The sequence below is a fragment of the Talpa occidentalis genome, unplaced genomic scaffold (genome assembly GCF_014898055.3).
Source record: "Talpa occidentalis isolate TD23 unplaced genomic scaffold, MPIMG_talOcc4v2.1 talOcc4.17, whole genome shotgun sequence".
Lineage (NCBI taxonomy): Eukaryota > Metazoa > Chordata > Mammalia > Eulipotyphla > Talpidae > Talpa > Talpa occidentalis.
Window position 1 is genome coordinate 23,520,398 of NW_023601754.1, and position 71,360 is coordinate 23,591,757.

General features: G+C 47.1%; 2 protein-coding genes and 1 non-coding gene across 3 annotated transcripts in view; 2 read left to right on the top strand and 1 right to left on the bottom strand.

Annotated features, from left to right (window-relative positions):
• DNAJA2 (DnaJ heat shock protein family (Hsp40) member A2) overlaps positions 1–1,201 on the top strand; it is a 12,464-nt gene extending 11,263 nt beyond the window's left edge. The window contains exon 9 of the mRNA XM_037516327.1: positions 351–1,201. Coding sequence (XP_037372224.1) covers positions 351–542 — 192 coding nt within the window. The 3' untranslated portion in view covers positions 543–1,201. The remainder of the gene's footprint in view (positions 1–350) is intronic.
• Positions 1,202–25,089: 23,888 nt separating this feature from the next.
• GPT2 (glutamic--pyruvic transaminase 2) lies at positions 25,090–59,561 on the bottom strand. Its single transcript, XM_037516328.2, has 11 exons — positions 59,302–59,561; positions 51,859–51,948; positions 49,706–49,814; positions 44,722–44,852; positions 42,400–42,643; positions 36,468–36,547; positions 34,252–34,388; positions 30,972–31,146; positions 29,167–29,322; positions 28,596–28,708; positions 25,090–27,469 (listed from the first exon to the last, which is right to left on the bottom strand). Exons 1-11 carry the CDS (start codon positions 59,542–59,544, stop codon positions 27,379–27,381), a joined length of 1,569 nt encoding a protein of 522 aa, XP_037372225.1. The 5' UTR covers positions 59,545–59,561; the 3' UTR covers positions 25,090–27,378.
• LOC119250581 (U6 spliceosomal RNA) lies at positions 47,172–47,278 on the top strand. The gene has a single exon (XR_005126322.1). It is a non-coding gene; the product is annotated as a U6 spliceosomal RNA (small nuclear RNA).
• Positions 59,562–71,360: the final 11,799 nt, after the last annotated feature.

Genomic DNA, 71,360 nt, shown 5'->3' on the forward strand with positions numbered 1-71,360 from the left:
GAGCCAAGCAGGGAATAACAGTAAAACAGACTATTGATATGGTGATGGGAAGTCTGGGACTCCCTACAGAACAGATCCCTCACCATTTGAGTGCAGGCCCCAGCCTAGCATTCCTGGTTGTTACATGCAGGAAAGCGTATCTGGTATGAACTTTTCCAATGTTTAAATGTTGGCAACTAATTCTGTTTTTTTGCTTTCTAAGCAATACATTTGTTGCATAAAATACAACCTACAAGTTTGACCCATAGGGTATCAGTTTGTGATCTCTAAAGTGCAAAAAGTACATTGGATTGTATTGAAAGGACATTTGATGAAAATACCTGACCACTGAAATTTTTGTTTCAATGAAGGAACTAGAAGATCTTCTACCATCTAGACCAGAAGTTCCTAACATAATCGGAGAAACAGAGGAGGTAGAGCTTCAGGAATTTGATAGCACTCGGGGCTCAGGAGGAGGTCAGAGACGTGAAGCATATAATGATAGCTCTGATGAAGAAAGCAGCAGCCATCACGGACCAGGAGTGCAATGTGCCCATCAGTAAACTGCAAACAAATTGCACAGGTGGATTTTCCTTCCACATTTGCCTGATTTGTTTTCAGCAATCCAGCTGGAGTGTCTGGTCAATTGAGATGAACTGATGGACATATGTTGGTCTATGTGTAACTTCTAAAATTGGTATAGTATCTACAGAGTGTATAATTTAAACTAACCACAAAGCTTTACATCTTCATTTCGACTGTTCTGTAGCAGAATAAAGCACTTGAAAGGAAACAAGACTCCCTTTCACACATGGGTTATAAGTTTCAGTCCTGATATCTGTGCTTGATTTTTATCAGTTTTGTGTAGATTTTATGTTTCATATTTTAAATTCAAATCCCACATTGTAAAGTTTGTGTACAATTTGTCCTGAAGCTTTGTGTTTGGCTGCACCTGCATAAGCTGCTACAAATAGAATAAAGAATTTCATAGCCTGTATCTATCATTTAGATGCATGGAAAAATGGGCTTTGCACACAATGGGTTTGGAGCTGACTGGGAACAGTGGGAAAAATAACATCAGCTGTGGTTGTAAAGTTCTGGGGTTTTTTTTCCACCCATTTTCTCCATTTTTTCTTTTCTTTTCTTTTTTTTTTTTTTTTTTTTTTTTTTACCATCTTGTGAAAGGTTTCTGAAACTCAGTAATAAAAAGCTGTTGGTGTAATTATTAGTGGTGTCACATTTTTAGAACATATTTTGAACTGGAGAATGTTATCGTTAATTCTGGTTCTTTCAAACAGCCCTTAAAAACCCATTGACCTGAAGTTTATGCCTCAGGCACATGCCCGTTTTGTAATTTTGAAAGGCAAAAGAAAGTTTGATATGTTGGTAGAAACAGGCTTTATTGACTTTAATTGATGCTTTTTGTATAGTCAAGGACATCTGAGTTATGTAACTCATAAGTTAGGTTTTCAACATTGAGATTGGTCTGTTTCCCCACCACCACCCCACACCCTTTTTAAAAATAAGGCAACAGCAAATCAATATTAGAACCATGTCTGCATAGAACCTGTTAAAATGCTCTGTTTTCATTAAATGTTAAGTTAAAGATGCTCTGTCTCCATTAAGTTTAATATTCGAGATTGGGGGAAGTATTGATTACTAATGTTTTACAGAAAAAGTGTAAGTCTCTTAGGCTGGTATGAGAAAAATCAGGTAAAACTACTACTATGAAAGGATGTTATATTGCTCTTACCATCTTCGGGTTATTGCCTTTTCATTCCCAGAGTAGATATTTTCAGAACACACTTTAATTTTAGGGAAAAGAGACATGAGTTGTACATTATAACATTTGTAAAATGAAAAATGGGAAAAAACTAAAAATTTAAACTGTGTTATGCCATCCCTGAACCTAAATAAATATACTCTTGTAATTTATTTCTAAGTTTATTAGAAACAAGAAAAGAAAAAATAAATGGTGTCCTGGCATTAATCAAGCCCTGGGAGGTTTAAATTATTGCCCTATCCATTCTACCTCCATTGTACAAAAAATAATTTACAACCAGCCTGGGCAAGGTTCAACAGCATAGTAGTTTTGTATCCAAGGTTACTTCCCCACAACCACTTTAAGCCTAAGAAATGCAGTGGCAATATGAAGTTTGTAGCCTTTCCAATAAAGGTTTATAAAACATAAGAGGTGTTCAGTGTAGTCTTTTAATTCTTTCCTCAGGTTTTTTAACTTAGCAAAGAAAACCATATGCAAGAGGGATTAAAAAACCTTGTTAAGATCTGTTACTTTAAGCACCTGCACCCCTATGTTTATAGCAGCACTATTTACAATAGCTAAGCTTTGGAAACAACCCAAATGCCCAAAAATAGATGACTGGATCAAGAAGATGTGGTACATATACACCATGGAATATTACTCAGCATTCAAAAAAGATAAACACATGCAATTTGCAGCAACATGGATGGCTCTGGAAGGGATCATGCTCAGCGAAATAAGCCAGAAAGAAAAAGAAAAATACCGGTTGGTCTCACTCATAGCAGGACTCTAGAAAACCTAAATAAGGGACCAGGAAAAAGAATAACTATAAGAAAGAAAAAGTCAAAATCAACAACTATGACAGGGAAACACTTTGGGGGGTTGGGGGCGGGGAAAGGAAGAATTGGGGTCAAAATAAGGGGGTTGTAATTGTATGGGGAATATAAAAATAAAATTTAAATTTAAAAAAATGATAATTTGGTTACATTAAAAAAAAAAAAAGATTTGTTACTTTATGTTCTACTTTGTAGAGCACCTGTCCAGAGAATAAACAGGATCAAGGGCACAAAGATTTTTTATAACAACTTTATTGAAAAAGAATTCATAAACCATTGCATTAACCTTTTTTAAAAAGATATTTCAGTGGTTTTCAGTATATTCAGTTTTGTACCACTGTCTAGTTTGACAACATTTTCATCAACCCAGAAAAATTCAAATCCCATTTCATTCTCCAGCCCCTGATGCAATTACTAATCTAGATGCTGTTTTTAATATACTTTGGACATTTGTGGCCTTTTCTGACATTTGTTACCTTTTTAATCTATGTCCTGGTGCATTTATCAGCACTTTCTTGCCAGATAATATTCCATTATATAGGTCAATCATGCACTTGTTTACCCATCTGTTGGTAAATGCTTGGGGTTTTTACTTGCTATAAAGCAATGTTGCCATGTGTATGTTTTTGTGTAGACATTTTAAATTCTTAAGGATATATACTTAGTGGAATTGCTGAGTCACATGGTAACTACTAAACTGGCTAAGAGGCCACACAGTGTGTATGGGTTTTGATTCTTTCTACTTAACTGCTGATATTTGTTAACTTTTGATCACAACCATCCTGATGAGTATGAAGTGGTTTTGATTTGCATTTTCCTGATGACTAATGTTAAACATTCTCAAGTGCTTACTAGCCCTTTGTTTATCTTTGAAGGAATGTCTCTTCCAATCCATTGTCCATACTGTTATAGAGCAGCCCCGATATTAAACGGGTTCCTGTCTGTGGGTCCTCACCCACGCGCTTTAAAGGGACTTATGAATACTCTACTACAGACACACACAAAAAGGTTAATAAAAGGTTTATTTACAAGAGGAAAGGAAATAAGGAAAATGTACAACTAAGGGAGAAAATAGGGAAATAAAGTCTTTAATGCGTCCTACCTGATCCGACGACCTGGAAACCCAAAGTCACTCTCAGAGCTGGCCGGACGCTGCGAGCTGGTGGAGAGCCAAAATGGGGTCCCCCAAAGCCCACGTGTCTGCCTTTTCTATCCACCTGGCTGCTTAACCCCACCCTCAGTTCCCAGCCACCTTCCCTTTGGTGGTGATGGGATTTGGAGTTCCCAGTGTCTTTGGCTTTGGCCTGGGTGGGGGTGGAGTCCACAAAGCCTATATGGAAATAGCTTTGGGACATCCTTTTCCCCCTAACAATACTTTATTTAGATTCTCTCAAGCTTAATCTTTTACATTTAGTCAGACCTAAATTTTGATGAATACTGGTCAGGTAATTTGTAAAACCACTTAATATTAGTGTAAAACTTGTTTCTAGCAGTGCCATTTGCATAAATGGATGTTTAGTTACTGGAATGGCTCAAAGAATTCAGGAAAATGGAACCTCCTGGTGGCGCAGCAGGGATTAGAGATAGCTATCAAGCTATCTCCAGCCACTTCAGCACCAGTTCGATCCCTGGCCAACTAGGGAGCCACCCACATGGTGCAGCAGACCTATCTCCCGCTGCTCCCCTCAGCAGTGTACTTCAGTAGATCTGCCTGTTCTGCTCCCCACACTGTCTGTGAATCCTCTCACCCCCTGCACTTCTGGTCTACACCCTAGTTCTTATATGCATAAATAAATAATTTTTTTTTTAAATTCAGGAAAACACTTTACTTACTAGCTTACCAGTTGCTTGTAACAGATACTATTAAGATCCAAATAGAAGAGATGTATAGTGCAAGGTATGGGGGACAGGGCACAAAGCTTCCATTCCCTCTGGGCACACCACCCTCCCAGCACCTTGATGTGTTTACTGACTGGGAAGATAACCAAACCCCACCCTTGAGGGTTCTTGTGGAAGCTCTTATCTTGTGGAAGCCTTTAAGAAAGATTGAACTCAATTGAAGCCCCTGGGGGTAGAGGGAAGGGAGGACCTGGAAGTTCCAGCCTTCTGATCATATTAATAGTTGGTTCCTCTGGTAATCAGCCACCCCCATCTTCCAAAAGTAGGGCATAAATTCGGTTATGGTTGAAAGGGGAGAGGACACCTCTGACCTATACGAGGGGCAGGGGTCTTCGGAGCTCTGTGCCAGCAAACTGGGACAAAGACCAAAATAAAGCTCTTCTGCCTTTGCAGAATTTCATATAATTAGGATCATACAGTCCATAAACTTTCAGACTGGCTTTTATTTAGCAAAATGCATTTAAGATTCAAGCTCTTTCCATGGCTTGATCATTCATTTCTTGTTATTGATGAGGTTTTGGGAGTAGTGTGGGGTCCTTGGGTTCACTCTGAAAGGTGTCACCAGATCTCCCGTTTCAGCGGCTCCCGGCCAGTTTCCCAGGCGAGTTTCTCCACGAGACAGACATTATATTTAAAGAGCAGGTTTAGGGCCTCCTTGGTGGCGCAGTGGTTGAGCGCTGGGTTGCGAAGCTGCCCGCAGCCTCCCTGGCCACCAGAGGAGGGTCCCGCATGGCGCGCAGACCTCTCCTGCCGCCCGCTGCTCCCCTCAGCAGTGTACTTCGGTCCTTCTGCCTGTTCTGCTCCCCGCAATGGCTCTGGTGAATTCTCTCACCCTCCCGCGCTTCTGACTGTACCCAGTGCTTGTATAAATAAATAAATAATAAATAAATAAAGTTCAATGTACTTTCTCTCCTTCAAAAATAAATAAATAAATAAATAAATAAATAAATAAATAAATAAAGAGCAGGTTTATTAAGGAAAGAGACAGAGGAATGAAGGACACTTGCATAGACACCAGCGGGCAGGAAGAGCTGCCCTGAAAGGGACAGGTTTGCTGAGAGAGGCCTGCATGGTTGCAGGCTGGTGGCCTTGAGGAGAGCTGCCTCCGCTGAGGGAGGTCAATGAGGAGAAGCCCCGGCATGGGACAGGTCACAGGCAGGCAGGAGGCTGCTGCCCTGCAGAGGTGTTGGTGAAAATGTTATAGGACAGGGAGAGGGGCAGCCCAAACCCCGCAAACCTGCCTATTCTAAATGGGTTCTGCCATCCGCCGCATCAACAGAAAACATAGGAGACTTTAAGGGGAAGGAACTTTAATAAAACTAGGAAACAATACAGGTAAGGCAAAGAGTCTAGTTTCTAAATGAAGCACCCAAAGTTACCCGTCCCCTCGTGGGTAAAAGTCCATCCAAGTGGGACTGGCCCAGAGCAAGGCCCCAAAGCCTGCCACAAGTCTAAAGCATCTTCCAGTGGGGACCCACAGAAAAGGGCCAGAAACAACCAGACAAGCCCGGAAGGAAAGGAGCAAAATCAACATCAAGATAAAAGCTGCCATGGTCACCTCCCCATGGGTCTCACCCACATCTGTGTCACCCAGTCCACGACCAAAAGACAAGCGCAGTTTCTTCACGTGTCTCTAGGCTCCATGTGCCTCCTCCAGGTCTCCTGGCTCCATCCTGCTTCCTTCCTCAGTCTCTTCTCCAGCTTCTCCTCTTCCTGCTCAGCTCCACCCTCCCTTGGGTGGGGCAGGGAACCTCCCCCTTTCCTGGGGACCACCCTGTTGCAAAAAGAGGCACCTGCGTAGGCACAGGGGCAGACGGACTGCTGCCCTGAGCCTGTGCAGAGACTATAGCACTTTTCTGTTTGGGAGGGGTCACTCCTTGTGAGCCTTCAGTTTGTTGCTGATTTTGGATAACCATGCAGAATCCCAAAGGGACCAGAGATACCCAGATGGGGACTGAAGAGTCCAGGATGGGCCCCATCTCTGTATCTTTACCCTCAGGTCTGCGCTCTACTCCCTATAGCAGTCTGATCCTGCTTGGGTCTTATGCCTTGTGCTAAGGCACAGGTCCCTGAGGGTCATGACCTCTACAGCTGGGTTAATGGTGATGTTATTCCCCTCGACCCCCACCTCCTTATGAGTCAGGTTCTGGTCCTGGGGCATCTCCTTACCAGTCTTTCTATTCTTGTCCTCCGTCATTCCGGTGTGTAAGAGTCCAGTGTGTGGATGTACCACAGTTTATCCCTTATCAGATATTTAATTTGCAAATAGTTTTTCCCATTCCACGGGTTGTCTTCACTTTCTTGGTAGTGCCCTTTGAAGCACAAAAATTTTTAATTTTGATGAAGTCCAATTTCTATCTTTTGTCACTTACGCTTTTTGTGTGTGTGTGTGTGTGTGTGTGTGTGTGTGTGTGTGACCCTCGCTGGTGGCTGGGGATCGAACTGGCACTGCAGAGGCTGACGGGCAGCCTCGCAACTCAGCGCTCAACCGCTGCACCACCAGGGGAGGCCCTGTCACTTACGCTTTTGATGTCATAAAGAACTTTAACCAAAATGTGTATCACTGCAAATGATCAGTGTTCATTGTGATCTGGTAGCTGCTTTTTTACGTACAACAGTCACCCTGAGAGTAGGTAGGACATTGCAGATCCTATCTGGTAGGATCTGATAATTTACTTGGGAAACACACATGAAGTTGCTGTCAGCAATTGTGTCTATTAGGTTCTATGTATTTTGCCTGGAATACTGATTATATCCACTCGCTTTCTTGCTTTCCTTGCCAACCCATATACTTATGCCACACACAGTAAATTAGATCCATAAACCTACACTTCCTTTCTTGTGTGTTCTTGTAACAGGGTGGTCCCCAGGAAAGGGGGAGGTTCCAGGTTCCCTGCCCCACCCAAGGGAGGGTGGAGCTGAGCAGGAAGAGGAGAAGCTGGAGAAGAGACTGAGGAAGGAAGGAAGCAGGATGGAGCCAGGAGACCTGGAGGAGGCGCATGGAGCCTAGAGACACGTGAAGAAACTGTGCTTGTCTTTTGGTCGTGGACTGGGTGACACAGACGTGGGTGAGACCCGTGGGGAGGTGACAATGGCAGCTTTTATCTTGATGTTGATTTTGCTCTTTTCCTTCCGGGCTTGTCCGGTTGTTTGTGACCCTTTTCTGTGGGTCCCCACTGGAAGATGCTTTAGACTTGTAGCAGGCTTTGGGGCCTTGTTCTGGGCCAATCCCATATGGATGGACTTTTACCCACGAGGGGACGGGTAACTTTGGGTGCTTCATTTAGAAACTAGACTCTTTGCCTTACCTGTATTGTTTCCTAGTTTTATTAAAGTTCCTTCCCATTAAAGTCTCATGTGTTTTGTGTTGATGCGGCGGATGGCAGAACCCATTTAGAATAGGCAGGTTTGCAGGGCTTGGGCTACCCCTCTCCCTGTCCTATAACATTTTTTACATGCTACCTTAGATGGTCTAGGTTCTTTCAATGGTAAGTAAATATATTACTATAATAGCTGCAGTTTGATTCTAAAAATGTATGTAAGGTAATAATTACTCCAAATCTTGTGATTAAATCATCTCCAGTTGCAAGAGATTTGATAAAATTCTGGCACAGACTTCCAGAGAGCATCATTAGTTAATATAATTGTTCTTAATTTCTGAACGTTCAGTGAAATCCTTGTTCGCAGTTGATGGATAGACAGTAACACCATGGGTCAAGTGAAAGGTGCTGCTATAAGTCTTGACTTCCCAGTTGTAGAGCGAAAAAGACCTGAGAAAATTCTTAGCAACAGTAGGTTTGTTAGGGGGAAAAGGATGTCCTAAAGCGAATTCCATACAGGCTTTGTGGACTCCACCCCCACCCCAGGCCAAAGCCAAAGACACTGGGAACTCCAAATCCCATCACCACCAAAGGGAAGGTGGCTGGGACCTGAGGGTGGGGTTAAGCAGCCAGGTTGGTATAAAGCCAGACACGTGGGCTTTTGGAGGGGTCCCCCATTTTGGCTCCCCGCCAGCTTGCAGCGTCCGGCCAGCGCTGAGAGTGCCTTTGGGTTTCCAGGTCGGCGGATCGGGCAGGACGCATTAAAGACTTTATTTCCCTATTTTCTCCCTGAGTTGTACATTTCCTCAATTCCCTTTCCCTTGTAAATAAACCTTTTATTAACTTTTTGTGTGTGCCTGCAGTGGAGTATTCATAAGTCCCTTTTAAGCGCGCAGGTGAGGACCCACAGCCAGGTAACCCGTTCAATATCGGGGTTGCCCGATAACACTTGACATTCTTCTTTTTCGGTGATGTATTTTATCAGTCTGCCCTTTTGTGATCTACAAATATTTTTTTCTACCTGATCATCAAATAATCCAAAACTATGTGACTTGAAAAAATTCCTCAAATTCCACTCATGAGACTATCATTACAAAGAGGGTTGGGATGAGGGTGGGGCGGGGAGGGAGGGCAGCATGGAGCTGACCCAGCAGTAGCTCCAGTGCTGCTGCAAAGTTGGAAAGCTGCAAAAGTTGCAGGCCCTGATGGAGTTCCAGCACAAGGCAGTAAATGTGCAGCAGATAGCAATTATCTAGGTGAGATACACATCACAGGGGTCCTCCAAGCAATTATCAACAATGATCAGAACCGAGAGAGTAGGGGAAAGTAACCAAAAGATGAAGGATAGAAGAGAGCTCCCCGAAGGCCAGATTCAGCAGCACTGCCCCTACCACGGTGGACTGTCCCCACCTTACTAGTGTGGAGACCTTATGGGTATAGTATTCCAGCCCGAGGTGTAGGGACGTGGGATGGAGGGGTGCTGACAACCAGGGTGCGGAGATCAAGGTATATCAGAGAGCCAAGATATGCCTCTGCATCGTAGACCACCATTCCCCAGGGGCCCTCCTGCCAAAGACAGCCTGAAGAGGATGGCAAGGAAGAATTTAAGGAAAATCAAGGAGATGAAACTCAAGGTCTGCAGCCACCTCAGCTTTGGTACTGCAGCAACTTCCATGACCAGCCAGACACCCAGAAAACATTAAACCATAAGATGGCAGAGATAAAAGCTGCCAATCTACCAGCTGACAATTTGTTCTCTCCTGAGGCCTACCACATGAGGGCTGAGTAAATGCCAGCAAACTTCTCTACCAACATATGGTTTAGCCATCCAGCAACAACTGAATATGAGATTCCAACAATAAGAAATGAACAAAGTATTGAAATTGAAAATTATAGGTGCTTGCTTTTTGTCCATTGACCAGATAATCTCAGGTTTGGGTTTGTATCTGCAGCATTGGGTTTTTATCATATTAACTGTTTTGGTAATGACAAGCATGTATAAAAAAAAAAGGGGGCTGGTTTTTCTCAATATACCTTTAAAAGTTTTTAAATTATTTCATATCTGGTCAAGTGGAGATTTTAAGAATTTATTGTACCAAAAATTGACAAGTTGATTTTTTTTAAGATTTATTTTTATTTATTTATGCATACAAGAACTTGGGTATAGGCCAGAGGTGCAGGAGTGGGGAGGTGAGAGGATTCACCAGAGACAGAGCGGGGAGCAGAACAGTCAGATCTACTGAAACACGCTGCTGAGGGGAGCAGCTGGTGAGACAGGAGAGGTCTGCTGCGCCATGAGTGTTATCTCCCTGGCTGAGAATCGAACTCATGCTGCAGTGGCTGGCGATATCTTAATAGCACTGAGACTTTAACACCTACACCACCAGGGAGGCCCTACAACTTGATTTAAAAAAATAAAAATCAACAAACTACAAGCATCTGTTAATAGAGATCTTAAATAATTTTTAGAAACAGATTGATTTTTATTCTTTAAGATTTTTTTAATGCATGTAGAACAAAATCTCCCATTTTTTTTTAAAGATTTATTTTTATTTATTTATACAAGCACTGGGTACAGTCAGAAGCACAGGAGGGTGAGAGAATTCACCAGAGCCAGAGCGGGGAGCAGAGCAGGCAGAAGGACCGAGGTACACTGCTGAGGGGAGCAGCGGGCGGCAGGAGAGGTCTGCGTGCCACGTGGGACCCTCCTCCGGTGGCCGGGGAGCAGCCGGGGATCGAACTGGCGCTGCAGAGGCTGCGGGCAGCTTCGCAACCCAGCGCTCAACCGCTGCACCACCTGGGAGCCCCCAAAATCTCCCATCTTTAGTCCCCTTCTCACATATAACACTTCTTATCAATTTTTCATGGTACATATATAAAAATGGATACTCTAACTATCTGACAACTTTTCTTTTTTTTCTCAATTCAGGTAATGTTGGTTTACATTGTAATTATATTTTGGAAATATAGGATCCCCTCCTCCCCCTTTCAGTAATGTTTCTGATACCGGGAAATAAGGGGCACTAAAATTGGCCAAGGGGACCTCCCTGGTGGCACAAGGGGTTAAGCACCGCACTGTGAAGCTGTCCGCAGCCTCTGCCACACCATTTCGATCCCCAGCCTGCCAGGGAGCTACCCACATGGCTCAGCAGACCTCTCCTGACTGGCCCACTGCTCCCCTCAGCAGTGTACTTCAGTCGATCTGCCTGTTCTGTTCCCCACTCTGTCTCTGGTGAATCCTCTCACACTCCTGCGCATCTGGCCTATACCCCGTTCTTGTATAAATAAATAAATCTTAAAAAAAAAAAAAAAAAAAAACAACCAGCAGCTGCTGCAGCCAAATAACTGGATAAACGGCCCACACCAATAGCTCAATGGGGTACCCATATCGGGTGCCTTCCCTTCCAGGGTGTAACAGCAGCAAAGCTGGGAACAGTTTCAGTCACTCGGCCAACTGGAAAGTCTTTGAACTTTTCTTTTCTGAGGTTGGCAGCTGGAAACCTCCCCGTGTCCTTCAGAGGCACGCAACAGCTTTCTGGGAAATTGACATCATGGGGACAGAAATGGCCAGCCAACCCCAAAATGAATGAAGCCCCAAAACCTCCAGCGGCTCTTTCTGTGGTCCCTTATATTTATATTATATTAGGTCCCTTATATTGAGCCTCTATTCCCACAGATACTTTGTCCGTATTTCACCTGGGGCTATTCATCCTCACCTGTGCCCCCCACCAGGGGGTGCCACCTGTAACAGCCTTTGGCTTCAGGCCCCGTTTACATTTCCATAGCTCCCTCATCACCAAAGCACCCATTGTCCACCACAGAGTCCTCTGTGGCCCCTCCTTGATTGCTTTGTGCTCAACAGCCACCTCTGCCCCTCCCCTTTGAATGTCCCAGTTCTATAGTCTGCTTTCAAGGGCTAGTCTTTGAGTTCAGCTTTAATCAACCCTTTGTCTGGTTTCTCCATAGTCCACATAAAATGCCATCTGGTATTTGTCTTTCTCCTTTTTTTTTTAAAGATTAATTTATTTATGCATACAAGAACTAGGGAATAGGCCAGAGGTGGGGGAGGATCCACCAGAGACAGAGCTGGGAACAGAACAGGCAGACTGACTGAAGTACACTGCTGAGGGGAGCAGTGGGCAAGTCAGGAGAGGTCTGCCGCGCCATGTGGGTTGCTCCCTGGCTGGCCGGGAATCAAACTCGAGCTGTAGAGGCTGCGGATAGCTTTACAGCATTGCGTTCAACCCGCTGAGCCACCGGGGAGGCCCTATCTTTTTCCTTCTGACTTATTCCACTTAGCATAATATCCTTTCCAGCTCCATTCATGTTGCTGCAATTAGAATGAATTTATCTTTTTTGATCACTGTGTATACACGCCTCTTGGCCCAGTCATCTGTTTTAGGGCACTTAGTTTGTTTCTATAGTTTGGCTATTGTAAATAATGCTGCAATAAACTGGGAGTACAAATTTCTCTTCGAATTAGTGTATTTATGTTCTTGCCAAGGAGTGGAATCGCTGAGTAGTATGATAGCTCCATTTTTAATCTTTCTAGAATCTTGCATGCTGCTTTCCATTGAGTTGGTCCAATCTACATTCCTACCAACAGTGTAATAGGGTCCTTTTTTCTCCACACTTGTTTTTGGTCTTTTGATAAGGGCCATTCTCACAGGAATGAGGTGGTATCTCACTGTGGTTTTTTTTTTTTTTTTTAAATGATTTATTTATTTACTTATACAAGCACAGGGTACAGTCAGAAGAGCAAGAGGGTGAGAGGATTCACCAGAGACAGAGCAGGGAACAGAACAGGCAAACTGATGAAATACACTGCTGAGGGGAGCAGCGGGCGTCTGTCACGCCTTGTGGGACCCTCGCCGGTGGCCAGGGATCAAACCAGCGCTGCAGAGGCTGCGGGCAGCTTCACACACCAGTGCTCAACTGCTGCGCCACCAGGGGAGGCCCTCACTGTGGTTTTGCTTTACAATGAAGTTATGATTACTAACCTGTTTACTTTACTAAGGTAAAATTTTCAGTCCTGAAAGCTGTGACATAATTCACGGTACAAGCAAATTTACGAAATGGGTATCTATATTTAAAGTTGCTAAACTTATCTTTTTTTTTTTTTTTTTTGTCTACTTATCTTTAGAAAATTCAGTCAAGGAGAATGCCTGTGTGGACTGGTACTTTTTCTGCAAGCCACCTAACTAGAGACAGCCCAGTACCAAGCTTTATGTACTAATCCTGATGTCATTAGGAAATGGGTTGTCCTGAGCAACTGATTTTTGTTGGACTCAAGTCTGCAGGTTCTGACCTTGCCTAAGCAGATAGAGCTGGATTCTTCAGAGCTTATCAGAAAGGTTGAGGCATTCCTTCCAAAGGCATAGATGGTCCCTGGTTGCAACATTCTCAATCAAGTCTATTAATATGGGTAGCAGCGGCTTGACAAACAACATGAGAGATCATCCCATTTTCTTTTTTATCTTGTTGGTTCAGAGATTCTTTATAACTTAAGCTCCTTCAGTTCTGGGTCCTCTCTGCTTTGGTCCTAGACATCAGTTAGTAGCTAAATACCCAGAATCATCATTCTAGGAAAGACAGACAGTGTGTGTCTACAGATATCCACTATGGTGACCCCACTATAGGAAGCTATGCTTTGAGTGTTTCATTTCTTGCTATCAATTAAAAGAGAATGAACTACTCTTTCAGCTCTTGTCATTACTGATGCTTCAGAGGTGGGAAAGTTAAAAATCTTGAAACTTCCAAAAAAGCAGTGCTTTACTAGCCAGCTCTGCCTCCAACTCCTTATTTTTGTATTTTTAAAGATTTATTTATGCATACAAGAGCTGGGGTACAGGCCAGAGATGCAGGGGGTGAGAGGATTCACCAGAGACAGAGTGGGGAACAGAACAGGCAGATAAACTGAAATACACTGCTGAGGGGAGCAGCGGGCAAGGCAGGAGAGGTCTGCGGTGCCATGTGGGTTGCTCCCTGGCCAGCTGGGGATCAAACTCATGCTATAGAGGCTGTGGATTGCTTCATAATGTGGTGCTTATGCCACTAGGGAGGACCAACTCCTTATTTTTAGAAAGACTGTCATCTCAAGGAAATTGTCCACAGACTTCTTGTCATTCCACATATTTAGTCACAGAGGAGTACTGACTACATTTGCTCAATACAAGAGTCCCCAAACTATTTAATATTTGGTAAGCATCAGATTTTTGAAATGCCTTTGCCAATGGTATGCATTTTTTATTTATCCAACCATCCCAATAATGGTTGATTCATGTTCCATTAACACTGATCAGTATATACTTACATGTAAGACATATTGTGATAACAGCCACAAAAGGCAGCCACAAAAGGCATTATCTTGTATTGTTGAAGTCCAAGAGGCTTAATTGTTGGACAATCATTGGTCCAGAGGTCTGCCAAGAAATTAGAGTTGGCACAAAAGAAATCAGCTTATAAGAAGTAGAATCTTAGCACACAAGCTCCCTAACATACAGTCCACTTTTATTTAAAGTCCTGAGTTTGAACTCCTAATATAATCAAGACACAGACAAAAAGAAATTCTCTTTGTTCTCCAAGTATAGATTGGATTCCTGGCCCAAGGTAGTCACAGCCAATGTCAATTGTGTTAGGGCCTGGTAATGGGATTTTTTAAAAAAGATTTATTTATTTATGCATACAAGAACTGGCACACAGGTCAGAGGCATGGGGGGTGAGAGGATTCACCAGAGACAGAGTGGGGAACAGAACAGGCAGATCTACTGAAATACACTGCTGAGGGGAGCAGTGGGCGAGTCAGGAGAGGTCTGCCACGCCATGTGGGTAGCTTCCTGGCCAGGGATCCAACTTGTGCTACAGTGGCTGTGGATAGCTTCATAGGTTGCGTCTTAACCCCTTGTGCCACCAAGGAGGCCCTCTTTTGGATTTATGACTACCTTCATTCCATTCCCTCTCTTTGGATAATATTTATACTCTAGTTTTCCTCTAAAACCAGGGGCAGCAAACTACAGCCCATGGGTCAAATCTAACCTACTGGCTATTTTTATAAATGAAGTTTTATTGGAACACAGCCATTCTCATAATTTTACATATTTTGCCTTCTTTATTTATTTTATTTATTTATGCATTCAAGAGCTGGGGTTGTAGGCCAGAGGTGTGGGGGCAGGAGGATAGGGGTGTGTGTGTATGTGAGAGAGGATTCACCAGAGATAGAGTGGGGAGCAGAACAGGCAGATCTACTGAGATACACTGCTGAGGGGAGCAGCGGGCGACACAGGAGAGGTCTGCTGCGCCAAGTGGGTCAACTCCCTGGCTGGGCTCAAACTTGTGCTGCAGTGGCTGGCAATAGCTATACAGTGCTGAGACTTAACCCCTTGCGCCACCAGGGAGGCCACTCTTTTACATATTTTTTATGCTGCTCTCATGCTAAAATAATAGAACTGAGCAGTTACAGTAAAATCCTTCCAGTCTGCAAAGCCTAAATTATTTACTACCTGACCTTTCACAAGAAAAATTTGCCTATTTCTACTCCAACAACCATTACCTTCCTTACTTGCACTTCTTGTGAGTTAGAACTAGTTGGGTTTTCTGTCACCTGGCAACCAGTTGAGTCCTACATGACACAAAGGTCGTCCAGCACAACTCACTCTATCTCCTGGCGTGGCTTGAAGGGTATTACTGGAGTGATGGCACAGGTCCATTCCTACCATAATAGACAGAACTATGTTCCTGTGACTAGAAGTTGCAAGTTTTCTGTCAACAGGGTCAAATATTTGAAACTGGGAGTTTCTCAGAAGGTCTCAATTGTAACCATCCGGAAATACCTCGTTTGTGTGTATGTTGACAGCCAGAAAGGATATAAGGAAATCTGTGTTTGGTGAGAGAGCTATAAAGCTGTGGACTAACCGGCTTTGCAAGATGGAAGTTTGCCACCTCCACATCACAGGGTGTGGGCGGTGCTTGACGTCATGGAATGACTGCTATGTGTCAGGCTCAGAGCTGAGTGTTTTACATGTGTTATAGGAAACTCACAACAAGGCAGAAATTATTACTGCCCCAGTTTACAGGTAAGGAGGTCCTACCTCAGAGAAACTAAGAAATTTCAGAAAATCGCAGTTATAAAACCAAGTCAGAAACCCTTCACCTGTCCGCCGCCCAATAAAAGCAGCTCCCCTTCCTTCACACTTCCAGCGAAAGTCTGAGGACTGGGGTCGGGGTGGGGGGGAACAGGGGGCACTCATTGGGGTGGTCTCTTTCATAGGTGATCCTTGAACCAGTCACTGGGTTGGGGGAGCTGGGTCTGGGTACTGACTCTCAAAGTCAGTAACAGGGTGAAAATAACTCAACCCTGACCTGAGGTGGGGCCATTCACACCCAGATGATGAGACCTGGGCAGCACCCGTGTCAGCACATCCGTGCTGAGAAAGGCTTGGGACTGAAAGGTGGCAGCATTTCATGTGTTTGGGAAACATCAGTTGTCTGCATTTGGGACAGAGGGTGGGGGCCAGAGAGAGTCAGGGAGTTGGTGTTGCCTCTACTTGGTACTTTTGTCCTTTCTCACTGTCAATTTATCCTGCCTCAGTGTTGGGGGGGGGTGTCACCCTTAGAAGGCCCTTTCTGACAAATGTGTATCTATCAAGGATGGGACTTGTAGGCAGCACCTGGGTCTGAGTTGTCCTGGAAGAGGATTTTGACGAAGCAATTCAATTTTTTATTTATTTTAATTTGTCTTTATTTTTTTTAATTTGTAGCAAGTCAATTTTTAAATATCACATGTTCCTTCCCCACCATCTAGTGAAAAAGGCTGATCAAGCTCTCAAAGTCAGTAACAGGGTGAAAATAACCACAAGTCTGTATGCAAAATGAGGTTGTACCAGAAGGAATCATCTGCAGGCTAAAGGCTGCCCAGTGAATAATAAAGGAAGTAAATTCTTCCTTGACTAGACTCTCCCAGCCTCTCAATGCATAAAATCTCTTTTTTAAAAATTCTTTTAATTAACATTTTTTTATAACACTATATTGGGTTCAGGTGTGTGCCATTATCAATAGCATCTGTATATACTACATTAAGTTCAGTATAAAGGTCCAATACTATTCTTCATCATGCACTTGACCCCTTTGACTGATTTACACACCTCTCATGCCTCTTCCCTTTTGGTAACTGCTAGTTGGTCTTACAGTGTGAAAACAAAATTTTTTTTTTTTAAAGCAGGGTTCTTTTTTTTATTTTTTTATTTTTATTTATTTATACAAGCACTGGGGACAATCAGAAGCGCGGGAGGGTGAGAGAATTCACCAGAGCCAGAGCGGGGAGCAGAGCAGGCAGAAGGACCGAAGTACACTGCTGAGGGGAGCAGCGGGCGGCAGGAGAGGTCTGCGCGCCATGTGGGACCCTCACTTGGTGGCCGGGGATCGAACCGGCACTGCAGAGGCTGTGGGCAGCTTCGCAACCCAGCGCTCAACCGTTGCACCACCGGGGAGGCCCTAGTGTGAAAATTTTTAACAGAATCTCCAAATTGATATCCCTGTGTAACTGGCCTGTCTCTGTAATGTCTCTTTATTCCATAGTTGTTTCAAATAGGACCTCCACTGATTGCTCCTAGGTACCAGGCATTGCTCAGGAGCTGTGTTTTGCATTGTCATCTTACAAAACTGAAATATAAAACCCTTTTGAGATGGGTTTAAGTACTAAGTTAGAGGGCCAGGGTTTGCTTTAAAAGCAACACTGCCTGTGTGGAACTCATAGGGCACCAGCACCCCCTGGTGCTTAAACATTTTTTTTTTTTTTAATCTGGAAATTCCCTTTCTAGGCCTTTGTCTTCCGGAAATGATGGCAGTGCAACAAGATTCATTACAAGAATGTCGTTGAAGGATGGTTGAGGAACTGGAAATTACCAAAACATCTCCCATTAAATTTTGTATGTCAATTTTAGATGCGAAATTTTTCTTTGTTTCCATCCATTCAATGTATGTAGTTGTCAGAAAACAATATTGTAAAGAATGTTTTATGACATGTTAATTAGATAATAGACAAAGGATTAAATATGATGCTGCTTTTCAAAATATATTCCTGAATAATATTTTAGGCGATATGCCCAACGTTGAAAGTAATGAATTGTCTTTGCATTTGAGTTTTGTCAATATCTTATAATGAAAATATACACAAAAGTAGATTAATATAATGAATCTGTAATCATTCATTGCACCAAATTATTGATTATCAATATTTGGTCAACTTACTTCACCTGCTGTTTTATTGTTTGATTGTTTTTTGCTTTGGCTCCCCCACCCCCATTCTTGTTCCATTAACTGACCTCTCTCTCCTAAAGCATCTGATATTTAAAACAAATATCAGACATCACCGAACTTATCCTTATATCCTTAAACATGATCTTTAAAAAGGACATTTTGTGTGTATTTAGAATGTCATTTTCTGCACTACCCAGATATTAGCATTTCCATGAGTTATTTCTCTTCTGTGTTTTCTAATATTTTACAATATATACAACATTATTAAAAAGCAGCAATTAAAAAAAATTTTTTTTTAAATAAAGGCATGTTTTTATTTATTTATTTATTTATTTTATTTGTTTGTTTGTTTTGTTTATACAGGCACTGGGTACAGTCAGAAGCACGGGAGGGTGAGAGAATTCACCAGAGCCACAGTGGGGAGCAGAGCAGGCAGAAGGACTGAAGTACACTGCTGAGGGGAGCAGCGGGTGGCAGGAGAGGTCTGCGCGCCATGTGGGACCCTCCTCCGGTGGCCGGGGAGCAGCCGGGGATCGAACCGGCGCCGCAGAGGCCGCGGGCAGCTTCGCAACCCAGCGCTCAACCGCTGTGCCACCGGGGAGGCCCAGCAATTAAAAATTTTAAACCCTTTGATTTACACACATTTTCCAGGAACACACTAATTACATTAAGCAATTAAATGTTAAATCTGGTAGATTCTGTAATGCTCTAAAGACAAATAAAGCTTGCAACTTTTTAGCAACTCAATGAATTTTCAGGATTCTCCTTAAGCTTTGCCAGTTTAAGTATTTTTAGGGTAGAACAGTATCCTGAGAAAATCCCTTATCTTTCAGAGAGAAACAGAGACACAGAGACAGAGAAAGTGAGACTGATTTCATAGTGAAATAATATTTATATATAGTGCTCTCTCAAGATTGCAGTAGGCACCTGTCCCTGCTCCAAATGCACACTGCCTACCTTTCAACAGTCCCAGCCAGAGCCAACCTCACTCCACTTACTGTCTGACAAAGCTGGCAACAGCTGTGGATGGCAGTGGTCAGACCATTTCCTCCTCTCAGTGGTCTTTGTTAAAAATAAAACTGAGGGGACTCCCTGGTGGCACAAGGGGGTAAGCACAGCACTATGAAGCTATCCCTACCCTCTACAGCATGAGTTTGATCCCCAGCCAGCTGGCCAGGGAGCTATCCACATGGCGCAGCAGACCTCTCCTGACTTGCCCGCTGCTCCCCTCAGGAGTGTATTTCAGTCAATCTGCTGTTCTGTTCCCCACTCTGTCTTGGGTGAATCCTCTCACACACACACCCCACCTCTGGCCTGTACCCTAGTTCTTGTATACATAAATAAATAAATCTTTTTTTTTAATTAATTAATTTATTTTTATACAAGCACTGGGTACAGTCAGAAGCGCGGGAGGGTGAAAGAGTTCACCAGAATCAGAGTGGAGAGCAGAACAGGCAGACTGACGAAGTACACTGCTGAGGGGAGCAGCGGGCTGCAGGAGAGGTCTGCGCGCCATGTGGGACCCTTACCTGGTGGCTGGGTGAAAAACTGGGGTCCACCCTAGCACACACTTCACTTTTCCATCTCTCAGGGACCCCTGTCTTGTGCAGCCTGGTGCAGAACAGGTGGATCTACTGAAAGATACTGCTGAGGGGAGCAGCAGGCGAGTCAGCAGAGGTGTGCTGTACCATGTGGGTATCTCCCTGGCCAGCTGGGGATCGAACAAATGCTGCAGAGGCTGTTGATAGCTTCACAGTGCTGTACTTAACCCCTTGTGCCACCAGGGAGGCCCACCCCATCCTCCTTTTTGCTATGGCCTGGTGTCCAACATTTGAAAGTGAACTGCACAGTTTGGTTTTTTTTTTACTTGTTTAAGGGAATCAGGTAAATTCAATTCTTGTTATTATCATGGCCTAGAACAAAAGTATCCTGCTCCATGTTTTCATAAAGTGGTGGTTTACACTATCAAAACTTGTTGGATGGCCCACTTATGACTTATGTATTTCACTGGATATAAATTATAGCAACAGGCAATGGGTGGGAGGATATATATATCCCTTGTGCTAGATATTCCAGCTCTAGGAATTTATCCTAGAAAGTTTTCCCATGTGTGAAAGATATATGTACCAGTATGTTTTGACAGCATCTTTTTTAAAATGACAGATAATTTGGTCCAACCCCATCCCCACTCTACCTTCCCTTTTTTTAAAAAAAAAGATTCATTTATTTATGCATACAGGAACTGGGGTACAGGCCAGAGGTGTGGGGGGTGAGAAGATTCAGCAGAGACAGAGTGGGGAGCAGAACAGGTGGATCTACTGAAAGATACTGCTGAGGGGAGCAGCAGGCGAGTCAGCAGAGGTCTGCTGCACCATGTGGATATCTCCCTGGCCAGCTGGGGATCGAACAAATGCTGCAGAGGCTGTTGATAGCTTCACAGTGCTGTACTTAACCCTTTGTGCCACCAGGGATGCCCACCCCACCCTCCTTTTTGCTATGGCCATCGATGCTGTCAAAACATACTGGTACATATATCTTTCACACAGGGGAAAACTTTCTAGGATAAATTCCTAGAGCTGGAATATCTAGCACAAGGGATATATGTATCCTCCCACCCATTGCCTGTTGCTACATCCAGTGAAATACATAAATCATAAGTGGGCCATCCAACAAGTTTTGATAGTGTAAACCACCACTTTATGAAAACATGGAACAGGACACTTTTGTTCTAGGCCATGATAGTAACAAGAATTGAATTTACCTGATTCCCTTAAACAAGTAAAAAAAAAAAACCAAACTGTGCAGTTCACTTTCAAATGTTGGACACCAGATTGCACAAGACAGGGGTCCCTGAGAGATGGGAAAGTGAAGTGTGTGCTAGGGTGGACCCCAGTTTTTCACTAGAGAGTTTTCAGGCCAGGGACAATCCCAACAGGGCCTCCTTATATACGCCTTTTGTGGACATGTGTTTTTATTTCTCGGGTAAATGCCTAGTTAGGCGTGAAATTGCTCGGTCACGAAGCAGATGTATGTTTAATATTGTAAGACACCACCAGTTTCCCAAAGCGATGATATCATTTTTCATTCTCACCACTGAGATTCTGATTACACCACATCCTTGACATTTGGCCTTGTCAGTATTTTCATTTTAGTCATTCTAGTGGCTTCTCGGTATTTAATTTTCAGTCCTTTCCATCACTGATGATGTTGAGCATTTTATCATGTGCTTATTAGCTGTTTGTATATCTTCATGAAGTGTCTGTACAAGTCTTTCTTGTTTTTCCTTTTTGTTGTTGTTCTTAGCAGCCTGGGTGGGGATTAAACTCAGGTGGCTGTGGCGGTCAGCTTTGAGACTTAACCCCTAGGCCACCAGGGAGTCCCTCTTCCTTTTTTTAAATTGAGCTGTTTGTCTTGAGTTGTTGAAGTTCTTGACATATTCCTGACGCAAGTATTTTATGAGATATGTTTTGAAAACATTTCTTCCCAGTCTGTGGCTTGTCTTTTCATTTCTTAATGATGACTTTTAAAAAACAGGCATCCTTAATTTTGATGTAGCTTAATTTATCATTTTTTTCTTTTAGGGTTTATACATTTTATCCTAAAAAATATTTACATAACTCAAAGTCACAGAGATACTCTGTTATGTATTCTCCTAGAAGATTTATAGTTTCGACTCTTACACTTTAGGTCTGTAATTCATCTCAAATTTTGCATATATGTGAGGCAGTAGCTGAAATTCATTTTTGCCCATTATTCTAATGTTATAACTCCATTGTTGAAGAGACTTTACCTGCCATTATATTCTCTGCCATGCTTGTCAAAACTTACTTTGTCATACCAGTGTGCCAAAGATATATATGTATGCATGAGTGTGTGGTTGATTTTGTGCCAAAGTGCTAAAAGTATGTGAGTCTATTTCTGGACCCTATTCTGTTCTAGTGTTTTCTCAGCAATACTATACTGTTTCAGATACTGTAGTTCTGAAGTAGGCGTGTATATAGTTAATGTTGACGGTACCAAGAGGTCCTCCCAAAAGGTTATGCAAATTCACATTCCTTCCAGTAGTGCGTCAGGGTTTGCTTCTACATTCTTACCAGTAGGGGGCACTATCAACTTTATAAATTGTGGGACCTTTTGCCATATCCATAAATGCCAACACTTACTAAGCTGTTGGGGAGGTAACCAAGATGAGACAATCAAAGTAAATTCCAGACAAATGTTCTTGAAAGCCCAAAAGATTGTCATTTAGATTAGAGTGGAGTAATAACAATAGCAAAGATAGCTTAGTCTTACACAGCAAATCTTACTATGTGGTCTTCGTCATGGCTCAGATGCCACGACACATTCCAAGCTTTGAGAGAGAGAGAAGGGCAAGGAAGGGAAGGGAGCCTTCTCCTACAGGAAGTTCCCAGGATCTGCCACATGACATTATTTATGTCCCATTAAAAATACAAACACACATAGCTGCATGAGAGGCTGGGAAATGTGGGTTTTATTTACCCAGTTCTTGACTTCTCAGGTTTGGGGAGCAGAACAGGTGGATCCACTGAAATACACTGCTAGGCAAGCAGCAGAGAGACAGGAGGGGTCTGCTGTGCCATGTGGGTTACCTCCCTGGCTGGGGATTGAACTCAGGGTGTCGTGATGATAGCACTGAGAATAACCACTAGGCCACCAGGGCGGCTCCCCTCACATAGTTATTATTAGCCCATTTTATAGATTAAAACACTGAGACTCGGAGACCCCAGAGCTGGGAAGCGCCAGGGCCACGCTGCACACCATGATCTGTCCACCCTGGAGTCTGCCATTGAAGTTCATGAAAAATGCCCCTCCTAGCAATGCTCCACAGCAGGTCCAATTCAAGGGCGGGGAAGGATACCCCTTTTAGTTAAGGGTGTTTCTTATGGGGCATCATTTTTAAAAACCAAGAAGTGTGCTATATTTAAATGCATAAGGGTTTACCTAGCTAAATGATGGGTCATCCATGGAACTGATGAAGAAGCCATTCATCCGAAGTGCTCAATGGATGCTTTTATTAGGCATGTTCTGATGTTGAAGGGAGAAAAGGTTAGGATTCAATACCCACCCTCCACCCACAACACACACACACACAGTCACACACACACACACACAGTAGTACTCTCCAGAAGAGGGCTAAGGAAATCTCTCAAAATGTTACTCTCCTTAGAGGATTATAAGATTTCATTTTTTCTCCTTGACGTTTATTTTCTAACTTTTCCACACAGACATTTTTACTTTGATAATCAGATTGTCAAAATGAATTTTATACATTTTTGAAATGCATACTTTTGTGCCCTGATCTTAAGTGCCACTAGGACCCTGGATGTTTTTAGTGTCTTCAAAAAGACGTCAAGGGGAGGTCTCCGAGCAAAAGCAAGTCAAATTGGGGAGGAAACAAAAAATGTCTCTGGTTGGATAGAATTTGAGCACTGAACTGGCTGGAGGCCATTTCACATGCAGTCTTTTTGAGGACACTGACCCCATCTTACTAAGCTCTGCCTCCCCATCTCCTAGAAGCCCATGGCCCCATGCGTTCTAATCAAACACTTGCTCAGGCCTCTCTAGGTGTGGGGACAAGTTCTACACTGAAGATGACTTAGAATAACTGTTTCTTGCTCCCTATCTATTTAGTAAACTGTGTAATACACCAAGTCTACTCTTCAAGAGAGATGTGTGTGTTCTGGGTCTATGTATGGTGAGGGAAGATGCAGGGCGTCTCCAGGCCCTAATCAACCAGCAATGACCCTCAGCCCACCTTGAACAATTACCCAACCTTACCCATCTAAAAGGCCACCTGGGGGCCTCTCTGGTGGTGCAGGCGGTTGAGCGCAGCACTGTGAAACTGTCCGCAGCCTCTGCAGTGCAGGTTCGATCCCCGGAGAAACCCACATGGCGAGCAGACCTCTCCTGCCTTACCCGCTGCTCCCCTCAGCAGTGTATTTAGTCAGTCTATCTGTTCTGTTCCCCGCTGTCTCTTGTGATCCTCTCACCCTCCTGCACATCTGGCCTGTACCCCAGTGTTCTTGTATAAATAAAATATTTAAAAATAAATAAAATAAATAAAAGGCCACCTGTGATGAATCAGGTTTGGAGGTGTAGCGCCACTCCAAGTCCCATTTACAGGGAACAGCATCCCACCCAGTAGACCCAACAGTGCTGGTGATTGCAAGTCCCTGCCCTCTCCCACTCCCAGGCCACATGCTTCAGGTGAGGGCTTATGGGGCAAGCGGAGGGCAATCAATTTCCTCCTTGGAATTTTTCAATGTGGACATGGGCAAGTCAGGCTTTGTATTTAACATGGTGAATGTGAGAACTCAAGCCAGCTTCCCTCCAAGTTACCGGTGACAGAGGCAATAAATTCCTCTCTTCTGCTTATGGTGCATTTTAGTGGATTTCCATTTTTCCCAAATGAGAGCACTGCTCTTATGTTTTTCAATTTTTCTTTGATAACAATATAGGAGTTTTGGAGGATGGAAAGTTTTTTTTTTCTTTTTTTAAATTTTTTTTTTAATATATATTCCCCATACAATTGCAACCCCAATTTTGACCCCAATCCCTCCCCCCCCCACCCCCAAAGAGTGTCTCTGGTTCATAGTTGTTTGCTGAAAAGTTTTGAATTCCTAAACCACATATCAAAATTGATGTGGATCTGGGAATGTCTGGGGGAAATGAATGAAATCCTTTAGATAGGAGACTCCCCTTCTCCCCTGGCCTCAAAGGTCTTCTCAACCTCCCACCCCCGCTTGCCCCCAAGAGCAGCTACTATTTCTTATTTCATGTCAATTAGAAAATCTAACATTCCATTTCGAAGGATCCATGAAGTTTCCCTACCACAAGTGACAAAAAAAATAACAACTCAGTGTACTTGGGGCTGACACCTAAGAAGAAATGTTGAGAAGTAATGGCTAAAGTGTATGGTATTTGGGGGAAAGTGTTCATTTTTGGAAACATAAAGAGTGAAGACACATTAATGATATCCATTCAATTTTCAATTATAATGAAAACACAGTCTCTGCTTTGGACATGTATTTTATTGTTTAGAAATTTCCAGCAGAGCTATCATTAAATACCTTTGTCAGGAGATGCCTGTGAGAATCTAGATTGGAAAACAGGGCCAGGCAGGCCTGTCTGCTCTTCCTGCTAACTCCACAGAACATTGAAACAACCAGCCTGGCTTCAAGGAGTGAGGTGACCGACCACCCGAGGTACAGTCCAGCACCCCCCACATGCGGATGAAGGACAGAAAACATCCCAGGTTTGGAGTTAAGTCTGACCCTAAATGACTTGATGTGCTCTGGCAGTGCCCAAATAGGAAAATTATTACAATAGAATCTGCAGAAAGTCAAATCTCTTGTCATGGCTGTTCCTACCTGAAGTTAACTCTTAAACCTAAGCTTTCTAAACCAGTTGACTATATTATGTTTTTATTCATTTATTTTATTTTAAAAGCAAACCAAGTGTATTCGGTATCTTTTTTAAAAAATCATGTAAACATTGCAAAGTTTTTAGGGATTATTTATCATCTGAAGAGATTTATAAAAAAACTACCGGACTTGTTAAGACTACAAATACTAACCCCTCCTCCCTCCATGAAAAAAGCAATTGTTACAAAAATATAAAAAATATACTAGCTTCTCCCGTTTAACCTTTCCACCAGAAATCTTACAACTCTGGGACACATCCTAATTTATAGACCACACAAGTACAAGTGCAATTTTCTCAATTTTTAAAGGAAGGATTCCCTTTGTTTTTTGAGATTGTGGCTACTTCTTCAGAGGGCGGTAATGTTAGGGTGGGGAGCCTCAAAGTTTCTGCTGCAATCCCCTGCATGGACCCAGCAAGGACATCACAGCCTAGGAGGCTGCTTTCAAAGCTTACTCCTTCAGCCTCTTCAGATTTCTCTTTCCAGTTCCTTTAACTCCATTTTAGGACTTGCTGGGTCCTCAGGCTCCTGGGCGGGCCTTGGCTTTCCAAAGTGCCACCGGGGGCAGCCAGTGGGAGAGGCGGGCACCACACCTGCTGTAGCGCCCACTGTCCAGGTGTGCAGGTTGGGCTGCCACTCAGGTTTGCTAATTCCAGCTGAGCTGCAACCTCGGTGGATGATCCTCCAGAATAGTGACCACCAAAGCCTCAACACATGCTCTGCGGCCTGGGCAGCAAAACACTCTGCATTAAAACATTTTCATTAACTTCAGACTGGGTCACATCTACTCTTCCACTGCAGCCAAGGTGCCAGGCACTCTGACCAATTAAGAGCTAGGAAAAGGACCAAATTCAGTTTGAAATAACTCTGACACTAGGGGATTTGACCACAGTCAGATGCCCCTCCCTCTGGGCCTTTTCAGTGTTTACCTGTCTTTGCTGTCGCCAGCGAGGGGCAATGTATGTAAAGGCTCCATCAAGCCCTGGGAGAAAGGGGTTGCTGGCTAACAGGGGGATGGAGCCACCGGCCATCAAGCAGAATCTTTTCCTGGGACTGGGAAACTGCTGGGCTGTACCCAGTGTTCCTGAACTCCAGGGAGACCTCAAGCTGGGGGTCCCACCCTAATTATGTTCAGGAGAATCTTCACCCCACGGCCCTCATGTGCAGAGTCCTCACTGCAGCTGCATGCTCCCAAGTCGAATCCCAGTTCAACTAGAGTCTGGCTCACATTCCTCCCCTGCAGGAGCTCTCATGACCTTGGCCATAGTCCCCAGTGGCTGCCACAGGCTAGCCTGGCGTCCAGCCACCTTCACATGCTGCTGCTCTCCCCATTCCTGTCTGAGACAGGCTGTTTGCCTCCAGGCCAGGCCGGGGGTCCTCTGAGCCTCCACGATCTTCTAGGCTCTCCTGTTTGAAGGACTAGATTTTCACAACGCTGAGGGTTTTATTTCACAGATCACGGTGATGAGTTTGGGATTTCCAGTCCTTATCGTAGTTAAGTCATACATTTCCCGACACCCTGTTTCTGCAGATCTGCAACACCTCACCCAACACACCCTGATTATTTTAACCCCTAAATGAACTTTCTAAAAGCAACAGAACAGATCAGAGAATGCTGGTCATGGACGCTGAGCAAGTCCCCTCTACTTTGGTTGCATCAAAAAAGAGAAAAAACAGGGCTCTGAGACATCCTCAATTCACATTTGCTAAGTGCTCCCAACATCAAGGCACAGAGAAAGAAGTCTCCTGGGGAAACGACAACGCGACTGGTGACCTTTGTGAGGCCTGAGGCAGAGTCGCTGGGGGAGGTGAGTTCAGTCTGGCCTGGGTGGGCATCAGGAGGAAGGCCGGGGGCTTGGTCTCCCTCTGGGGCCCAAGGAGGCCTCACGCGTACTTCTCCAGGAATTTTACATGAAAATCCTTCACCTTCTGGAGAACCGTCTTCAGCTTCTCCACTGGAGGCAGAATGGTCATTCTGTTGAGAGAGAACAGTGTCAGCCTGGACCCAGTTGCTCTGGGAAAGCAGCAAGCACTGAACCCCAAAACTCATTCCTTCATGTAGACGTGGAAGCCAGGAAGTGTGGCTGGATAGCATCTGGTGCCTATAGAACCCCTTTTTTCTTTTTTCTTTCCCATTTGCACACTTGTTTTCCTGCTAGTACATATGAACAAAAGCAGCGAGCTGGCAGTAGCCTTCTGGCTAAGCCACTGCTACCTCATCACACCATCACCAACATACAGAACTTTCTCTAGAGCACAGAGCAAAATCCACTCCTGCTACACGGGGCTTTTTTGAAATCTCCACCCCACAGTCTCTTACACTGAGAACCTCCAGCCACACCCCTCCCAACAAAGGAATCCCTGGTTGCCATGGTAACTAACCCCCCCACCCACCAGCCCCGCTCCAATAAGATTTAAATGCTCCCCAGCATTAATCACTTCTTGAATGAGCTGTAGAATGTTGAGGTGAACCTAACTCAGGCAAAAAGGTATGCACATGACCTTGCCCACGACCTTGACTGACTCAACACTTGGCTCCAGATGCTAACGAAGCTCATGACATTTCCTTTTTTAGCTCCTGCTGCAGGAGACATCTGAGAGCACCGGGCATGGAGAAAGCGCTGTTCTGAATGGAACGGACTGGCCTCAGTGGGAAACCTGGCTGAGCTGTGCCTGCTCGCGCAGGTCCAAGAGTTTCCGTCTGTGCAGGGACAGGCAAGGCTCACTCTGGGAAGCAAGAACAGCACGTGGAGCCACCTCCGTTGTGCTGTGGATGAAGCACCTCAGCAGGCCCTGAACTACTGAGCGCCTGGATGCTGGATGCTGCTGTTACAGAGCTGAAAAGGGACAGAGAGTAAAGAAGAAAGCACATCTTGGGGAACATTTCAGACGGCACACATGACAGATGCAGCAGTGGAGGGGAGACAGTGATCAAGGAGATGATCTTGGAGACCACCTCCAGGTTTCCCAAACCTGGAGGGGGTCTCGGTAACTTCAGGCCAAGCCCGTACACCTCCGGGCCTTGGAGGCCGGCCTGTACTCTGTGTCTTGTTTCCCAAGACAAACGTGGGGCCAGCCCCGGGTGCGGAGCAGGATTGTACCTGAAATGGTAGGTTCCTTCCCTCTGCCCGAAGCCGCTGCCAGGCACCACGCAGATGCCAGTCTCCTCCAGGAGCTTCATGCAGTAGAACATGTCAGGGGCCATCTTATGGGCCTGCGTGGGGAGCAGGACAGAACTTAGGATTCATTCCTGGCTTGCAACTGCACATACACAGCATTAAACACTCATGGCCAAATATAGTAGAAATTCTTTCCCACAGCAAAGCCTTTCACCCCTCTGCTTCCTACAGGATCATGGTTCTAGGGCACAGTGGCCGGGTAGGGAGGGGTGCTCACACATCCCCAGTGTCCACTTAGCTCTTCACACGGCTGGGCACCGGGCTTCAGGGCACCAGTGCTAACAGAGCCCGGATCAGCACTGCTTCCTGGGACCAACCAGCTGTTGCCCATCACCACAACACACTCAAGGGGCCAGGCCTCTGAGAACCCCTCTGTAAACGTAGCCCACAAAACTCAAGTCTCCAGGGCCAGCATGTTTGCTCCCTGAAGAAAGAAGTAGCCCCCAACCCAGCAATTCAAAGTGAAACCCGGGAGAGCACTGGCGCCCCAGACCTGAGCGGCCTCCACGGCCTTGGTAGGGATGAAGATCCGAGGAAAGGCATACATGGCCCCCTGCAAGGGGTTGCACTGAATTCCCGGGACTTGGTTAAAGAGGTCTTCTGTCAGCTTAGCTTTCTTAGCCAGATTCCCCAGGACGGACTCCTTCTCCTGACGAGACAGAGAAAGCATAGGAGTCAGCACCCCAGAATGGCTCCAGCCACAGGAAGCTCCCTTCAGTGCCAGGTAAGGGGACACACTGGTAAAAGGCGTGTTTGCCATCCACAAGCACTGCAAATCTGGGAGGTGGGCAAGATGCATGCCCCCCTGCAGGAGCTTCTTCACAGATGCTCAGCCACGAGGCTGCCACAAGCCCTGCGGTGCGGGCATGCAGGGAGTTCCTGGCCACAGGTGTCATGGTTCTATTCTCTTACCAGGATGTCAATCCTGAAAACAAGGAAAACCAGTTCTTTCTCAGCAGTCTGAATGGACTTAGCCCTAGATGGAAGATCTTAGAGCAAGCTCCTAAGAAGCAGCCATACCACTTCATTTGGGGCTACCCTTCCCCACTCTCAGTCTGTACGGTGTAATGGGCAACATGACGCAGGAAAAGCAGATCAGTGGCAGGCTCACCGCTGGACATGTGTCCAAAAGCTGGAGCAGAATCAGACCAGGAGGTAGGGCCTGCCCATGACTAGGTGAGCCAAAATGCAGTATTATTCAGTCTTAAAAAGGACAAACCATGGACAAACTCTGAAGACATGCCAAGTCAAATAAACCAGACACAAAAGGGCAGATAATGTATGAATCCTCTTACCTACAGCACCTAGAGTAGCTGAATTCAGGGGCGGGAAGTAGAATGGTGGGCGGGGCCTAGTTTTTAATGGGAGCAGAGTTTCAGTCTGGGAAGATGAGTGGTTCTGGAGATGGGTGGTGGTGATGACTGCATATGGGTGTACTGTATATACTAAACTGTACAGTTAAAAAGACAAAGTTTGGGCACCCACGAGGGCGCAGCGGGTTGAGTGCCACGCTGTGAAGTTGTCCGCAGCCTCTGCAGTGGGGTCCGATTCCTAGCTGGCCAGAGAGAAACCCACATGGCACAGCAGACCTCTCCTGCCTTGCCCGCTGCTCCCCTCAGCAGAGTCTTCGGTCCGCCTGCCTGTTCTGCTCCCCATCCTGTCTCTGGTGAATTCTCTTACCCTCCCTGGCCTCTGACCTATACCCCAGTTCTTGTATAATTAAATAAATCTTAAAAAAAAAAAAAAAAAAAAGGAACACAAAATTCTTTAAAAAAAAAACCAAAAAAACAAAGTTTATGTTCTGTGTATTTTACCACAATTTAAATGAAAATAGATGTGAGTCTGGGAGAGTTGGGAATTGACTTCTTCGTTATATAATCCATAGATTTCTTAGTCTGAGTTGGGTTTTTGCCACTTGCAATGGTCCAGCTGGACCTCTTGGAGCTGTGAGGACATGGGGTTAAGAAAGGGGTAGACCCAAGGCTTAGATCAAGGCCATACCCATCTGTGTCCCCTTTTTACCTTAATTACACAATACCCCAAGGTGTTCTCAGGACACAACGCCCTTCCCTCTGGGTGTCTACCTACCCATAGTGCTCACAGGTGAGGGGAACACAGTGCTCCCCTTCCAAACACTTCACAGCTGCATCCTCAGACAACCTTGTGGGAGTGGGGCGAGCATCATAAAGAACCAGGAGCACCCCCTAGAGGTCACACCCCTAAAGGCAGGCGCCTGCAGCTAGACAGGAGGGGGTGCCAAACACTGGGGACCCCGCCCCAGCAGTGATGCAAACTCACCCTGCTGAACTGCTCGAAGGATTCCTCTCCTGGCACTGGGGGGTTCACAACGATGTCCATGGCGGCCTGCCCAGACACGGGCGGGCACAGGCGCACCGATAGCAACTTCACCAGCTGGCCCTTGATCTCAGGGTGCAGGTTGATCACCTCCATGTAGCCTCCTCTGTAGCCACACCTGGAAGGTAAAGAGGGGGCGAGGACACACCAATCAGAGAGAGTAATGACAAGTAATGACAATTCAGTTGGCCAGAGTCTTCTGCAACCTTCCCCATGCCCAACGCTGAGCAGCCGGGGTAGCTAATTTCTTGTCAATGAAAGGTGAAGGGAAGTGACATGTACACAGTCTACATTGTTTCCTTACAAGGAAAAGGCATTTCTTTCTGTCCTCTTTCATTTTTCCCACTTACTGAGACATGGAGATGCTGGAGCAGTGGCCTCGGTGCCATAGGTAGATGCCACAGCCCCAGTCCTTGAATGCCCTTGGAGAGCAGAGCCTGCCTGGACTTTGTTCACTGTTGGACTATTATGTCAAAGGGAGCTTTACTTCCATCATGCTTGAGCCATTGTATTTTGGGGCGTCTTTATTACAGCAGCTTAGCCTGATCCCTAACTAATACACTAATCCCTGTTCCAAAGGGGCCATTGATTCAGGCCTGGCATCTCCCTGCACAGGCTCCGGGGCTGGGGATGTGATTCACTGATGCCAAAGAGCATCAAGCCTGAAGACTTTTGCTGGAATTTTCTGCTGCCTGGAAACAAGTCAACCCAAAGGAGAACAGAACTGAGAAAGACAGGGAGACAGAGCAGAGACAATATTCCATGGACATCCTAAAAGCCTCTGATTCAACTTACTCCTGGACTTTTTACCTATGTGGATATTAAAAAGCCTCTGGTGTAGGCCAGTTCAAACTGAGTTTCTGTTTCTTACAGTCAAAAGCATTCTGACTGAGGAGTCAAATCACATGAAAATAAGCTGAGATCATGCAGTGATTTAAGGAAAACCTTTCAGAACCAAATCTGGTTTTTGGAACTATGCTTCCTTCTTTGCATTATGATAGATAATGTTCAGACTAAAGAGTGTTGAAATGCAGGCACCCTCCCCCCAGCACCTAACACAATGAGACACTCAATGAAATATTTTTGGGGTTTGGGATCAGACTGCCAAACTGAACTGGCAGAGACAGGTTCCCACCTGATACCTCAACTAGACTTTCCAGGGCTATCAAGCTACTGCCAGCCATGACAGCACGAGTTTGATCCCCCGCCAGGCAGGAAGCAACCCACATGGGGCAGCAGACCTCTCCTGACTCGCCCACTGCTCCCCTCAGCAGTGTATTTCAGTCAGTCTGCCTGTTCTGTTCCCCACTCTCTCGGGTGAATCCTCTCACTCCTCACACCTCTGGCTTATACCACAGTTCTTGTATGCATAAATAAATAAATGTTAAAAAAAAAAAAGGTTCGCAGCACATGATGTTGGCAAGGAGCCAGCTCTGCCACTGAGGCGGACGGAAAAGACTGGCATCAATTCACCCTGCCCACATCAAATAAAGCCAAAGACAGCTAGGCGACCACCCCACAGCTCCCTCCACCAGGCCCACATACTTCTCCAAGCTTCACACTGACAATGGCCTCCTGCTCAATGGGTGAGATTCCATCTCCATCGTGACACCAGGCACACAGTGAAACAGCTGCCATGTAAGGGAATGAAGGCCTCAAGTTGCAAATGCACTGCCTGTCCTCCTCAGTCCCCTTTCCAGGACCCCACTCCTCTCCCAGTGTCTGGGCAGTGAGGGCTCAGCCCCAGTCCTTGGACCTTCTCTATCTATCTGGCCATGCATTGGGCATTTGCAAATTGAATGCCTCCAAAACCATTTCCCCATCTCCCCCAAATCTGCTTCTCTTATAGCTTTCCTCATCTGTCAGTACCTCTATTCTTCCTGCTGTTTGAACAAATAACATGGGACTTTCATAGCCATCTTCTCCAACCAGCAACTCCACCTTCAAATACATCCAGAATCTTCTGCCATGTCTACCCACCCCAGAACCTTCTGACTTGACTGAGTCTCTGCCCTCCCCCATCACCCTGCAATCAACCTAGGAAAACAGAAGCCATGTATCTGCTCAATCCTCTAGTGCCTCGTCTCACTGAGTGAAACAGAACCTAAGCACCCAGGTGATGTGGTCTCCTGTGACTTCTTTGGTCTCAACTTCTGCCACTTTGCTCCTCACTCTGTCTTCCCTAGTCCCCATGCTGCTTCTGGAACATGCCAGATATGTCTTTACCTCTGAGCCTTTGCAGATGCTGTTCCAGCTCCCTGGAATGCTCTTCCCTCAAATACCTACATAGCTCCTTCCCTCCTTTCTTTCAGGTCTTAACTCAAAAGCCAGCTCCTCAGTGGAGCACTATTGAAGCCTGCAACCTCCTAGCACTCCTCTTGGCATCTCTTCTCTAAAGATTTTTAATTTTTCTCCACTTAACACATGATTTTACTCATTTGTCTATTGCTTCTCTTTCCTCCCTAGAATATAAGCTTTGCTCAGTTTTGGATTGGTTGTTTTCAGGTAGCAGAAAATTCCAGCAAAAGTCTTCAGGTTGATACTCTTTGGCACCAATGAAACACATCCCCAACCCTAGAGCCTGTTCAGGGAGATGCCAGGCTTGAATCAATGGCCCCTCTAGGGCACAGGCTAATGTATTAGTTAGGGTTCAGGGTGAGCTGCTATAGCAAAGAAGCCCAAACCACAAGGTTTGTGGACTGCAATGTTCTCAGTGCTGAGATTAGTGGTGAACTTACAGCAGATGCACAGTAAATGTTAGCAGGATGAACGAATACAGGATTCACTGCTTTTTGACCCCAGTGCTAAGGCAAGGTACATGCAGAGCTCACAAAGCTTGGCCCGTAGGCCTGACAGCATCTGTCCTCTCAATCTGCTTTCCCTGGGCCCTCAGACTTCTGTCAATATCAGAACAACAGTGACAGGTCTGGAAAAAAACAGTGGCATTGGAAGGTTCTATAATTTTCATCATTTATCCATAGTTGGGTTTCTTTAAAGCATGACCTTTTTTATACAAGCCTCTGCTCAAGGGCCATCCTTACAACATGGAGCTCCTTGGAGGGAGGGGCTGGGGGTGTAGGCTGCCCCCTCTGCTTCTCACATCAGCAGAAGCAGCAGATACAGAGGGCTGTCTCTGCCCAGTGAGTTCACCTTGGGGCAGGGCAGAGGAGCAGCAGGGCCAAGAAGGCCCAGAGGAAACAGGAGGCAGTGGAGGTCAACATACTCGCCCATGTAGCCCTTGGAGGTGGAGTGGAAGGAGGCGAGCTCCACGTTGCTGGAGTACTCAGGACCCATCTCGTAAAGCACCTTCTTAAATGAGTGGAATTTACAGTCCGGAGAGTATACGTTATCCTGGTACACCTGTAGGACAGGACAGAACAGTCACCCAGAATCCCCCAGGAGCCTGAACCCATGCACGCTGCTATCAAGTGTGGCCAAGGGGGAGAGCCCCTTAGGGCCCTGGAGAGTCAGGGTCAACACCCGTTAGGCTGTGTGCTGTGAAGCCCAACCTCCAGCACTGCTTCCAGGGAAGAGCATGCCCACAGGAACCTTCCAGGACAAACAGCCTTGAGCTGGACTGCCTACATGATTTCTCAGACTCACCCTCCACCCAGCTTCCAGACCTTTCTACCTCATCCAACTAGTGATGACATCAAGAGCTCCTACCTGTCTAGCCAAATTTTCTTTCTGCAGTGAGACATTTACTTTCTTCAAAAGAGGGTCTCCCCGGTGGCGCAGCGGTTGAGCACTGGGCTGAGAAGCTGCCTGCAGCCTCTGCAGCACCGGTTCAATCCCCAGCCGCTGGCGAGGGTCCCACATGGTGTGACAGACCTCTCCTGCCACACCCGCTGCTCCCCTCAGCAGTGTACTTCGTCAGTCTGCCTGTTCTGTTCCCCACTCTGTCTCTGGTGACTTCTCTCACCCTCCCACGCTTCTGACTGTACCCAGTGCTTGTATAAATAAATAAATAAATCTTTAAAAAAAAAAAAAAAAAAAAAAAGGATGAACTCTTGCCATTTGAAAAACATGGATGAAACTGAAGGGATGATGCTAAGTGAAATAAGTCAGGCAGAGAAAGGCAAATATTGCAAAAAAAAAAATATTACTTTCTTCAAAAGATAAATAATGGCGGCAGCTCATGTACCGTGTCTCTGACCTCCCTGCTTGAACAGCTGACCTTGTTGTTCTCTCAGCCTGTTCCAACACCACGTTCACTGCCAGTCTCAGTCTCCCCTAGACTGTAAGTGTGAACAGCACTCACAACTCCACCTCTTCTGTTCTTCCCTATCTGCACAGCTCAGTGATCACAGCAGGCAGGCACCCCGCTCTGCCCTTAGAGATGGACTCCCCACACCCATTTTGGAGATCAGGCACTGTGGTGGACGGGGGGGCAGGAACTTCCTTGCATCACTGCCCAGGGGGACAGAGCTTCCTCCTCTTCCCACTGCTTTGACCTCCCCTTGTCCCCTTGTCCCTTTGCTGCTCTCCCCATTCCCTCCCCTTTTCCCAGACCCAGTGGGGAGGAGGTCTGTGTACCAGATCACAAGAAAACCCATGGGCTACTCTGCTATCCCTTCTCTCCTTTTGAAATGAAGATCTTAGGCACATCTGCTAGTAATCAGGGCAACAATTTAATAAGCTGGGGGTGGGGGGCGGTAGAGAGGCTCAGGAGCAAAGAAATGAAGCAAGTGTGCCAGAAGCTACAACTAACCAGAAATCACTCAGAAATGTTGTGAAACAGGATTTGATAAGCTCTTGCTTGCAAGGTAGGCAAGAACAGGCTCCAGAATGGGGTTCAGAATGGGGTTAAGACTCCCCTCTTCATAGGCTGTGAGAACTGAGATGGTGGATATGGAAGCACAGGAAGGACAGGATCCCGGCAATAAGCTCAGCCAGCACCAACTTTCTCTCCAAAGATATGAGCCCCTCGATTTGACCTCAGGGATCACTCTCTTCTCTTCTCTCCTCCCTGGTCTGGAGCAGCACAGGGCAGAGACCCTGTTCCTTGCTCAATGCCTGGTCTATTTGCATATTGTAACTGACAGGCCACAGTGATTGGTCCAGCAATGGGCATCTGACCCAAGCTGCACCAATGAGGCTCAGCTCTGAGATGTTTGCTAGACCCACCAGGAAGAAAGGCTCTCTCTCCAGGCAGGGAATATAGCAGGCCCTTGTTAGGCCAATGCAGCAGAATGGAATGAGGGAGAATATGGAAGATACAGTTCCCACACTGCAATCAACACTTTTTTTTCTTCTTAAGTTTAAAGTGGTTTGAATTAGATTTAGGTCACAGACTCTTAAGCTGTTACATTGAATTAACATCCTCATCCCTGGTTTGAAAACTCTCTAGACACAGAACAGTCAGGCCTGCATTGCTCCCACTGCAAGTGAAAGCTCACCTTCACCCTTCTCTGAGGAGAGCGTTAGGGCCACTCTTACCTCATCAGCTAGGAGAAACAGCTTCTCTTCCCAGGCAAAGTGAATCACATCTTCTATGCACTTCCTGCTTTGCACCTGACCTAAAAAAAAAAATCAACAAAAAACAAAACCAGAATGTAGGTTGTAATGCTGTTTAAATAGTCCCTAGGTAAGAACCCAACCCAGGGTCGTGTCCAGGGAGGCTGCTGGGGCAAGGCCTCATCTTACACCAGCACGGTACTGGGACAAAAATGACACACAGACTAATAGGATAGAATGGAGAGCCCAGAAATAAAACTACACATATATGGACAACTCATCTATGACAAGAGACAAAGAACATGCACTAGAACAAGGGAAGCCTCTTCCAATGCAGGGAAAGCTAGACTTCCACATACAAAAGAATGAAGCTTGACCACTACCTCACACCATGCACAAAAACCAACTCAAAATGGATTAAAGAACTAGACATAAGACCTGAAACATAAAATACATAGAAGGAAATATAGGCAAAACACTACGTGACATGCACCTCAAAGACATCTTTACAGACACATCACCCAAAGCAGTGATAGTGAAGGCAAAGATAAACAGCTGGGACTACATCAAATTAAAGAGCTTCTGCACAGCAAAAGAGACAATAACAAAAACAAAGAGAAACCCCACCGACTAGGAGAACATTATTGCACACAACACTAATGATAAAGGACTGATCACAAAAATCCACAAAGAGCTGATGAGACTCAACAAAAACAAAGAAAATAATCCAGTCAAAAAATGGGCAGAAGAGCTAAAAAGAAACTTCTCTGAAGAGGAAATGCAAATGGCCAACAGGCATATGAAAAAATGTTCAACATCACTTGTAATCAGGGAAATGCAAATCAAAACTACCATGAGATACCATCTTACACCAGTGAGAATGGCACATATTAAAAAAACTAGCAACAACAAATGTTGGCGAGGGTGTGGAGAAAAAGGAACTCTCCTGCACTGCTGGTGGGAGTGCAAACTGGTCCAACCACTATGGAGAGCTGTGTGGAGATTTCTTTTTTTTTTAATTAATTAATTAATTTTTAAAAATTTATTTATTATTTATACAAGCACTGGGTACAGTCAGAAGCTTGGGAGGGTGAGAGAATTCACCAGAGCTAGAGCGGGGAGAGAGCAGGCAGAAGGACCGAAGTACACTGCTGAGGGGAGCATAGGGCGGCAGGAGAGGTCTGCGCACCATGTGGGACCATGTGGGACCCTCCTCCGGTGGCTGGGGAGCAGCCGGGGATTGAACCGGCGCTGCAGAGGCTGCGGGCAGCTTCGCAACCCAGCGCTTAACCGCTGCGCCACCAGGAGGCCCTGTGTGGAGATTTCTTGACCTACTAAACATAGAGCTTCCATAGGATCCAGCAATTCCACTCCTAGGTATTTACCCAAAGGACACAGAAACATCAATTCCAAAGAGCACCTGCACCCCTATGCTTATAGCAGCACTGTTTACAATAGCTAAGCCTTAGAAACAACCCAAATGCCCAAAAATAGATGACTGGATCAAGAAGATGTGGAACATATACACAATGGAATATTACTCAGCAATCAAAAAAGAAAAACTCATGTCATTTGCAGCAACATGGATGGAGCTGGAGGGATCATGCTCAGCGAAATAAGCCAGAAAGAAAAAGAAAAGTACGAGATGGTCTCACTCATAGCAGGAATCTAGAAAACTTAAATAAGGGGTAAAATAAGGGGGTTGTAATTGTATGGGGAATATAAAAATAAAATTTAAATTTAAAAAAAAAAAGGGTGGTGGGGATTGTATGGGGACTATAACCAAGATGAAAATGCATACATTGTACAAAAATGAAAAATGATGTAAAAAATACATAAAATATGGGCCTCCCCGGTGGCGCAGCGGTTGAGCGCTGGGTTGCGAGGCTGCGCGCGGCCTCTGTGGCGCCGGTTCGATCCCCGGCTGCTCCCCGGCCACCGGAGGAGGGTCCCACATGGCGCGCAGACCTCTCCTGCCGCCCGCTGCTCCCCTCAGCAGTGTACTTCGGTCCTTCTGCCTGCTCTGCTCCCCGCTCTGGCTCTGGTGAATTCTCTCGCCCTCCCGCGCTTCTGACTGTACCCAGTGCATGTGTAAACAGGGCAAACGGACAAACCAGCGGACAAATGGATGAAGCGTGCCTCTATGGAAAAAAAAAAAAAATACATAAAATAAAAAAAGTTTTACAAAAATAATAACAAAAGAAACTTGGTTTTCTGAGAAAATTAAAAAAAAAAAGATGTGGTATATATACACAATGGAATATTACTCAGTGATCAAAAAAGATAAACTCATGCCATTTGTAGCAACATGGATGGAGCTGAGAGGGCTTATGCTAAGTGAAGTGAGCAAAAAGGAGAAAGATAAATACTGATGGAATATAGAGAAAACCAAACCGAGGGTAAAACAAAGACAAACTTTAGGGCCTCCCTGGTGGCACAAGGGATTAAGTCTCAGCACTCTGTAGCATGAGTTCAATCCCCAGCCAGGGAGCAACCCACATGGCCTCTCCATTTCACCCGCTGCTCCCCTCAGCAGTGTATTTCAGTAGATCCACCTATTCTGTTCCCCACTCTGTCTCTGGTGAATCTTCTCAAACCCCCTCCACACCTCTGGCCTGTACCCCACCTCTTGTATGCATAAATAAAATAAATCTTTTTTTAAAAAAAAGACAAACTTTAAAACCAATCCTTGAATGTTGACCATAAATCGGGGGCATCAAGGATGGGGAGACCCAGGGAAAGGGGGAGGGGAGAAAAGGGGGTGGCGGGGTGGGGGAGAACACAGTGGACTATGGTAAAGGACTATGGGTGCTTTGGTGGTGGGAGAGCCACGGTTACCACACCTGAGAGGAGAAATCCTATCCTGTCAAAATATTAACAATAACGTAAAACAGAAAAAAACAGGGGTGGGGAGGGGTCGAAGAAGCAGACCCAATGGCCTGTGGCAAAGGACATGGATGCCTTGGTGGTGAATGTGGTGTGGTATGCCTGAGAGGTAGGAAGCCAGACCTCTGAATCTATACGGTGTTCTAAATCAATGCCACCTCAATAAAAACAGATAAATAAAAGGGAGGGGGAAAAGGGAAGGATTAAATCAATCAGCTCAGCTCCTCCCAGCACACCAGCAGGTAACGGAGAGGACACATTAGCCGGCTGGAGCTAGTACACTTCTCCCTTACCGTGCCTACGGCGGTGCACAGCGCCCCCGCTAGGCAGGGGAGAGGACTGCACCAATCACTGGTCACCCTCAAAGCCAATGGCAACAAGTGCACAATAAATTTGTGTGGAATGAGCACCCCATGAATGAGGCTGCACACCAGTGCTGGCATCCCATCAGTGAGACGTGGGAGCCAGGCATCTTCGGGGATGCTGTGCACCCCAAGGTTCCCCCCTTCAGGGTCATGGTTTAGGTGGGAAAGGAATAAATGCAACCAGGTGACTGTGGAACCTGCTCCCAGTATTTCCTCCGACCTACGTGAGCATGACCCTGGGATGCCTGGGGCACTCACATGCTCTCTGGAAAGCACTGCATTGGTCAGGCTGGTAACTTCTTCACTATAAGCAAGAAATAGATGTGTATTTCTGGATATTAAGTACATACATGTTTAGGTGCATATGCATTATTTATATCTTGATGCAGAATAATATGCAGAGTATTTTGTCAAAAACAAAAACATCTTTTTTTTTTAGCCTATGTGAGACTGTCAAGAATATGTCTGGAGAAAATAGAAAGACAATTTTTCTAAGAGCATGCAATGATTCAGCCAGGATTTCAGGCTTGTACTAAGCAAGGAACCAATTCCTGTATGAAGGGTTTGACTCTTCTCTTGTCAAGCAGCACCAACTGGACTTCCTATGAAGCAAGCTCAGGTTCTGGGATTCTGAGAGGAAAGCCCTCGAGTCTCGAAGGAAGCAGCCACCGTTCCCTCTGATAGATTCTGAGGGATACATTCTGGAGCCTGCTGCAGACCCTCCTAGTGTTGTCCTCTCGTGCCTGAAATTCCACAAACTGTATACTGTTATGTGCAGCAAAGATTTGAGCACCAAGAATCTCAAAACCATGTTCACATAATGCTAAGAGGAATGCAAGGAGAAAAAGAGCAAGGACCTGGGCCTCAGAAAGCCTACAGTTCAGTAGACTTGGTCAGGCTGGTAACAGTTAAGTAGAGAAAATGACATCCACCATACACAAACAATTCCAGTGTGCGCATGCAAACTTGAGGACAAGAACAGAGCTTCTTTTTCTCCAGTCCTAAGGACACAGCAGTACTTAGACATGCCTGTCGAGTTGAGGAATGGACAAACACATACAGTGCTGCAGAGGGGAAGGAAACATGACTTTGAACAATGACACCCATTCAGCTTCACCACCTGGACATTACAGTTCTGTGACCAGACCCCTTTACTCCTGAGCTGGGGGTTCTGCCTTGAAACCCAAAGAGCCCTGGCTTAATATCCCAGTCCGTGTTGGCACCTCTCAGGCAGTGGTCACTGTGTGTGGTCCAGACAAAATTCATAGTCATCATGGTCTGTTGCTATTTTCCAAACCCCCATCTCACATTAACTGACTGTTTTTTACACATTAAGACCCCAGGGAGCAAAACCAGCCTCTGTCAACTCATAACTTTTTAAAATGATTTACCCTAGCATACACTTACACGAATCCTTTGACTAAAACAGGAAAGTCTGTGGTGCAGTCATTTCTTCCCAGACACCAGGTAAAGATTTATGTAAACACCTGGTCAGGAATAGCAGGCTCTCCAATACAAACTAGGTGTCCGGAGTAAGATGGAGGACTTGGCTACAAGTGCGGTTCCAGGGCTGGTAGCATCGGCACCACCTGGCAGCTTGTTAGAAATATAAATCCTTGAGCCCAGCCCAGCAGAATTTCCAGGAGTGGGCACAGAATTCTGGTTCTTAACAAGCAAAAGCAATGGTTCTCACCCTCAGCTGCATAGAATTATTGCTGCCAGGGCCACTGTCCCCAGAGATTCTGGGATGTGACCTGGCCTCTGGGACTTTTTAAAAGCTCCCTTTGTGATTCTAATGTGCAAGCCAGCTGTAGATCATTTTCCTACTGCATCATGGTTAGAATCTTTCATCCCTTCCCCCAAGATGGGGTAAATAAACCAGTGTTCCAGCCAGATGCACCCATTTTCTGCACTCAGGAATTCAAGTGGTGCTTTCAGCTGATTAAAGCATCATTCGATGTTCCCGAGAAGCAGATTCCACAATTAACTCCAACGCATTTTGGCCCTGACCCAATTTATCTCAACAAAGGAGGAGAGAGGAGCCCTTGTTCTCTGCATCCAAACAGCATTGGGGGTATAGGAAGCCAGCAGCCCAGAAAGATCAAAACAGGCAGGACTGTGCTCTTTGTTGTTGTTTTTTTTTTTTTAAAAAAAAACAAAAAAAAAAGATGCAAAATTAAGAGTGTTTTATAACTTGCAGAAACAGGTTTTTGGGTTTGTTTGCTTTTGTTTTTAATATGGCATTTCCTTCTCAGGTCTCAAAGTACACAGCAATGTCGTGTCAAAGAAAACAAAAAATGCATACACCAGCATCCTGGAAATTGGTTCAGAAAAACAAGGAGCGAGTCTCAAACAAGGAGCCAGGGATTACTGGTGACAGTTTGTGTGAGTGACCTCAAGGAGGGGATACTTTGCCAATGTGAGAACAGGAAAAAACTGGTCTTTGAACAATACAACCCTGACCAACAGAATGCCTGCATTTGCTCATCAGCCAAGGTGGCCTGAGGCAAATTTAATAGCTTTATGTTACCAAATCTGGAATTGGATTGGGAAATTGGGAACAAAGAGAGGACTTTGCATTACTTCTTAACTCATTGGTGTTTAGGCATGCATTGAACCAGCTGCCGCGCCCCAAAGAATTAGTAAGGAAGTGAAGTGCAAACCTGTGGGATTCCCAGGGTTGATGATGCACAGCACCTTGGGGTCACAGTGCTCTTTGGCCTCCCGCACCGCCCGCCGGAGCTCGTTCACATTCAAAGCCCAGCAGTTGTCCTCGTCCAAGTAATAGTTCACCTGGATGGCGTTGAGCTCAGAGATGACCGCTGAGTAGAGGGGATACTGCGGGATGGGGATCATCACCCCCGTCCTCGACTTGCCACGCCCAGAGACCAGGATTTTCAGGATTGTCTGCAACCGAGAAGTCACATCTACAGTGTCAGCGCGACTCCCCTCGCCTCAAGGGCTGACTCCAGCCTGGCCCCAGCCACCCCACAGCCTGCCTTCATTGCAGCCCTAAACAAGGCTTCCTCCCAGTCTTACTTTCCTTATCTATAAAATGAGATCGGCTGTGAGGACTGAGCAACATAAACTGTTTTAAATTCTTAACACAGGGGCCTCCCTGGTGGCTCAAGGGGTTAAGACACAGCACTATGAAACTACCCACAGCCACTGCAGCATGAGTTCAATCCCCAGCCAGGGAGCTACCCAAATGGTGCAGCAGACCTCTCCTGTCTAGCCCGATGCTCCCCTCAGCAGTGTACTTCAGTAGATCTTCCTGTTCTTCTCCCCATTCTGTCTCTGGTGAATCCTCTCACCCCCTGCACCTCTGGCCTACACCCCAATTTTTGTATGCCTAAATAAATAAATCTTTAAAAAAAAAGAAAAAGTTCTTAACACAGTACTTGGCATGTGAAGACTCAATTCTTTCTAAAGAGAACTAAAGCAGTGCTCTGCAAACTGGCCTTTCTCAGAATTATTCTGACTTCACCCCTGAAACTCATTCCAAATGGCTGGGATGGGGCTCAGTACTCTGGTCAGTAAATTACCTGTGCCCGACTTTGGGAAGACCCCTGCACAAGAGAGCATTGTTGCAATGGGATAAATACTCATCTACTACCACCAGGTGGCGCTTCCACCCGTTTCCAAAGCTGAGTGGGCAGGGCGCGTGGGAGTCCTGGGAGAACTGGTAGAGGTGGCACTTATTCATTGAATTAATAAGCCAAAGCCCTCTTCTCGGAGACTTCCCCGCTTACACAAGGGCTGAGGTCCTTTCTCAGGTTCAGTTCCCTTGCTACAAGATCGCCACGAGACTGAATAACTCAATGACTCGATTCTTTTCAGTAAGAAGGCATCTCCCGGCTCCTACAGGACCTCTGCCTGCCCAGGCCTCTCCAGGACTGGATGGAGGCCCTGACAGCAGAACACAGCACAGTTCTGACAGCAGACCACATAAAAGATGCTGTGGCTGCAGACTGGAGCCTCAACGCTCCAGCACAAATGTCACTGAAGCCGACTAAAAGCAGGCAGGCCGCTTGCTGTCTCTGGGCTCCAAACAGAATGTAATGCACTTGAAAGGCTTTGAAAAGGATTGAAGCACTCAACAAATACCAAAACAACAGCCTTTGAGGTCAGGAGACACAAAGATAACCCTAAGAAAGTAGGAATCACAGCACTGGCTCCGCGTAGGGAGAGTGAGCAGGTGGCACCAGTACCCACCAGGTACTGCGAGGAGTGTGGTGCAATGGAAAGAGCCCAGCTGCTCCCTGGGCAGAACACCAGACAGCACAGCCTGCAATGGGCAGAGGCCACAAGTGCCTGCAAGCCTGGATCCCAGACTCCCCCTGCTAAGTGACCCTGACCCCGAGCCTCTTCTTACATCCTCAACAGCACCCCTGCCCACATCACCTCTTCCTTCACTTCCTAAGCGTCACCTCACTGCCAAAGTTAAAACTGATAAACCACACCCTTCACTGGCTTCCTAGTGCTCTCAGGCCAACCACACAGTCCTCACTGTGGCCTAAAGCCCTGCAGGACTCAGAGCCCCATTCTGCTGCCCCAGCCCATTTCTGGTAACTCTGCCCCTCACCAATGATTTAGTAATGGCAGTGTGCTTCAGCACCAGCGTGTAAATGGAGACCAAACGTGTTTGGCTCCCTGGCACCCCAGTGCCCAGGGGAGAAGCAACACTAGCAATGCTGAGTGAGACAGGCCCATGCCACCAGAAAGAGGGACACCCTCCCGAACCCTTTCTGACTAGACCTACTGGAGGGAAACTGAGGCTGCAGCAGTACTAGAGTTCAGAAGACTGAATGCGCCAAGGACCATGGCAGGGTAGACAGCAGGAGCCAGAGGGCCCCCTCTGGCCACCCACCTCTCCACCCCAGGCCTGTTTCCCCGCAAGCAGGCTCACATGTTTGGCCCTAACATGCAAGGCTGTTCTTCATAAGGGTGAACACAGGCTCATGACGGGCCTCCCGCACACGTACAGTAATGCCATCGCTAGCTCCGGTGGTTAGGTAAATGTTGTCTGGGTCCGCAGGCACGCCATCTCTCCTGGTGACATAGGCAGCCACGTCTTCTCGGATGCAGTTGACGCCCTGGCTAGCACTGTAAGATCCTGTAAGAGAGCAAGTGAGACAAGTGACTGCAGGCACAAGGTCTGGCTCCATAGCTGGTGACAACCATGTCATTTACTAGAAGGGAAAAGACTAGGGAGGTCTCAGGTAGGATCCAAACTCCCATTACCCTAGGCTTTTCACTGTGGCAAGTTGCTTAGCCTCCCATCTGGGCACCATCTACCCATCCTCTCATCTATCCATCCACCCACTTATCTACCCACTCACTCATCCATCTATCCGTCTGCCCACCCATCTGCCCATCTGCTCATTCACTCACACACCCATCCACTCATTCACCCAATATCTACTGAGAACCTACTAGATGTCAAGCATTATTCAAGGCTCTGGCTTCTAGTTGGTCGGATGGGGCACATCCCCATTTCACCTATTCTTCTGGGATTATATATGTTCTATGACAATGTAAGTCATAGCTAGGATAAGTCCACTCCTACACATGGCTCCAGAGAACCAGAGGGAATGTGTAAACCCCAAATGGTACCATTTGCCGGGCTAGGAGTCGGGAACCCTGACTAGCACTAACCAGACCCCTGGGGCTGCTGGGCATGAACCCTCCTATCACCACCCATGTCCACAATATCCTCTGACTGCCATTTAGGACTGTAATCCAGACCTTGTCAAAATGAAGTTCAAAAACAGGGAAAGCTAATGTGCTAGAAGTTAGCCCAGTGGTGACTACTCTGGGGTGGAAGTATTGACTACAGAGGCACAGCAGAGCCTTCTGGGGTGCTGGAAAGGTTCAATACCTTGATGTGGGTGAGGCTGAGACAAGTGTGTACATTTGCAAAGATTATTCAAATTGCACATAAATATTTATGCATCCTACTGCGTGTCTGTAATACCTCAATAAGAAAGTTTGTTTCCCCCTAATATCAGGCCACTATTTGTGTTTTTTTTTTTTTAATTGGAAATATATCCTTGTACATACATAAAATCCCTCTTGAAGAAGACAAACTGGTGAGGTGATTTCTCTGAATAAGTGAATCAGAAGGCTGGGGCCAGAGGTGGGAGGCAGATTTTTCACTCTATACCACTGGAATCTTATATTACATTTAAAGAAAACCAGCCTATTCCTTCCAAGGTTATTGCCAAACCAACATTGGCAGGTATGATGGGGCTCTAGAAAGCAGCTGGTTCTTCCCAGAGCCTCTGAGCACATCAGTTCAGGCCCAGCACTCCGAGGTACTAGGTTTAACATGCTGACTCAAAGAGCAGCTGCTGGGTTTCTGCCTCAGCCTCTCTGTGCAGCATTGGCCTCACCCTGTGACCAACTGTAAAATGGGGGTGGGAGAGAAGGAAGGCTGGCTCAGCTCTCTAAGGCTCAAGTGACAAACATTAATGGATTAAGTCTGCATCCTTTGTTGTAATTTGGGGTACTGTAATACATTTGAAATATTTTGTAAATTAAAAAGTCGTGGGCCTCCCTGGTGGTGCAGGCGGTTGAGCGCAGTGCTGTGAAGTTGTCCACAGCCTCTGTGGTGCTGGTTCAATCCCTGCTGGTCGGCGAGAATCCCACATGGCGCGGCAGACCTCTCCTGTCTCGCCTGCTGCTCCCCTCAGCAGTGTATTTCGTCAGTCTGCCTGTTCTGCTCCCCACTCTGTCTCTGGTGAATCCTCTCACCCTCCTGTGCATCTGGCCTGTACCCCGGTGCTTGTATGCATGAATAAATAAATCTTAAAAAAAAAAAAAAAAAAGTCGTGAAGTTCAAATGTTGGTGTAACAAATTCCTTTCTCCACTGGGTGACTTATTTGGTATTACTGAGTTCCTGTACTCAGAAACTTTCTAACGCCCCATATTTCCCTTTGCCTTCTTTCAGCACCTTTCCCTCCACTCCATTCCACTCGCCCAGTCTCCTCTCCTTGCTCTGAGTGCACCAGCTTCCTTAAATTCCCAGGTGTCCACCAACTGGCAGCCTCCCTTTGGCTTTGCCCAATGACCTCCCACCCTTTTCCTTCAGGTTTCATGTTATGCTTCAAAGCATATCTGTCCTTCAAAGCTCAGATCTACAGGCCTCCCAGGTGGTACACGGGGTTAAGCACAGCTCTGTGAAGCTATTGGCAGCCTCTGCAGCATGAGTTTGATTCTAGGCCGGCCGGGGAGCTACCCACATGGTGCAGCAGACCTCTCCTGTCTGGCCGCTGCTCCCCTCAGCAGTGTATTTCAGTCAGTCTGCCTGTCCTGCTCCCCACTCTGTCTGTGGTGAAACCTCTCACCACAGCCCCCGCCCCCCACCTCTGGCCTGCACCCTAGTTCTTGTATGCATAAATAAATATTAATCTTTTAAAAATATATATTTGTGTGCTCGCTTCGGCAGCACATATACTAAAATTGGAACGATACAGAGAAGATTAGCCTGGCCCCTGCGCAATGATGACACACAAATTCGTGAAGCGTTCCATATTTAAAAAAAAAAAATAAAAAAATAAAAAAAATAAAAATATATATTTGTTTCTCCCAAATCTGATGGTGTGCTTCACAAGCATAGGCACCATCTGGCTGGTTCACCTATGTTCTCAGCAACGACAACAATCGACAGTGCCTGGGACACAGTGTGTGCTCAGGGAGGCACTGAATGAGGGCCCCTGGGTTTCTCCATCTCCCTCTTCCCCTATGGGGAATCTAGAGTTCAACTCAATATCCTACTCAAGATCTAGAACATGGGCCTCCCCAGTGGCGCAGCGGTTGAGCGCTGGGTTGCGAAGCTGCCCGCAGCCTCTGCAGCACCGGTTCGATCCCCGGCTGCTCCCCGGCCACCGGAGGAGGGTCCCACATGGCGCGCAGACCTCTCCTGCCGCCCGCTGCTCCCCTCAGCAGTGTACTTCGGTCCTTCTGCCTGTTCTGCTCCCCGCTCTGGCTCTGGTGAATTCTCTCACCCTCCCACACTTCTGACTGTACCCAGTGCTTGTATAAATAAATAAAATTTAAAAAAAAAAAAGATCTAGAACATAATGTGAGAACCAAATTACTCATCAAACACAACAAATGAGGTTCTAGTAAGAAATCATTTTAAAGGGCACGATGGGAAGGTGAGCTCATGTCTAGGTGAGCTCAAAGATCTCAAGTAAATTTTCAGTAACCACACTTGGATTAGAGTCATCCTGGGGCACACGAACACTTTCCATTTCTTACTTCCCTGGGCAGGTCCCAGCCGCCCAAGGCTTAGCTGACAGAAAGCACCACCCCTCACCACTCAGGTCACAGGTCAAGACACGTGTCACCCCTGCAATGGGCAGGGCCTGGTCATGACCCCCATGGGTGGGGCTTCTCCACACCTGACAAGAGACTTCTGCAAATTGTCAACCTTCCTTGCAAGCCCAGGGTGAGTACAAAGTACTTCTAGAGCCAGGATGAGGAGGGCAGCTCAGAGGCCTCACCTGTGTTCACAAAATCCTCAGAGAGAACTCAGGGCAGGTCTCCCAAACCCCACAGGCCAAATGTTCTCTTGCTATACTACCCCAAGAAGGGACTGGCAGGAACAATGGCCTCCCAACCCATTCCCAGCCCTGACTGACACAGAGTTGCAAAATCCTGTTGACTAAGCTTAGTAAGTGAAACAAAGACTCCCCCAGCCTCCTCCAGACATTCACATCAGACACACAGAAGGCCAACACCTCCGCCCCGCCTCTTGGTTGTGGCTTCCAAGAGTCTCAGGCCCACTGCCCGAGTTATTTGAGAAGTCCTTTGTCCTCTGGGCTGCACCATGGGTGCAGGAGGATCTGGAGCTTGGAAAACAAGCCTCCAGCCTGTCGGTTGCTCTGCCAGCTCATGCCTTAGCTCTTGCCACAGAAGGTGCTGACCCACACCGCATCCTGGCTGACACGCAGGAAATCCAGGTCCTGCAACCTACCTGATTAGGACACCATTAAGAACAGTTGTCCAGACTGAGACAGGGGGCTGGTTGGGTGGCCACAGCCAGGAAGTTTAGCCTAGGGCTCTTGATGAAGGGCAGAGCCGAGAAGGGGAGGAAGGAGGGAGGAGATGTCAGAGAGGCCAAGGGTGGCTGACCCCTTACTGAGGAAGCCATGGGACTCCCTGTCCTACCTTCTGAAACATTTAGGTGCATATCCTAAAAAAGCACCAAGAACAACCATTTTCCTCAGGGCAGGGGAAGCTGGTTGCCCTGTGGAGGCGCTGGGTGAATAAATGAGGCAAAAACAAACAGAAAAAAGATGAGAGCAATGAGCCAGAGGCCTGGGGGCTGAAACTCTACCTCCAGCAGGGAAGGAGAGAGAATATCATTTTCGCATCTGCAGGGGCCAAATTCCAGGTCCATGGAGGCCTCTGGTGCTTGGTGTGCTCCCCTCCTAGGCAGCGCCCGGGCCCCCAGCAACGAGGAGCAGAGGCGGGGTGATGGGAGGCAATGAAATGGGAGACCGGACAGTCTGAATGAAGCCATCACAAGAGGGCTGGGGCATCTTGCAGCACTTCCTTCCCCAATGACTGACTGCCACCCCCCCAACGTGGGACGTGTGTCCAGAGCTGGGGGCATAGAGAGGCAGGATGCTGAACACTGGCCTCCCGCTCCCGCGAGGCCAATCCCCGTGAACCCTTCTGCCGTGATGGAAGGCTCAGCGGTGGAAGTGGCTGCGGGTATAAGACCAAAATTGTGCCCCAAGTTCCCCCACTGATTGGTCTCCCGGGCTCAGCACACAGGAGGCTAACACAGAAGAGCACGGGCAGAAGAGGAACACTACGTTGCATTTACTCTGCACGGCCACCACCCCACACACAGTCACTCGCAGGCACAGCCTCCACGCAGGTGGCGCCTAGGCCCACACTGAGCACACATGTTCACTTCACACCCCCAGGACCGGGCAAAGTCGGGGCCTCACCCAGGCTGTTCCCGCCACAAGCCTGCAGGATCCGCCGGGCTCGTTTCTTAGCATCTTCTGGGAAGCTGGGGCTGTCCAACAGGTTTGGGTATGTGCAGAGTGCCATCACCTGGGGGAACAGAGGCGAGGCTGGGCTCCCAGTACCCTCTACCCTGGAGCCCCGGGAGGAGCATGAGGGACACTGGGCAGGAGACAGAGCAAGGAAGACAACTCTGAGGGGCAGGGGTAGCAGACCTCTCTAAGAGGACTGGAGTGAGAGAGGGGGAACCTGGGTAGTCTGCAGCAGAAGGGGAGGTGGTAAGAGGTGGGGTGCATCATGACTCGGGTGGGCTTGGAGCCCAAGGGTGTGCTGTCAAAAGAGGAGGCCACTGAGGCACTAGCCCCAGTTCATACACGAAGGACAGCAGCTCGTGTGGCCAAGGCCATAAGGACAGGGAGCAGGTGCCTGGGCTGAGCAGGCAGGTGAACCAAGGAGGCAGGAGAGGACCTCAGAGCCCCCTCAGCTCCCTCCCTAGGGCCCCTGGCTAACCTCCTCCCTGCTTCCCGGCCATAACTGAAAATCAGGCCAGCTTTCTTGTTTCTGTAACAAAGAAAATCACCCTAACCTCACAAATTAATAAGATTAAAGAAGGAAATGTTTGCAAAAGTGCCAGTAAACTGCAGCTCACCGGGCAAGTCTAAGCCGGCAGCTCATGCCGTGCCAGGGGCATGGAGGAGCTGGGGCTCACAGTGTTGACACCCGCTGGCTGACTTCAGGTGGGCACTAGCGGACAACGGGCAGTGACCTGGCCTGCCCTCCTCCAGGGGCATTTGTGAAGGTCAGAAGAGATGGTGAGGGCTGGAGTTGTCCAGCATAGCTGGGTGAGGCTGGGGCCACAGGACAGTGTTCACACCCAAAGCACCAGGCATGTAGGGTGAGCCTCTGCCAAGAGAGGCCCTTCTCAACCTCTCCCCTCCAGAGCGGTGCACTTCCAGAACAAGTTTCCAGGACAACTCCAGCCCTCTGACCTCCATCCATTTCCACTTCCCTGGCAGAGCTGACTTATTGGTCTCCCCTTTTCCCTGTTGACAGTGATCCATTTCCCCATCTTGGGCCCAGCTTGGGGTGTCAGATAATCATGGGGGACTAGCATGCTTCCGAGGTCAGCAGCGGTGGCCACAGGAGGGAGGCACTGTGGACACTCCTTGGGTCTCTTCCCCCCATACCCTGTGCAAACTCCCTGCAGGGCTGGAGAGCATGTACCCAAAGGAGGGGCTGGGCTGCCTCTGCAGCAGGAGACAGGACAGGGGAAAGGGGACTGGGGTGTTCAGCTTCCCTCTCTGACCCAGCTTCTGACCCTTAGTCACCCAAGGGCCATGTTTTTCTCCAAAGCAGGTCCCCACCCTGCTTCCCAAGAAAACTTTTTCACCACAGCTGGTGTGCGGCCTCCGGTCAGGCACCCTGCAATATCCCCTTCCCAGTTCCTTTCCCCGCCAGTCTGCCAATCCTACAGTTCCAGCCCATGTGGCATCCTTGGAGCCAAACCCAAACATTGAAAGCTGCCTCCTGAGACCTCAATATCCAGCTGAGTAATGACTTCAAGGCAGCTGGAGAGCACAGCTAACAATGGTCTCCACCAGCCACACTCTCGGGCTGTTCCGGGTCGAGGCCCTTACACCCATCACCTTCCTGAGGTGCCAAACAGTCCCCAAGTCAGTGCTCTGGTGCCCACAGGCCCACAGCCACCCGTCTGGTGAGTGGCAGAGTCAACACTCACATAGGGGCATCTCCCTCAGGAAGCTGCCTCTGGAATCCCCACACCACCTCCCAGCCGCCTGGGTATTTATGTCTCCAGCCTACCTCTCTATGCTCCCACTAGCCAAGTTCCAGACTCAGCATCCAGACCATGCACACAGAGGAGCAGCCCCTGGGGTTCACTAGAGCAACCCCAGAGCCGGCCTAGGAACTGTAGGCAACCTTGGAAGGGGAGGCGTAAGGGAGAGGACCAGGGACATCAGGAACTGGAGGGGGCTGTTGCTCCACCTCCTTGTGTGATTCTGGGGCCTGCTGTGTCCTGAGGTGGCTGGACAGGCCAGGAGGCAGAGATGAGAGAAGCAGGCTGGTCGCACCACACCAGTTCCCTGCTTTCCCTGTGCTCCAAGACTCAGCTCACCTGTCGGAGGAAGGTGATTGGCTGCTGCCCCATAGCATGTGCATCCCCGATGTTGGCACGGATGACCTCAGTGAACGGTTTTTTGATACCCTGAGCAGAGAGAAGGCAACAGGTGGTTACTTAGAGGCTGGATTCCACAGACAGTGCTCCCACAGGATAAAATAAGCAGCCCTATTTTGAGCCTTACCGGGTGTCAGGCATAGTGCCAAGCCCCTAACAGGCCTGGTCCCACAGGTCTCGTGGGAGAGAGACAGGGGTCAGCAACAGAACCCACAAATGTCAGGGAGAGGATCCCATAGCTCCCGGGCTCCCTGCCCCCAAGTGCATCTCCACTTCCACAGCCTAAGCAAATGGCCAGGGACACCGAGGCCTCCCTTTTCTGGAAGACCCTGATCAGTAGGGTCTCTCAGTCCATCATTTCCTGGCAAGCTTGACTTTGCAAAATGCAGAATATGGACTGATTTTTCATATTTTTAAAGAAAGGCACCAGGGATGAAAAGACTGGCTGAAGAGCAAAGTTGAGGCCACTGTCTGAGCAACGTGTTTAGCACAGGAAAGAGACGGAGGTACTGAGACCCCGACATTGCTGGGGAGGTGACTAAATGACACCATGCTCTACAAAGGAGAAAAGGTGGTTCAGACAGAGGACTATGGGGCTCTGGGACTGTGGGAATTGCACACAGCTCCCTGATAAACCTAGAACTGGCCACCGGACGAGTTAGACTCAGCAGCAGGTTCCAGGGCTTCCCAAGGCGGCTAACAGGATTATCTGAGTCAAGCGCTATGAAAGCACTTGGCAGTGTACAAATATCATCTTACAAATCCGGATGGGCCCCAGGTCTCAAGGGTCATGGTGGAGGAAGAAGGTGGCAGGCAAGAAGGGGCAGTGAGTGGTGGACTGGCTGGAACCTGGTCACCTTCCTGTCTCCAGCAGCCCTTTCCCCAGAGGGACCCCAGATACAAATCTTGAAGGTGTAAAATTATGGTTTTGACACTTTTCTTTTTCTCCATATGATACAATGTATGTGAATAAAATCAACTTTAGAAGACTTTCCTTTATAAAATCAACCTAAGCAGGGCCTCCCCAGTGGCGCAGTGGTTGAGCGCTGGGCTGCGAAGTTGCCCGCAGCCTCTGCCGCGCCGGTTCGATTCCCGGCCACCGGCTGAGGGTCCCACATGGCGCGCAGACCTCTCCTGCCGCCTGCTGCTCCCCTCAGCAGTGTACTTTGATCCCTCTGCCTGCTCTGCTCCCCGCTCTGGCTCTGGTGAATTCTCTCACCCTCCCGAGCTTCTGACTGTACCCAGTGCCTGTATAAATAAATAAATAAACAAATCTTTTAAAAAAAAAAAAATCAACCTAAGCAAAAACCAGTGGGCTTAAGGGCTTAAAGTAGCTGCCAAACAAGTACTTTTCACTTGCACCCCAAGCATCTCCCATGCAAATTTTCTCCAGCTGCTTCTGGAGCGAAGAGGCTTCCTGGGGGCTGTGGAAAGCACACCAGAAATGGCCCTGCACCTGCATAAACAGGGCATGAAGAGTCTCCAAGAGCTGTTTGGGAACAGGGGAAGTTGAGAGGAGAAGGCTTTTTTTAAAAGATTTATTTATTATGCATACAAGAACTGGGGTACAGGCCAGAGTTGGGGGGGGTCGGTGTATGTGAGAGGATTCACCAGAGACAGAGTGGTGAAAAGAACAGGCAGATCGACTAAAATACTCTGCTGAGGGGAGCAGTGGGCGAGTCAGGAGAGGTCTACTGAGCCATGTGGGTGTCTCCCTGGCCAGCAATTGAACTCGCACTGCAGTGGCTGCGGATAGCTTCATAGTGCTGAGACTCAACCCCTTACACCACCAGGGAGGCCCAAGAGAGGAGAAGCATTTTAATTCCCTTGTGCCCTTCCATCCAGTTCTTCAGGACTGGTCAATAAGAGAAGCAACCCAAGTGTCCAGGGGCAGTGCTGCTCTCTGTTGCTGGGCTAGGACAGGGTGAGGGCGGGCAGCCTGGAGACAGGCCGCAGGGCATGTGGCCTCAGGGCTCACCCCACAAGCAGGAGCCAAGAAGGCTGGGAGTGGGGGAGGGACCCGGTCACTGTGTGCAAAGGGGCGGGCTTGACCCACCCCTTGGCACTGGCCTGGGCTCCTGGCACAGGGCCATCTGTCAGCCTGACTGAACTGCCAGAATTGCCCAGGCCTGGCCAGCTGAACTCAGGTGATTCCATGGTGTGGGCACAGTCCATTCCTTGATAGGAACCTACACCCTGCAGCAGGCCCTGGGCTAGCCCAATGCAGGGAGAGGATAATGCCTGGGGTGGAGCCCTGATATTCTTTCCTATGTGTCACCCCCCAACGCGCGCGCACAGGCACGCACACATACACACACATTTCAGGGCCTGCCCATGAGTCTGGGATCACTCAGCATCTCTTCTCTTGGGTTGGGTAGACACTGTTATGACCAATGAGCCTGGGGGATGGGAAAATGGCATCCCTGAATGGGCAAGCAGATCAGCCTGCCCAGCCCAGGGTGGCCACACAGAAGAGACAGCTCGGGGGAGGCTTTGGCATTGAGGTACTTGAGGTCTCCAGGGATTGGGAAAGATTCAAAGATTCTGCCACAGTGACTCATACAGGCCTGGCAGGCACACCCAACGGTGACTTGGCCTTAGCCCAGCCTCCAGGAGCCAGCCAGGTAGCACACAGGGTCCCCAGTTCTCTCTCACAGCTTCCAAGAGCCCCTTGTCTAATGTCCCTGGACAATCCTGCCTACAGCTGCCCCCTGTGGGGCACTGACAGAAGGTCCTACCCTGTGGAGCTCCTTTTCCACCATTCAGCTCAAGTAGGGATCAGGGGAGTAGGCCCACAGCTCCAGGGATGGCATCCTTGAGAGCTTTGAGGAGAGAAGTTATCGGTGTTATCCCCTGCTCACAGGCCCAGCATCACCGGGAGGGTCCAGGAGACGACACATGATTCTAACGGGCACAGCAATTTCCTCAAGCGAGATGGCTCCCGTCACTGTAGGCCACACATAAGCAGGAGGGCTTGGTAGGGATGGTCACTCCCCAGGAGCCTCCCTCTCACTCAACAAATACAGCAGGTCCTCAAACAATGTCATTTTGTTATAACGTGGATGAGAAAAAAACATCCTGGCCAAGAATGAAAGAATGTTATTCGAGGACTTGTTTTCATCATACACTGTTTGACTTAAAGTCACAGTTCTAAGACCCTGTAGATGATCCTGAGTGAGGACTTACTGTGCTGACGGATCACTCAAGCCCCATCAGAAGAGGGATCGAGGCCGTGGAGACCACCACCCATCAAAGCCCAGGCTGCTGAGGAATAACAAGTAGACTCAGGGAAAGGAGAAGACTAGGCAGCCCCCAGGCCAGGCGCACCCTGTGAACAGACCCCAAAGACCTGGACAGGACCGGGCAGGCAGGAAGTCTTACAGAAAGCTCTAGAAGGAGGCCTCAGAGATAAACACCAACAAGACCCCACAGTCCCTGAGAACAGGTGAGTAAACTCAGCATGGGGTTTAGCCCCAACCCTTCTGGAAAGACAAGCAAAACTGGAAGAAACAGCTCAATACACAACCATAATTGAGAGATTAAGTGGGTGCCCACCAAGGGCCGAGTTTCCGAACCACTGAAGGTAGGAAGGCTGGGTGCAGGCTCCTGAGCTCAGGGGTGACAGTGGGAGGGTCAATCATAGAAGTGGAGACTTACAGAGCAGAAGCAGGGATGGAAGCTGAATTAGGGCCTCCCTGGTGGTACAAGGGGTTAAGTCACAGCACTATGAAGCTATCCACAGCCACTGCAGCATGAGTTCAATCCCAGGCCAGGGAGTTGACCCACATGGTGCAGCAGACCTCTCCTGTCTCACCTGCTGCTCTTCTCAGCAGTGTATCTCAGTAGATCTGCCTGTTCTGCTCCCCACTCTGTCTCTGATGAATCCTCTCAACCCCACACGCACACCTCTGGCCTATACCTCAGTTCTTATATGAATAAATAAATAAATCTTTTTTTTAAAAAAAATAAAAAAAGCTGAATGAGCTCCAAACAGGATAATTCACGACAGCAAGGTAAGGCCCAAGCAGAAGAGAGTGAGACCCTGAGCAGGTTCCCACACCCAGGGGCTCAGGAGTAAAGCAAGGGAACAGGGTCCCTCGGTGTGTCTCCCTAAGCAATTCTCCTTAGCTTGAGAAGAAAAACTCTGGCATTCCGATGGGCTTCACTTCACAGCATCATCAATAACATCTCAAACGAGTCTAGAGGACAAATCAACTGACCCAGTTTGGAAGAACAAACTAAGGCCAAAGTGGAATGACTTGCCTGAGGCCCAAGGCACTTAAAAACAAAGTCCAAGACGTAGGTCCAGGGTGGCTGGGTGGGGTGGGTGGGTAGAGGGTTACTCCCATTGGAAGTCTACACTAAAAATATGTTTATTTTAGAGGAGCATCAAAATTCTAGAGGAAATACCAATAAGATCTCACCTGTGGTGCTTGGCACGTCCAGCATTTCTAATCCAGTTCCTGAGCTAACTGTAAGGTATGCTACAGCACCCTGTTTTCACCGGGGCTTGGATGCAGCGCACTCTGAGTTAACTGTAGTGATCAATTTCCTCCTCCATTTCAGAATGTTTTGTCCCAGTTGTGTGTTCTTTTACAACTAGAAGTCAAGCCATTCTTGTCTCTACTTATGCAAACTCCTCCCCTCCCCCAATAGAATAAGGGGAAAAGTAGGTTGAGGAAGAACTGACAGATCTTTGCAAAATCCTAGTAATTGCAGCTTATTTTTAAGTGCTGCTCCCAATGAACACCAGAATCTGAAGAGCTAAGAGAGTTTCTCCCTTTGCAGCTTCTGTCAGGAAGAAACAGCCTCCCTCACAGAACACAGACCAGAGGAGAAAATGGCCCTTCCACACCCACTTAACCCACCTCTTCTCCTCCCTCAGTCTCCCAAGCATTCTCCACTCTTATCAGAAAAGCAAGGATAAACTCGCCTGGCAAGCCACCCCCAAGTCACACGGCAAGCCACCCCTAAGTCACACGCCGAGCCACTAGTCCAGCTAAACACCTAGGGCACCTGGTGAGCCGATTCCACAACATGAAGTACACAGAGCTACCTAGGGTGTGGCAGGGCAACGAGGCAAAATGCAGGCAGGGAGGAACCACTAGAACAAATCCACTAGAACATGTCTCTCTTTTTACACCAAAGCCCAGAGAGGATCTGCGATTCGCCCCAAGTCACTCCGCGCCCTGCACATGCTTGCTCATCTCATCTCTAACCGAATCAAAACAGAGGTAGAAAAACCGAAGCTGTGAAAGCTGAATCAAGCCAAAAAAAAAAAAAAAGTAAGAAAGAAAAGAAAAGAAATGGCTCAGAAGGGGCACTGTTTAAGCAGGTGGGAAAGAGGCTGGCTTCCAAGGAAGAAAGGTTTAAGGCGGGCAACACTGGCTGGGCGGGGCTCCTGTCTCCAGTGACTAGAGCCAGGCAACTCAAACAAAATCAGAAGAGAACCTGTGAAAGAGCTTGAATGAAAGTACCAGAAAAAGTAGGTGTACAGAAAGGACATCCCCACTAACTCCAGGGCAAGATGTGGGAGTGGGGGGCATCTATCCCAGAAATAGAAGGTGCCTCTGGCTCAAATGACCAAGAAATCTGTCCACTTCAAGCATCAAGTCATACCCTGTTAGAAACCCTTCCTGACTCCCCACTTTCCACCAAAACTTGGCATCACAAAGTCCTGAGTCTGGCACAAAAGACTTCAGCCCACCTTTTGGCTCATTCCTCTCCCACATCCCTCTGCCAGCCAGTGTTCTCCAAACAACACCCATTTCTTCTCCAAGTGCCCAGAACTTCCTATACCCTTCTGTCCTTGCTCATAGCCCTGCTCCCATGTGGAATGTGGTCACATTTTCTCTGCATGTTAAAAAAAAAAAAATCCCAACAACCCTAAAGAATTGGGGGAGGAGTGATAGAGGTCCTGGCCCAGGAAGCAATATGGCAGTCAGCTCCCTGAAGGCAAAAACATTGTCCTAACCACCCTCATACTTCTCAGAGCCCACACCCAAGTTGTTGCTTTATAAAAGGTAGTGGTTACCCCTGGGGCCCTTGGCAGCTCTGGACCCAGAGAAATCACTGTAAAGTGATAAACCATGAACAATTTCATCTCAGCTTTGGTTTAACAGGGTGACTGTTGTCTCCTGGGGGGTCAGCTCCAATTGGCCAGAGAGAAACGAACAGAGCAGAAAAATCAGTGTTCTCTGCCCCTGGCCCACCTTAGGCCAGGGAGGCACAAAAACTGAGCCGGCCTTCAGCAGGCCAAGATTTAAACTTAGCCCTACAAGGAGTCAGAGGGGGACATGGCACTCTAACTTGGTCAGCTCACTGTTTTGAGTCAGCAGAACTGGGTGTCCCAATGAGGTCTCGGCTGACCATGAGATCAACAAAACCCCAGAGTCCCTTAGGGAATCGGGGTGAAATGTTCTAATCCCACCACTGCTTACTCCTAAGATTGTGGGACACTAATTACCAACTTGTCCCCTTCCCACCACAGCCATTCTGAGTCAGAACTGCCCCAACCAAGCAGCTGGGTGACTATTTCATCGGTATCTAACATGTCTTTGGAGTGTTTACTTTTCTGGCACTACTCTTGACTCCGCCTGAGGTTCAGCCAGGTGAGAGTTCCAGTAATCTACAGGGGCATCCCTTACATTCAAGACAGCCACCCAGGTTGGAGGGAGGCAGAAACCACTCCTGGTGTAAAGTGTGGTCACTTTACACACAGCTACAAACTCAAGCCTAGAGTCCAGTTGGCCAGTCATCAAGACAAAGAAAGTCCCAGGCCACCTTCCCAAGATCCAAGCTTCTGACTACCCACCAGGGATGGCAGTCGGCCAAGTTTCCAGAGGGGGACCAAAGGAAGGAATTCTGCAGGATGCTGCTCACACCCTTTGGGCACAAACCTGGTCTCCTCATAGCCTTCTGGAATCCTTCCCTTCCTACTAATGGAATCTCCTCCTCCTCATCCCACCCAGCACCCCCACGCCCCTGCTCTATTCCTCTTTCCACAAAGCACTAACTCAGTCTCTGAAGTCTCTTGTTTATTTCTTTACTGCTTGGCCCTCCCCTTACCCCCAAGGATCTTGCCTCCATATGGGTAGGAGGATTGCCACATAATGTGCACTGGCCGCTCACATTATAATATAATTATAATTCAATGCAACAAGTGAACAGTATCTGATGACCTGAAGGCACGAGTGGGTGAAGGGAAGGGAAGGCATTCTCTTGCTTTGGCCAAGTTTAGGGCAGGAAGGGGACCTGGTCACAGAGTAGAAGACAGTCCGGTGAGCAGACCCCAGCAGGGGACAAGACTGCTCCCCTCCCCTCGCACCACATCAGCACCCCTGGTCTCCCCGAGTCCGCCCGCCCTGCGTCCGGGGAACTCACCCGCCGAAGCTCCATCTCGATCTCGCCCGCCTTGAGCACGATGGGTCCCCGCACCGCGTACTCCACCGCCTTCACCTGCGGGTTCATGGACTCCAGCGTCAGGATGCGCTCGCGCGGGCTCCGCTCGGGCCGCACCTTGAGCACGGTCGAGGCCTCGGCAGCAGCGCTGCTCTGACTACGGCTCCATGGGCCCCGGGTTCGGGGGCAGCAGCCCCGCCGGACCAACGCCGCCGCCCGGTGCATGGCGCGCCTGTCCCTGAGAAACCTTGTCACACAAAAAAGAGAGGGATTTAACAGGCACGTCGCGCACAGCCTCCGGCGGGCACCGGTTCCCCAGCCCCCAAACCCAGCCAAGGGCTCTTGCAAGCTCGCAGTGCCAGCCTGGATCCGCGGCTGGGTGCCCATCCCCCGGGGACTCGGACCCTCCACTGCAGAGCTAAGCCTCTGCATGGCCGAGTTTTGCAAAGGCTGCGCCCAATGCATGCCCACAACGTGCCTGTCGCGGCCGGCAGCCCCCTGCTGCGCCCGGCTAGCGCGCGGGTGTGGAGCTGCGCCTCGGCTCTGGCGCCCGCAGCCGCATCCCAGCTCCCTGCGCCCGCACCGCCCGGCCTCCTGCGCTTCGCACACCCACCGCCCAAGAGCCCGCCCCGGACCTGCCCGCGGGCTCCTGGGCCTTGTAGTTCTCTAGTCTGCTTCCTGAGCAGGTGGGGGCGGTGGCCGAACCACAAACCCCATAGTGCCCCGTGCTGGTGCGCTCTGGGCAGGGCGGGAGGCGGGAGCGGTGGTCCGACTCTCCCTGGAGGTGGGCTGGCCCTTTGTCCCGGCTGAAGGGACCAGGCGGGGCTGTCCTGAGCCTTGTTAGAATTTAGATGTATTTGCAGCTTCTCCATGGAGGTGCATCCACCTCCTGGCACGCTCCTCCCTACCCCCAATACCTGCAAGGACGCAGCCTGAGAGATGGTGTAGTCCTCGCCCTGAGTTTCATCATCTAGGGCCCCACGGTGGCTGCTTCGCTCGACTGGGGGGGCTGGAAAGTAGAGCTTGGGAATTTGGGGATTGAGTGCCTCTCTTACCCCGGCTGAACTAAGGTTTCCTCGTCGGGATCTCAGGGAATCCTTATAACAATTCAAGGGGCAGATAGTCGGGCTTGTTCAGACCACTCGATTGATGCCCTCCCCCACGTCCCTTATCTCTTTATTTCCCTCCAGGTAGCAGTTATTATCTTGCTAGGTATCGAATTATCTTGATACTTTTTTACTGCGTTATGGCCTCCACCCCCTCTAACCATGTAGGTTCAGAAGGGGCAGGCACAGCTTTTGTTGGTCATGGCCGCTGCATCCCTAAGGGTTCCCCTCACACAGCAAGCACTCAGTAAGTCTTGGTTGGAGAATGAATGCTCAGCACAGGGTGGCTATTATTTTTGGCAAAGGCTATCCCCAGGCAAAGGTTTCCTGGTTCACCCAGGGTCAATGCCTGGCAGGAGCAGAAATAGAAGAAACCGGGTCTGAGACATCAGTGTCAACAGAGGATGAGAGAAGTCAAGTCCCTTGTCTGGGTCTCGGATTTTCTGCAAAATAAATTGGATTAAAGGACCTCTAAGGTCCCTTCCCATTTTGGGAATACCGTGTCTAGATGTTTTCAGGGAGAAAACAAACCAAAGCTCCCTAGACCCCCAAACACACACACATTAGATTTGTGAAGCAGGGATCAGGAAGCACTTTAAAGAAGTGTGGGGGAGAATGTACTAGAATATCTAGATTTAAATATAGGTGCATACAGCCACTTACAATTGGCTGGCTTTGAGTGTGTTACTCAAAAAACTTATTCAAAAACTAATTTTATCAGAATAAATTTAGAGATCCAATTGACCTTACTAAGTGGCACAACAATCCGGTAGCATCCCATCTAGCAAGCAGAAAGGTGCTGCAAGGAACTGCAAATGGAAGGTTTTGATAGTCAAAAAGAGAGTGGGACAAGGCTGTTAGCAAAAGAAATGAAAGGTTATTTCCAGTAAAGCCACCTTCCTCTAGGAGAAGGGTGTAGGGGATGTCTTAGTTTTATCATGCTGAATACCTGATTAGTGCTAACCAGGAAATTCCAGGTTATTTGGGTAAAATTCCACTTTTGGGAGAGACTGAGTTAGGTTAGGTATTAAGTCTTGTTAGGCCTTGGTATAAATAACTCAATCTTGGGCCTGTTGTTTCTTCTTTTTAACTCTTTGTAAGCCTAGTTGTCCCATCGTAAAATGGGGTAACATATCTACCTAGTGAGACCACAAAGAAAAAAAATTCAGTGAGTTAACTATATAAAAGCTGAGTTTAGAACTTAGTTCTTGTTCATCCTTGCCATGTGAATGACACATATTTGATTAAATAAATTAAATCAATACTGAAATAAATAAATAAATAAATAAATAAATAAATAAATAAATAAATAAATAAATAAATAGATTACCCATTAAGGGGGTAGGGAAAACAACAGAAACAAAAGATCTGGATGTTTCTCCATTAGCAAATTGGCTTGTCCCACTGAGGGTCAAGTTATTTGGGCTTCTTATTACTGTTTCTAGCCCCACACCAGTATCTATTCCTATCTCCTTCCCAGCCCCTATTTCAATGGCCAAATATTTAGTCTCCAGGTAAAAGATTCTTCCCAAAAAAAACTTTGCTTCTCTAATAAATTTTGCTGTTCACCCTAAGTGAATAGCAAGAAGTAGGCCTGTGTGTTTCCTGCTGTTTCCACCTCTGATCAGAAGGGACAGGGGAGCTGGAAGAGAGGCCAGACTTAGAACAAGAGCACAAATTCAGTTGCACAACTGAGAAAAACACACAGCCCATCTACGTGGCTCCCACGTCATCATTGTGGAAAACAAATTAGTGTCCCAAATAGATCCTCTGCCAACCTTTATGACTGCATGAGAAGGAAGCTCCCTTGCTTTTTTGCAAACCACACTTTACAATTTGCAAAACTCTTTCTTAAACCTGACAGACACCAATGAAGTAGAAAGGGAGGCATTATTACCCCAGTTTACAGATGAGGCTTAGTAGTAAGGGATTTACTTACTTGTTCAGGTGGCACTGTGGTAGAGCAGGAACTGTAATTCCTAACCCCGCGCTGCAGTTCACACACCTGGGGACCAGGTCAGGACAGTCCTCTAGGTTTGAAAATGTGAGCTTTTGGCAATGTACTGAGCCTTAAAAGGCTTTTGGGTGGTGGTTGTGGTGATGATAATCATGGTAATAGGGTGAACTTTGCCTTATTCGGCCCTCGGCCCTCTAGTCCACATGGGGGTGGGGCAAGAGTAAGCTCCTAAATACTATTGCATTTCCCTGTGAGCAGGACGAGGGGACCAAATACATGGCAAAATCTTAATAACCCACACAGTTGGGACAGTTGAATGTTTACAAGACATGGTACCTGTTTTCACTTTTTTTTTTTTTTTTTTAAAGATTTATTTATTTATTTATTTATGCAAGCACTGGGTACAGTCAGAAGCGGGGGAGGGTGAGAGAATTCACCAGAGCCAGAGCGGGGAGCAGAGCAGGCAGAGGGACCGAAGTACACTGCTGAGGGGAGCAGCGGGCGGCAGGAGAGGTCTGCGCGCCATGTGGGACCCTCCTCTGGTGGCCGGGGAGCAACCGGGGATCGAACCGGCGCTGCAGAGGCCGCTGGCAGCCTTGCAACCCAGCGCTGAACCGCTGCGCCACCGGGGAGGCCCTGTTTTCACTTCTTAACAAGTTTTTACTGGGTTAAACTCTGGGATTATAGTGAATCGCAGACAGTCCCTGCCTGCACAGAACATACAGTTTCTTTGCAGAAGGCAGACATTGATTAGATAATCACACATAGAAACAAGTGATTAGGAACTATGATAACTGCTGGGGAGAAAAGGAATTTCATATGAGCTTATAGCCTAGAGGTCTTGTTAGGGGGAGAGGATGTACTAAAGCTAATACCATTCAGGCTTTGTGGACTCCACCTCCACCCCAGACCAAAGCCAAAGACACTGGGAACTCCAAACCCCATCACCACCAAAGGGAAGGTGGCTGGGACCTGAGGGTGGGGTTAAGCAGCCAGGTTGGTATAAAACCAGACACGTGGGCTTTGGGGGGCCCCCCATTTTGGCTTCCCGCCAGCTCGCAGGGTCCGGCCAGCTCTGAGAGTGCCTTTGGGTTTCCAGGTCGGTGGATAGGGTAGGACGCATTAAAGACTATTTCCCTATTTTCTCCCTGAGTTGTACATTTTCCTTATTTCCTTTTCCCTTGTAAATAAACCTTTTATTAACCTTTTGTGTGTGCCTGTAGTGGAGTATTAATAAGTCCCTTTTAAGTGCACGGGTGAGGACCCACAGCCAGGCAACCCGTTCAATATCGGGGCTGCCCTAGAACAGCCTGAGTTCTGAAGATCTCCCAGGAAAAGATGGCCCATGAATTACCCAGATGCCTGGCAAGATGAGAAGGGATAGTAGTACCTGTGGGTGTGGCCGATAGGAATAGGAGTAAGGATCAGGTGACACCCTCCACCTGTCAGTGCTATCTGGGTCTCCTGGCCTCGCCTACGTGCCTTGCTTTCATGCCCTAACTGGAGAACCTTAGCTTAGGGACTGAGCAAAGACTCTGGACTCTCTGGGGCAATATTTGCTCCAGGTCCGCTCTAGGTTGACTGAGGTCCTAGCAGGCCTGCATCATGGTTTTTCTCTCTCTGTCCCATCCTGCCTCCTCCCAGTCCCTCTTACAGGAGTGAATGCCTAATATCCATCAACAGTACACCTCAAACTCCATCATAGTGCCAGAGGTAAGCTGGATAGCGTCCTAGTCCGGGCACCACAGAAGGCCTAAAAATATGAGGAGATCCAAAAAGGCTAGGGTGACTGCAAGGGAGGGGCAGGGCTGGAAGACAGGGGTCAGAGGGCAGTGGTGTTAGGAAAAACAGGCCAGGTTCTGAATGTAAGCATTTTGGTCCTAAGAACAATTAGAAGCCTTTGGAAGGCTTATAGTATGAGAGTGACGTGGTCATATTTATGTTTAAAATTCTTCTATGTGGGGCCTCCCCGGTGGCGCAGCGGTTGAGCTCTGGGTTGCAAAGCTGCCTGCAGCCTCTGCGGCGCTGGTTCGATCCCCGGCTGCTCCCCGGCCACCAGAGGAGGGTCCCGCATGGCGCGCAGACCTTTCCTGCTGCCCGCTGCTCCCCTCAGCAGTGTACTTCGGTCCTTCTGCCTGCTCTGCTCCCCGCTCTGGCTCTGGTGAATTCTCTCACCCTCCCATGCTTCTGACTGTACCCAGTGCTTGTATAAATAAAATAAAATAAATCTTTAAAAAATAAAAATAAAAAATAAAATTCTACTACTTGGAGGAGGGTGGGAGCGTGTAATGGAGAGCGCAGGGCTATGAACTGTGGTACCAAAAAGGTTCAGAGCTGGCCTGGACTGGGGTGTGGGTAATAGGAAATGGACAGGTTCTTGGGCATTCCCAGAACCCAGCCTATCACCTGCCACACGGGGGTTTTCTGTAAGTTTTTTCAAATGACTAAATGAGGAAGTTGAGTCTATGAGATCCATGCTCTCAGGTGTTTACCATGCAGCAGGACGGGGCAGTGGTGAAAAGTATGTGAAGGCAGCCCCAGAGAGTACAGAGCAGTCAGCTCTTGGGGTCACTAGCCCCAGCAGGAATATGAGGACATTCACAAATAACCGTAGCGCAGAACAGCAGAGGGAGGGTTTTTCAAGAACATCACAGTGCTCTGTGGGACTGCAGGGAGAGAGGGATGACCTCCCAGAATGGCAAATCCGGCTTGGGCTGGGTGCTTTGGTGACTCAAAAGTAATTCTTAGGCTATTAGCAAGAGGAAAGATTATTTTAGGCAAAACCACTATTTAGGCAAGAGGAGGTGTTATCATTGGGAAGTGGGGTGGAAGTTACTGCTTGTGGTAGTGAAATGCCTTTGCTAATAGTGATTCTAAATCTTTCTCCAAGGAGCCCTTGATTGTTTGCTTAAAATGCAGATTCTGAACTCTAGGGATGGGTTTGCCCAAGGCTGGTCTTCTGCTCAGGATTCTGATGTGCACTGAGGTTTGAGAACCACATGTGTGTGGCAAGGGTGGCCGGTAATCATTGTGGGGAGGGCCTCCCCGGTGGCGCAGTGGTTGAGCGCTGGGTTGCGAAGCTGCCCGCAGCCTCTGCGGCGCTGCCTCGATCCCCAGCTGCTCCCCGGCCACTGGAGGAGGGTCCCACATGGCGCGCAGACCTCCCCTGCCGCCCGCTGCTCCCCTCAGCAGTGTACTTCAGTCCCTCTGCCTGCTCTGCTCCCCGCTCTGGCTCTGGTGAATTCTCTCACCCTCCCGTGCCTCTGACTGTACCCAGTGCTTGTATGTATTAATAAATAAATAAATAAAGCTTGCCTCTTCAAAAAAAAAAAAAAAAAAAGCTCAAAGAAGAGATTTAAAAAAAAAAAAAAAAATCATTGTGGGGAATGTCCAGAGAAAAGGGGGTTCTGAATTCTGGTTACAAATTTGTCATTAATCTGCATATATCTAACCTAATTATAGTTTCATCCTCTTCCAAAACTGTAATCTTATACCAATTAAGCTGGAGTTGCAGGATTAGCACTAGTGAGGAAACATCAATGATAAGACCTCCTCTTGCCTAAATAGTGGCTTTGCCTAAAATAATCTTTCCTCTTGCTAATAGCCTTGCCCCCCAACCCCCTTTCTGACTACAAAAAACTTTCCATTCTGTGCAAGCCCCTTTGAATGCCCTGCGACTTGCTAGCAGGATGCAGCCTGATTTATAAGTGGTTTAACAGTCAATTAGATCTCCAAATTTATTCTTTTTTCCCCAAATTTATTCCAAAGAATTTTGTAACACCTTTTGGGGGGCCTTAGCTGCCTCATCTCAGAACTACATGCATGGCTACCTGATTTTGACTTACTTGCTCTTCCGAGAAGCCTGAAACATTCCAGCCTCCCCTTCCAAACTGGCTGGCTTCCCCATCACAGCCCAGCCTGTGCTCTCTGAGCCCCCATCTTCTCCCCATCAGTGAGGTGATGATAGTATCTGCCTCAGAGGGTCACTGAGAATAGATATGATTTTTTTTTCCTCTCATGTCCTTTTTTATTTTTATTTTTTATTAAACTTTTTCTTTTCTTATATTGTTGTTTATCTTTGCACAATATTTGATATCTCTGCTCATATGTAGTCCTCATAAATCTCCCACCACACATCACCCATGAACCATCATCACAGTCCTTTGACCCTGTTTTGACCCCTCCCCCATTCCTCCCTTCCCCAGCTGGCTGCCTCAGATCTATAGTTTGCCTGCAAGTTTGTCTCTCTCTCTTTTCTCTCTTCTTGATCTTTTGTTCAGTTTCCCTGTATTCCTCTTATAAGTGAAATTGCCCAATATTTTTTCTTTTTCCTTCTGACTTATTTCACTGAGCAAAATCCCTTCTAGTTCCATCCATGTTGCTGTGAATGGCATGCGTTTATCTTTTTGATTGCTGCTAGTATTCCATTGTGTAGCTACGATATCTTTAACATTCATTTTCCTTGTGTATGCTGGGTAAATTACAAATTCTGAAAGGGTAAACAATCCTTTATTTATTTATTTATTTAATTTTTAAGATTTTTTAATTTAGTTATCTATGCAAGCATTGGGCACAGTCAGAAGCATGGGAGGGTGAGAGAATTCACCAGAGCCAGAGAGGAGAGCAGAACAGGCAGAATGATGAAATACACTGCTGAGGGGAGCAGCAGGCGCCGCAGGAGAGGGCCCCAAAATGGAGATCCCCCAAAGCCCACGTGTCTGCCTTTTGTATCCACCTGGCTGCTTAACCCCACCCTCAGGTCCCAGCCACCTTCCCTTTGGTGGTGATGGGATTTGGAGTTCCCAGTGTCTTTGGCTTTGACCTGGGTGGGGGTGGAGTCCACAAAGCCTATATGGAATTAGCTTTGGGACCGCCTTTTCCCCCTAACAATAGGATAATCTTAGCAATAGAAAAGAGTGAAGAGAGAAAGGGTAGAAGAGTGAAGCAAGAGTTATTGTATAAGCTTCATGAATAAATACAACCTCTTTCATTCAGTGTGTGTTGTTCCACATTCTTTGATTTGTTTCCCAGTCTTGCAGGGACATTTTGCCTTTACTTCTGCCATGTAGGACATTTGGGAAAGAAACAGTCCAAGGGATTAAAACAAAGAGAATCCTTAGCAGCAAACTCAGTGACTTAAGCTATTGAGTGACCTGAAACACAGACAAAATATTAAGCAACAACGCAAATCAATATTTCCAGCTAGTTTACACTCTGAGTTTCCCCAGATATTTTCTTCATGAAACCACAGAATCTTTCACCTAAAGAAACTTGCAAAATAGTTTCCGGATCTAGAAGCTTAGAAAACAAAATATTTATGCAATACTGTAAGCCCTAATGCATTGCAGAATCATTTACTTCTTTTGTTTTTCAAATTCTTATCCATTCTTCACACCTCTCTGTGTTTTAAAAAAGAATTGTTTCCTATTTTATGCCTAGAGAAACAGGAACAGATGTTTACTTAGAACATCTGTGATTTGAGTTAGCTCAGGGTGGCCTGGCAAAAAGTTTTATCAATAATTTTATTTGAATTATAGCTGGTATCTATTAAGCATTCTTAATATGTTAGGTACTATGCTTTATTGCATTATCTCCTGCAAGTGTCAGAACAACCCTATGATATACTTATTATTATTATCCTCAATACGCAGACAGGAAAATTGATCAGAGAACTGGGCTATTTGTCAAGATCAGATTGTATGTGGCAGAACTGAGATATGAATTTAGAACTGCAAAGGTTAAAGGCTCAGCCCATAAGACCACCTCTACTTCCAATACCAGACACAAGTGGAGTCCCCAAGTTACCAGGATCTCTATGCAGACAACTACAAACTCAAGGGTTCCCTACTCAGGACCCCCTACTCAGATCCAGTAACTCTCTAAAATGACTCAGAGGACTCGGAAAGTGCTCCACTTTTGATTATAGTTTTATTATAAAGCATACAACTCAGGAACAGCCAAACAGAAGCGACACATAGGGGCAAAGTACGGGGGAGGGGAGTGCAGAGTTTTCATGCCCTGTCTAGGAGCATCATGCTCCCGGGACACCACTGTGTTCACCAGCTCATAGGTTTTCAACCTCTTCATTCAAGAGTTTTTACTGAGGCATGATTGATTACATCTTTGACCACTGGTGACTGAACTCAGCCTCTAGACTCATTCTTCTCTCTGGAGCTTGGGAAGTTGGGCTGAAAGTTCCAACCCTCTAATCAGGTGCATGCTAGTCTCTCCCTTGATCTGTCTGAGGCTCACCTTGAGCCACCTTGTTAGCATAAACTCAGGTATCTGTTAAAAGGACCTTGTTAAGAGTAACAAAAGATACTCCTATCACTCAGGAAATTCCAAGGGTTTTAGGAGCTCTGTGCCAGGAACTGGGGACAAAGACCAAATACATTTATTACACCACCCACAGCTTATAGTTGAATCCCTGTTTTTTGTTTTGTTTGTTCTTTTATTAAAGCCATGCTGTGAATCAACATCTTTTGATTGGGGTGTTTAATCCAATTACATTTAAAGTGATGACTGTTAGGAAGGTACTTGCTATTGACATTTTGTTAGTTGTTTCCTGTATGACTTATATTGTTTTAGCCTTCGTTTCCTCCATTACTGCATATCTGTGTTTCACTGATTTTTTTGTAGTGATTTTTTTTAAAAGATTTATTTATTTATGCATACAAGAACTCGGGTAGAGGCCAGAGGTGTGGGGGGGCTGTGCGGGGGTGGGGGCAGTGTGAGAGGATTCACCAGAGACAGTACGTAACAGAACAGGGGGATTGAATACACTGCTGAGGGGAGTGAAAGGTTGATGCAGGAGGCTGAAATGCAAAAGCCCACCAGGAAGCCCACCTGGGGACAGGAATGCGGAAGCCTGCCTAGAAAATTCAGACTACAAACCCCTCCTGCCTTAGAATTTTTTCCTGCCCTGCAAACCCTGTCTTCCACCTGACCTCTCCTCACCCTATAAAAGCTGCCTCTCCCTGACAACGTGTGCGACTTCACCAACCCCTACCTTGGGTCTGTGAATTCCTCCTGGGGAACAATTTTTCCCTTCCTTTGAGAAAGTTTAACTTGGCTTTTCTCTTCTTTACTGCACTGAACCTTTCAGGAAGCAGTGGGCGAGACAGGAGAGGTCTGCAGCGCCATGTGGGTAGCTCTCTGGCCGGAGATAGAACTCATGCTGCAGTGGCTGCAGATAGCTTCTCAGGCTGTGTCTTTTTTTTTTTTTAGAGGCATGTTTATTTATTTATTTGTTTGTTTGTTTGTTTTTGTTTATACATGCACTGGGTACAGTCAGAAGCACAGGAGGGTGAGAGAATTCACCAGAGCTAGAGAGGGGAACAGAGCAGGCAGGACCGAAGTACACTGCTGAGGGGAGCAGCGGGCAGCAGGAGAGGTCTGCACGCCATGTGGGACTAGTAACATTTTTGCCATATTTGCTCCAGCTATATAATCAAATCAAAGACATAAGATTATAAGATACCCCACATTTTTATATAACAATAAAAAAGAAAAAACTCTGCCATTTAATGGTTAAGTCATCAATTTCTAAGATACTTTCCAATTTCAGGGATATCAAAATGTAAACACAAGTCTGTCTAAGGAATATGTGTTGTCTAATTCCATTAGGTGAAAGTCTAGCCCAGGTAAAACTAATTTGTGGTAAAAGATCATCACAGCAGTGGCTCCCTCAGTCAGGGGTAGAATATTGATCAGGAAGAAGCAGGAGGAAATTTTCTGGGGAAAATATTTTGTATTTGGTAAGGTAGTGGCATTTTTTAAAAACCATTTAATGGTAAGATCTGTACATAATTGTGTTATATCTTCATTAAAAAATTAAGATATCCAGTTTTCCCCATACCATTTGTTGAAAGAACTTACCTATCTCCATTGTATGCTCTTGACTCTTTTGTTATAAATTAACATGTCTATGTAAAAAAAAAAAAAAAAAAAAAAAAAAAATTAAGATAATGTGACTTGGAATCAACATTTTTGCTAGAGCAAGTTTAGTAAATTCTTCAGCATGCATCTCCAAAATAAAGAATATACACTACATAATAACAATACTGTCATGGTATCATTTAAATTTAAAACTAAATTTAAAACCCAAGCCCTGGGCCTCCCTGGTGGTGCTAGGGCTTAAGACGCAGCACCATGAAGCTATCTGCAGCCACTGTAGCATGAATTTGATCCCCGACCAGGGAGCTATCCACTTGGTGTAGCAGACCTCTCCTATCTCGCCTGCTGCTCCCCTCAGCAGTGTATTTCAGTAGATCCACCTGTTTGATTCCCCTCTCTACCTCTGGTGAATCCTCTCCCCCCCACCCCCAAACTCACCCCCTGCACCTCTGGCCTGTACCCAAGTTCTTGTATGCATAAATAAATAAATCTTAAAATAAAAAACAAAATCCCCCCCAAGCCCAAATTCCTCGCCCAGCAGGCAAGTTTGGGAGGCTTGAATGGAGAAAGGGAGTGGATGGAACTGCCATGGGAACCTGCATTAAGTTGATGCTCCGAAGAGCTGATGATCCTTCATGCTAATTCATCAGTCAGGACACACCCAAGACCAGTCACTCTAACCAGTCAGTGATGCTCAAGTATAAATAGAGCCTTCAGCCCCTCTTCTGCTTCTATTAGCAGTGCACTTCAATAAACCCACCTGCTCCATTATCCACTCAGTCTCCGGTGAGCTCTTCCCCCTGACCATGCCTCCAGCCTAAACCTGATTGTCCCCCACAAAAATACTTGTATGGCATATCTAAAAAAATTAACAATAGTTCCCTAACATCCTTAGTCCATGTTCAAATTTTTCTAAGTGTAATTGTTATCTGTTTTACTTAAAAAGAAATTATTATAAGATAAAACACATTAATACAAATAATTGTACCAAACATCCATTTAACATAGTGAATTATAAGGTGAATACTCTTAAAACCTTCACTCAGGACATGAAATAGAAACTTGCAGGTCACTGCAGAAAC

Coding starts and splice junctions, on each gene's coding strand:
- GPT2 (XM_037516328.2), bottom strand. CDS start 59,544: ATGCACCGGGCGGCGGCGTTGGTCCGGCGGGGCTGCTGCCCCCGAACC. Junction 44,853..49,705: donor TTGTGGCGGGAACAGCCTGG/GTGAGGCCCCGA, acceptor GCTCTCTTACAG/GATCTTACAGTGCTAGCCAG. Junction 42,644..44,721: donor GAGCTAGCGATGGCATTACT/GTACGTGTGCGG, acceptor TCTCGGTTGCAG/ACAATCCTGAAAATCCTGGT.